The 72089-nt window shown below is 34.1% G+C and overlaps 1 protein-coding gene across 6 annotated transcripts; it reads left to right on the top strand.

Annotated features, from left to right (window-relative positions):
• The first annotated feature begins 27008 nt into the window (after positions 1-27008).
• Positions 27009-67004, top strand: LOC18423273 (protopine O-dealkylase). 6 transcript variants are annotated; one of them, XM_020673086.2, is made up of 4 exons: positions 27010-27379; positions 28146-28293; positions 65075-65403; positions 66597-67004. In XM_020673086.2, the coding sequence occupies exons 1-4, from the start codon at positions 27146-27148 to the stop codon at positions 66636-66638; spliced, it is 753 nt and encodes a 250-aa protein (XP_020528745.1). In that variant the 5' UTR covers positions 27010-27145; the 3' UTR covers positions 66639-67004. The 6 variants fall into 6 exon arrangements, with proteins under 6 accessions (XP_088719884.1, XP_088719882.1, XP_020528745.1 ...); XM_088863755.1 differs by having other exon boundaries at positions 27092-27439; XM_088863758.1 differs by lacking the exons at positions 65075-65403; positions 66597-67004 and adding an exon at positions 32313-32484 and having other exon boundaries at positions 27009-27379.
• The last annotated feature ends 5085 nt before the right edge of the window (positions 67005-72089 follow it).

The following is a 72089-nucleotide window of genomic DNA, read 5'->3' as shown; positions in this document are numbered from 1 at the left end:
ATTTATTTCTTGCTTTATTTTTGTTGTTTGTTTTTTGTCGATTATTTCTCTCGTACTTTATTTGCCAAAAAATTAACCCATTGGATTTAGAGCTTCCGTGCATAACAGTAGGAACTTGTACGCACCCATTGAAGGGGTAGAACATAAGCCCAAATGTATGACATACAATGAGTGGAAGAGATTGGACTGAAATCTCTCGGAACTATCCCACAATGATTGGAAGAAGATGTGTTCGACCATGTGTCAATGGAGACATCCTCCAAGTCATTGTAGTAAGCAATGTGACTTGTACTAGAGGAAGACCGTCAGAAATAAAGCGTTCTTGATTCGAAAATTTGTGAACATGAAGTTCAGAGACGAGAGATATGTTGCAGAGCACTTGAATGAGGTGCAAAACATTATTTATCAATTCACATATATGAAGTTGTTCTTAGAAGATGAGCTACAAGATTTTTTTTGGTTGGTTCACTACCAAAAAGTTGGGAGGACACTGATAGTTTATATGTGTAACTCAATATCTAATGAAATAGTAACTATGAGTTAGGTCATTGACAACCTGCATAATGAGGAGGTAAGAAGGAGATCATTGATACATTAAACTGTCAAGCTCTTATACAATCGAGAAAGGTCTAAAAAGAAGGACCAAAAGAAAACGTTACGCGGGTCTTTGGTTTATCGTGCTTTAATTGATTTTTGGTGAGAGTTTTGTCATTTTATTTTGATCATGACTTGTATTTCCCCTTTCTTTAAGGAAATTTGCCTTGACTAAGGTGAGATATAGAGAGATGTTATGCTGGTCTTTTGTTCCAATGTCTTTCGCATTTTTTAGTTGAAACGTTTTTAAATCCTAAAGAAAAAGGAAGGATGTATCCATTTTATAAGTAGGAAGTTTTTCTATAGTCGGAGTAGTAAATTGAGTTTTGACATCAATTTTTAATTTGGGATTATAAACTACATGGTACCCGAAATTCATTGTCTTGAAAGTCACTTGTCCTACATCTTCTTCTTTAGGGACAAGGTCTTCTTTTATTCTTCTTATGGGTGTCAATCAATTCTTAAGTTAAGGTCTCAGACTCAATCTTTGAGTGGGAAATGATCAGAATTATAGATCTATATTTTATTTGTACTTTTTCAAATTTATCCATGATCCATGATGGCTACTAAGCAGGAACAAATACTAAAAACAGTTATCATATGGACCAGAATATTGGGAGGCCTCTTTTTCTTTTATCTTATTTTTTTTTCGAAGCATCATAGAAGGATTGGAGGCCTTCCAGCAGGATTCTGAAAAGTCAAAGCAAAAAATCAAAATAAAAACAATGTGTGTGGGCCATGCCCAAATTTCATATAACCCTTTTCTAAGACTTTGTATTGCTCAAACCTAGGCTTTATATTGCTCTAACCTAGACTCCCTTCTTTTTTTTCCTGGTCTTTTCTTGAATGTAATAATTCCTCTTATTTTCTTAGGTCTCCTCTCAAAAAAAACAAATGCATATTCACGAGTCTCTTTTTCTTGTGGAAGGAATATAAATTTGTGAAGTCACACATTGGGTTTAGTCAATGATCCCGGCTGGAAAATGAAGGTCGTGCAACGATGGGTCCTGATATTCACAAAATAATGCGATTTGATTCGATGGCATTCCTGGGAATAATCAAAGACTTTCTATAGGACTTCAATTTTTTTTAAAAAATAGTTAATAAGAGATTACAAAGAGTCTCAAGAGAACAAAGAAAGGGCTTATTAACTATTTTTTGCTGTTATTTGAAGTATTTTTTCTTTAGCTCTAATAGACCTGCCGCTCCCAGCCGAGACAGAGCTAGAGCAGGCCGAGACAGGGCTAGAGCTGGGTTAAGGCTACTTCGGCCTGGTTAAGATTGATGAGGGTCGGCCCGGCCCTATAGGGATGAGTGTTGGGCTTGGCCAGTTTCCAGTCCTCCTTAGCAAATCATCAAATGGGGTCAACGTAGTTACACTCATCCACCAGGAAATTTCCATGTAGTTTACAAGTAATGTCCCTCGAGATGACTCTCATCCTTTTGACTCGGCTATGCCTACACTCGAAGCTACAGGACTCTAGCCGAAGTCTTTACGTAAGCCTAGAAATTTTAAATGTTATCAAATGGAAAATTGTTTCATGAATGCTGGACGGCATTTCTACGTATGACGTCTAGAAAGTCTGAAGCATCGAGATGCAAGTGGGTGTTCTATCTAAAAACCACTGAAAACTAACCTACCAAATGTTTTCTTCTTAGTATCATTATTTCTAGTTTATAAATTTTTTTTTTTTTTTTTTTGTTTTTTTAGTTCTTTTTTTTTTTTTTTTTTCATATTCATGATCTCGATGTTAGAGATTATTTGACTTTAAAAATTAAATATTAAAATCTATCTTAAAAATAGATTTATTAAGAGGTTTGTATTTCTACATATGCGGGCTTGACCGCATAGAAACCGGGTCCTTATCGAATTAATAGGAGTGAAAGCTAAATTAATAAGAATCCTTCATCAATATAGGACCCTAGTTTTTAATATTCAAAATATTATATATGTATACAACTCTAGTTTTAGTTTTGGGACTGTTTACAATGAGATCATTTACGTTTACTACAAAGATGTCACAATTATTTACAACTATGCGATTTGAAATCTGATAGCTTAGGTATGTCAAAAAATTGGAAAATATTTATTTTGAAGTTTGAGCATGGTCAATGGAATGAATGCGGACATCTAATTTCATATCTAATGATAAAAAATTAATTGTGACCACTTTATACCTAAGATAAATAATATCATTGTATACTTTTCCTTTAGTTTGAAAGCAACAATGATTGGGATTGAGTCATTTAATTGGAGAATATGGTCAACGTGGGGCCTCCACATGACGCATAAAGATGATATTCAGTAAGTTAAAAAATGATCTCCCTTGCCGGTCACGGAGAACTGAAAATTGCCATTAACGCGCGGTTGACCAAGGAAACTCTATATCGATGTTTAAAAGTCTTGAAAAACTTCAAAGACCTATTTCCACACATATGCTAGGGAAGATTAGCTGACTTGAGCATAAGCGATTGTACGACTTGAGGCGTAAGCAGTGTTTGATTATTTGGTCGAACCAACTCACACTTGCTGAGTAATTTAGACTCGCCGTTGAGATGAGCCTTTGTGTGTGTATATATATATAGGAAAAGGTTTCTGGGAGCCGATGAGCTAGTCTTCTTAATTGTTGGTCCGTGTATACCCTATGAAATCAGAACATGAATTAGATGTATCACTATCAGAATTACTACTATTAGTATAAGAAATGTCTAATGAAATTATTTCATATATTTGGTTTCTCATTTTTTCATCTAAAATTATGTTATTCAATTTTTATTTTACTTTATAATTATTTTTATAATGTCCTACTTTTCCACATTTATAGCTGATGAGTAATTTTATTTTGCCTAATTTACCCTTAGATTTATTTTTTGGTGAACTTTTTTTGATAATATTATCTTTCTTTTTAGACTTCCTTTCCCTAAAGGGTTTTGGTTTTTTATGTTGCTGATATTTCTTCTTTTTATGTGACTTTTCAGTTAGATTAACATGATAACCAAATTGTTTGCAAAAATCTCCTAACTCTTTTTTGCCTCTCATATTTTATTTGTCTAATTGTTTTTTTAATTTCATGTCTGTATACAGGGCTAGGCCTTCTGCACATATTTCAGCAGATAATTCTCTTAAGGTATATGCAGAGTATGGAATAGTTCCTCCATGTTTATTTTTGAGTCTAGTTTTTATTTTCTCAGCAAATAAATATGGTAATCCAGCTATAAATTTTTTTTTCCAAAAGTCTGATGCACTATCTTCCCTGGTTAATAATCTTGAAAAGAATACGTCTTTATACCATTTATAATGTGATAGGGTCAGACATGTAAGATTAGATAATAGATCTTCTGTCCTTGCTTCTAAGACAGCTGTACTACCCACAAATGTAGGGTAATGGTATAAATTAAAGCATTGCCAGTATCACTTTCAGTATATAACATATCTTGATTTTGTTCATTTTTTACTACCCATTGTTTTGTTGTACTCAAGATTTGGTTTTTTGTTACATCATTTAGGTGGAAATCCCACCATCCTTTTAACCATCCAGAGAATCCACTGATAATGGCTTTTGCTATTTCCTGGTCAGGGCTTCCAGCGATTTTGCATGTTGAGGCATACATAGTCATATGTCTCATAGTATCTATTACTTGGTATTCTGACATTCCGTAAATATTCCAATTTACAATTGTCCGTCCTGAATAGAAAGTAGTAGGTGATATAAGATCCTCTTCAAATTGTATATCTACAGGAGTTGGCCTAAAGTGGTACATCCTTGATTGGGCAACTGGTCTCCATTTTGATCCATACGATATTTTATTTATCTTATCTTTATGATTTAATAGTAGGGCTTCTGAAAAAGCTAATTCCCTATTTTCTAAATTATCTATTATTTCTGGTAATTCCTGAAGGGTTATGCTTGCTTCCTGTATTACAATCTTCGCTGAAATGTTAGGAGATGATATTTTTGGAATTTCAGATGTTTGGAGTTCAGCTACCTTCTTTTTACCTTTGTCTGATGATCCTATTTGAACCCTTTGAGATTTGATGTCTAAAGCAGCTAATTTTGAGATCAATTGGTCCATTAGACTTTTATTATCTTCCCCTACATGAAATTTGTCTTTATTCATTTCAGGAGGTGGTTTAAGTAATGTAGATTTTTTTTCTATTATTTTCTCAGTAGTGGGCTTAAGATAATTTTCGATTCTAATGGTTTGTCTACCTATTGATTTGATATACATATTAGTATAATTATTCTGTTCGATTATATGTGGTAACAAATCTAACCTATTGGTTAGTTCTTTGTTAGACATCTTATAGGGTGTAGCTAGAGTTTCTGTTTTAATGATTTCTTCTTTATCGTTCCCTTGTTCTTGTCTTTTAATAATTATACTTTGTTTGGGAGGATGAATACTAGTAATATTATTACCATCAGATAAATCATATTTTTGATATAATTCATTTTTAACCATGTTGATTTCTAGGTGTGATATTGTCAATTTTTTATGATTTAACAATTCTTTTAACCAAAGAAAGAAACTGATATTTTGTTTTTCTTGTTTGATAAACCTAATATATTTTATATGAATTAGTTGTATTAATCTTTTGCTAAATCTTTGTAAATACCAATTTCTTAACTGTTCGTTTTCTTTAGCTAAATAGTCTCTTCTTATTGCATTAATATCTATTTTTGGATGGTCACTTATGGTTAATACCTGGAATTCAATTTCACTGTCTGAAAATTCTTGGTTACTAGATGCTGGTTTATATTGAGGTATTTGGATATTATCTCCAGTTCCTGTTACTCCACTTACTTCAGATTCTGATTTCCTAAAAGGTTCTCTGGAATATTTTTTTAAATGTTTTATACATGCATCGTCTATTATTGCCGTTTTAAATTTTATTTCGACTTCTCCATCTATATATTCAGTAATATGAGTTGCAGTTTGATTAGTAACTGGCGTTTTATCATTATTTTCAGTATTTTGTATAGTCCATGTTGTAGGTAATTTGATATGGGACCATTGTATCATCCTACGTATTATAATATTTGTTTTTTCCATATTTGTTTGAAATAAGGTTGTATATCCTTTTGCATCTGTTTGGATAGCATTTGGATATAGTGTGGTCATAATTTTATAATATAGCTTATATACTATTGCTATATTTTGTGAACCCAGTTCCATGTTGAATCCTTGTGTTTTTAGATTTAAAGTTAACACTTTAAGTATATGGGGGTCTGTTAGAGATATCGAATAATTTGGGAAACAATTGAAATAGATAGGTCTATTGCATAAACTAAATTCTATAATTAATAGTGAATCATTAAATCTGTTATGTCTAGCATCTCTGAGACATACCATGAGTGAATTATTTAATCTAAGCCTTGTTAAAGGTTTAATGACTATCTGGATTAATCCGATATGCAGATATTTATATCATTTCGTTTTATGATTTTGAATAGTTTTATTAGAGAATAATTGGAAATCTTCTTGATTATTTGTTACTGATAAACTTTCTTCGACAGTTTTTATTGCATATCCTATTTTTAAATTAAAAGTTCATTTTTTATAGACATCTGTAATTGGAACTTTAGGTATGTTCCAGTTTTGTATTTGTTTTTCAATATCATCTATTATTATTTCTTCTTTATTTTTAATCCTTAGAATGCTCTTACTTGATGAAGCTAATGTTTTATTAGAAAAATTTCTTACTAAATTTTTCATTATTAGGTTGCGGATGAATGCTTTTAGGTCAACCTCTTACGTCTTGTGGACCTGGATGGCTCCCTTGGCCTAGATGGTCACTATGACTGGGTACCAAGAGCTTCAACATTCGGACCAACTTGTTTTAATGGAGAATTTAAATAGGTTTTAAACTAATAAAAGATTATCTTGATCTTGCTAGAGGTCTATTGATTAAACAATTAAGAAGACTAGTTCTAAACTTATCTTGGCTCTGATACCAATTCTTCCAAGATCTAATTTTTCTAATTATTTTTCCATAAACTAAACTAATCTTACATAACTGAGATAGATAAACATAATTACTAACAGTACTAATGATACAGGAGAAACATCAATTAATAGCCATGTAGAATATGTAGCCTGATACACTTTTGTACTTAACACAATCTGAATTTGCATTTCATAAAGCAAAACCACATATATTTCAAACCAAATACATAAAAGCCAAGAGATACTTACAGGCGTCACTGGCAATAACTACAAAAGAGTTTCCACTCAGCTGGATAATAATCAGGGAGGCTTCCCCAATTACAGTCACACATGTAACTGTTTGATAGTACAAACCACTCACAAACCTTTACACTTTACTTACAAATCACTCATGAAGACACTCACTATTATCTTACAAGGGGATAGAGAGCAGAGAGAGCAGAGAGAGAGAGAGAGCAGAGGATACAAAGGATACAACTCGTTCTTCGCTTGCTTCTTCAGGCATAGGACTTCCTTTCTTATAGGAATTAGGTTGAAGTAGTTTATAATTTTATTTGAATTCCGGGACAGGCGGGTGGTGGTGGATAAGTAACATCTTTTTTCTCTAAAAGGAGGACAGTTGTGTGGTTGAGGTGTCAGCGTACTGTCGGTGGCACAGGAAAAGTAGGATAGTTATCTGCTTTAGGGAATAAAGGAAATACAGGTGTCTGTTACAGTGGAAAAGTAAGATAAGTGGTTGCTATAGTAAAAGACAGGTGTATAAAAGTAATTAAAAGTGGGACAGGTGTCTGATAGGTTTTGTCGGCCAAAGTTTAAGGTTGACAGCTGGAGTCGACCAAGATTCTCAGAGTTTCGAGTCTTTAATATAGGCTTTGTTTCTGAGAAAACCCATGTGCTGACAAGTCTTCGTCTTCTTCTTCTTCTTCTTCTCTGTTTATCATTGCCATTTCTTCATTTTCTTCAGTTTGATTAGCTTCAACAGCTTCTTCTTCAAATAACTTATATAATTCTTTTTCCAATTCCTTTCTGGTAGCTGTTAAATTTTTCTTTTTCATCTGTTTAATGTATTCTATTAATTGGGAAGGATCATCCATTGAGGCTGGTATCTGTTCTTTAGGAATTTTGTATAGCTTTATTTTTTCCGGTTTCAGATTCTCATAAACATATATATCCCACCATTTGACAGCAATCTGTTTTCCTATGACAGGGATATCTTCATAATTTTGAAACACTGGTTCAAATATTGTAAATTTCCATTTGACTATCCAAGGAATTTGATAGCAGGCCATAAAGTATAGATGATAATCAATTTCTGGCTTATTTTCATTATATATGATAAATTTCTCTTGGGATTTACTCAATGGTTCAAGAAGGATTTTGGGGATAGATCCCCATGTATCAAACCAATTAATAAACCAATTGGGGAATGGGTCATGTATTGGTAATTTAAACTGGAGAAATCAGGTGAGTGAATAATACTTATTTTGGACTGATAAGACACGATGTCAGGCATCAATATAATCAGAATAGGTAAAGCTTTTATTTGGGATGCTTGGGGCCTTCAATTTCTTAGTCCTCAAGGGTTCTGATCCCTAATCACTATATTTCAAGATTTTCCTGATCTGTAATTTTGAATAAGCAATTGCAGCTGAATTTTTTATATTATAATGTATTAAAGATATTGATCTTGTTTCCAACAGGATGCTCTCACACCATTCTCTTGTTTTTAATCCACATGATGGATTAAGATTATTGTACAGGTATATTTTTACAATTTTGATTGGGTCTTCCATTGATTCTTTATTTTCTATTATATGGTCCACAACAAAATTGGTATCCTCATACTGGGCCTTGGAAGTAGAGGGCTTTCATGGTATGGATGGTGATGACATAAAAATAGGAGTATTAAAAGTAGAAGTATTATATGGAGGGGTTTGGGTTGGATATTCGATATATGGAAGAGGTTCTGGGGATGATGGAAGGTTTATAATAGGAATAGGGACATCTGGAACTATATCCATAACCTTTTGCCTCTGTTTGCCATGGTATTTTTAAATAATAAAATTGCTAATGATTCTTCTGCTGGATCAAACTGATTGATCCTGCCCTCCCTGCAAAAATTCTCGAGTCAAAAAGTCAGGTAACGAATTGGAGAAACCTTTAATATGTTCAATAGTAAAATCAAAAGAGGAGAGAATAGCTTGCCATTGGGCAAAGATTTGTTTTGCAACAAGGTTTTGTACATCTTTCAATAATATGTCCGTAGCGGCTTTACAATCCATGCGAATAAGAAAAATAGTGTTTAAGATATCACTTTGGAATTTTGTAACACAATGGACTATTGCAAGAATTTCTTTTTTAACAGTAGAATAGTTTTGTTCTGTAGAGTTCCATGCTTTGGAGGTAAACCGGATTAATTGTTCAAATATTATCTTCACCCCTTTGTTTAAGGATTCCTCCAAGTCTGAATTCGGAGGCATCACATTCTATTATTTTAAACAGACTTGGATTTGATAGGTTTAAATATGGTAATTATTTAACATGATTTTTTATTTGTTTGATAGCATTAGTATGCATGTCTGTCCTTTTAGGAGGATTTTTCTTTAATCTAGCATAAAGGGGTTTAGCAATTATGGCTAAATTTTCATAAAAATTTACAACATAGTTTAAGCATCCTAGAAATCGTTGTAATTCTGTTTTATCAAGAATTATATCAGGGAATTTGTCAGCAAATTGAATAGATCGTTCTATTGGATGAATTGTTCATTGGTAAATATTATGACCTAAAAATCTTATGTTTGTTTTAAACAAACATATTTTCTTTGCAGATACTACAAGTCCTGCTATTTTTATTGCTTTGATAAAAAATTTTATATGTTTAAAATGTTGTTCTATATCTGTAGAAAAGATTAAGACATCATCAATATATACAATCATGAATTTTGAATAGGGATTAAAAACATCATTCATAATTTTTTGAAATTTTGAAGGGGTATTTTTTAAACCAAAAGGCATTACGTTCCATTCGTATTGCCCAAAGGGTACATTAAAAGCAATTTTGTATCGTTCTTCTTCTTTTATTTGGATTTGCCTATATCCGGATTTTAAATCAAATTTTGAGAATAAAGTAGTATTTACTAATCTATCTAACAAATCCTTTTTGTTAGGTATTGGGTATCTAATCCATTTTAATGCTTTATTTAAAAGTTTATAATTAATTACCAATCTTGGTACACCTCTTTCTTTTTCAGCATTTTTGTTGACATAAAATGCTGCACAACTCCATGGGGAGGAGCTTGATCTAATTAATTTTTTATTTAATAAGTCTTGTATTTCTCCTTCACATGTTGCTAATAGGTGAGCATTCATTTGTATGGGCCGAGCTTTAGTTGAAATCTTATCTTCACTAAAGTCTGGATCATATGGTAAGCTCACCATATGTTTTTTTCTTTCTCAAAAATCATTTGGTAAATCATTGCAGATTTCTGTTTCTATATGTTTTTTTATTTCTAAAATTCTAGCAGTCATAGTTGTGGAATTTAACTTTTCTTCTATTTGTTTATATTTAATTTTTGTTTTTAAGGAGCAAAGAAATTTCTCTTTATTTGCTAAAGAGGTTTTAACATTATTTATTTCTTTAGTTTTAGGTGTATCCATAAATTCAAAAGTAATTTTGTGATTATTAATTGTAGTTGAAAGACCATTAGTATCTATGCTTAAAGGATATAACATAGTGAGAAATGGTACTCCCAAAATTACCGCATGATTTAAATTTTTTACCATTATGAATGGTGTATTAAAACATTTTCCATTATTACATACTTCTGCTTTAGATAATTTATACTTTATTATTAGTCTACTTCCATCAGCAGTATTAAGTATTTGTTTGGTTTTATCAAAATATTTGATTGGTACCAATCCTTCATTTATACAATTAAGATCCGCCCTTGAGTCTATAAGGGCCATACTTTGAAAATGATATTCCTTATTAACTATAATGGTTACTAGAGTAAACCATTTTTGTGTAATGATTTTATTAATTAAATTTACATATTCAGGTTGAGTTCCTGATGATTCAGGAATTTCTTCAGTCATTAATTGGTCAAATTCTAATTCTTCAAAATTCTTTTCTACTTTGTATATTTCTTGATGTAATTATAGTATTTGAATTCTATTAGTTAAATCTCTTATTTCGGGTTTTACATCATTTAGTTCTTTCTTTAATTCCGAAATAGTAGGTTCTCTATTATTCATATCTCTTGTACTTAATCTTTTTACTATGTCAGAGAAATTATATTCATTAGGGCTTCTAAGAAGACTAGTGGGCTTATTCTTTGATTTAGTTATATTAATGAAGTGAGTAATAATTTCCCTTTTTTCGTCTGGGTTTCTAATTTTCTCTATTAAGTCTAATATTAGATTATCTTCATTGGTTAAAACATTACAAGAGCAACTATTATCTTCTTCTGAACTTGTTGTTATGATTATGTGATCATCACTTATATACCCTATGAAATCAGAACTTGAATTAGATGTATCACTATCAGAATTACTACTACTAGTATCAGAAATGTCTAATGAAATTATTTCATATATTTGGTTTCTCATTTTTTCATCTAAGATTATGTTATTCAATTTTTGTTTTACTTTACAATTACTTTTATAATGTCCTAGTTTTCCACATTTATAGTAGATGGGTAATTTTCTTTTGCCTGATTTACCTTTAGATTTATTTTTTGGTAAATTTTTTTTGATAAATTTATCTTTCTTTTTAGACTTCCTTTCCCTAAAGGACTTTGGTTTTTTATGTTGCCGATATTTCTTCTTGTTATGTGACTTTTCAGTTAGATTAACATGATAACCAAATTGTTCGCAAAAATCACCTAATTCTCTTTTACCTGTCATATTTTGTTTGTCTACTTGTTTCTTTAATTTCATACACAGGGCTAGGCCTTCTGCACATAATTCAGTAGATAATTCTCCTAAGGTATATGCAGAGTATGGAGTAGTTCCTCCATGTTTATTTTTTAATCTAGTTTTTATTTTCTCAGCAAATAAATGTAGTAATCCTGCTATAAATTTTTCTTTCCAAAAGTCTGATGCACTATCTTCTCTGGTTAATAATCTTGAAAAGAATACGTCTTTATACCATTTATAATGTGATAGGGTCAGACATGTAAGATTAGATAATAGATCTTCTGTCCTTGCTTCTAAGACAGCTGTACTACCCACAAATGTAGGGTAATGGTATAAATTAAAGCATTGCCAGTATCACTTTCAGTATATAACATATCTTGATTTTGTTCATTTTTTACTACCCATTGTTTTGTTGTACTCAAGATTTGGTTTTTTGTTACATCATTTAGGTGGAAATCCCACCATCCTTTTAACCATCCAGAGAATCCACTGATAATGGCTTTTGCTATTTCCTGGTCAGGGCTTCCAGCGATTTTGCATGTTGAGGCATACATAGTCATATGTCTCATAGTATCTATTACTTGGTATTCTGACAATCCGTAAATATTCCAATTTACAATTGTCCGTCCTGAATAGGAAGTAGTAGGTGATATAAGATCCTCTTCAAATTGTATATCTACAGGAGTTGGCCTAAAGTGGTACATCCTTGATTGGGCAACTGGTCTCCATTTTGATCCATACGATATTTTATTTATCTTATCTTTATGATTTATAAGTAAGGCTTCTGAGAAAGCTAATTCCCTATTTTCTAAATTATCTATTATTTCTAGTAATTCTTGGAGGGTTTGGATGTTTGCTTCCTGTATTACAATCTTCCCTGGAATGTTAGGAGAGGATACTTTTGGAATTTCAGATGTTTGGAGTTCAGCTACCTTCTTTTTACCTTTGTCTGATGATCCTGTTTGAACCCCTTGAGATTTGATATCTAAAGCAGCTAATTTAGAGATCAATTGGTCCATTAGACTTTTATTATCTTTCCTTATATGAAATTTGTCTTTATTCATTTCAGGAGGTGGTTTAAATAATATAGATTTTTTTTCTATTATTTTCTCAGTAGTGGGCTTAAGATAATTTTCGATTCTAATGGTTTGTCTACCTATTGATTTGATATACATATTAGTATAGTTATTCTGTTCGATTATATGTGATAACAAATCTAACCTATTGGTTAGTTCTTTGTTAGACATCTTATAGGGTGTAGCTAGAGTTTCTGTTTTAATGATTCTTCTTTATCGTTCCCTTGTCCTTGTCTTTTAATAATTATACTTTGTTCGGGAGGATGAATACTAGTAATATGATTACCATAAGATAAATCATATTTTTGATATAAATCATTTTTAACCATGTTGATTTCTAGGTGTGGTATTGTCATTTTTTTTATGATTTAACAATTCTTTTAACCAAAGAAAGAAACTGATATTTTGTTTTTCTTGTTTGATAAACCTAATATATTTTATATGAATTAATTATATTAATCTTTTGCTAAATCTTTGTAAATACCAATTTTTTAACTGTTCGTTTTCTTTAGCTAAATAGTATTGCATTAATATCTATTTTTGGATGGTCACTTATGGTTAGTACCTGGAATTCAATTTCACTGTCTGAAAATTCTTGGTTACTAGATGCTGGTTTATATTGAGGTATTTGGATATTATCTCCAGTTCCTGTTACTCCACTTACTTCAGATCCTGATTTCCTAAAAGGTTCTCTGGAATATTTTTTTAAATGTTTTATACATGTATCATCTATTATTGCCGTTTTAAATTTTATTTGGACTTCTCCATCTATATATTCAGTAATATGAGTTGGAGTTTGATTAGTAACTGGGGTTTTATCACTATTTTCAGTATTTTGTATAGTCCATGTTGTAGGTAATTTGATATGGGTCCATTGTATCATCCTAGGTATTATAATATTTGTTTTTTCCGCTTTTGTTTGGACATAGTATGGTCATAACTTTATAATATAGCCTATATACTATTGCTATATTTTGTGAACCTAAATCCATGTTGAATCCTTCTGTTTTTAGATTTAAAGTTAACACTTTACATATATGGGGGTCTGTTAGAGATATCGAATAATTTGGAAAACAATTGAAATAGATAGGTCCATTGCATAAACTAGATTCTATAATAATAGTGAATCATTAAATCTGTTATGTCTAGCATCTCTGAGACATACCATGAGTGAATTATTTAATCCAAGCCTTGTTAAAGGTTTAATGCCTATCTGGATTAATTCGATATGCAGATATTTATATCATTTCGTTTTATGATTTTGAATAGTTTTATTAGAGAATAATTGGAAATCTTCTTGATTATTTGTTATTGATAAGCTTTCTTCGACAGCTTTTATTGCATATCCTATTTTTAAATTAAAAGTTCCGTTTTTATAGACATCTGTAATTGGAACTTTAGGTATGTTCCAGTTTTGTATTTGTTTCTCAATATCATCTATTACTATTTCTTTTTTATTTTTAATCCTTAGAATGCTCTTACTTGATGAAGCTAATGTTTTATTAGAAAAATTCCTAACTAAATTTTCCATTATTCGGTTGCAGATGAATGCTTTTAGGTCAACCTCTTACGTCTTGTGGACCTGTAAGTATCTCTTGGCCTTATGTATTTGGTTTGAAATATATGTGGTTTTGCTTTATGAAATGCAAATTCGTATTGTGTTAAGTACAAAAGTGTATCAGGTTACATATTCTACATGATTATTAATTGATGTTTCTCCTGTATCATTAGTAATGTTAGTATTTATGTTTATCTATCTTAGTTATGTAAGATTAGTTTAGTTTAACAAAATATAATTAGAAAAATTAGATCTTGGAAGAATTGGTATCAAAGCCAAGATAAGTTTAGAACTAGTCTTCTTATATATATATATATATATATATATATATATATATATAGGAAAAGGTTTCTGTGAGCCGATGACCTCACAAGAAATAATGAGCCCAATGGCCCAGATTGAATCCAAGCTGATCTAACAATCACGGATAAAGGTTTCTGTCAGCTGATGAGCTCACAAGAAATAATGAGCTCAATGGCCCAGATTGAATCCAGGCTGATGTAACGTTCACGGATACCCGATAGTGTTTGAATTTTAATTTTTTTTCTATAAATCCTAATCACTTGAAATTTTAGACGTGTGTTGATAAAATATAGGTGAATATTCAAAAAATATTAAAAAAATAATTTACATGAAAATAAATGACAAAACTACCCCCGTAAATTTTCGAAGGTATTTTGGTCATTTTTAGTTTTACGGATTATTGTTTTTATATTTTTATTAGGTGCAGCTTGATGAGAAGAATATTCACCTAAAATTTCAAGTGATTTAGATTTATAGAAAAATAATTAACATTCAAACGCTCTCAGTCGTCAGATCGGCCCAAATTCAATCTGGACCATTGGGCTTATACTATTCTGTGAGCGAGTGGGCTCACCCTAGCATCTTCCACATATATATATATATATATATATATATATATATATATATATATATATATATATATATATATATATATATATATATATATATATATATATGGTGCGGTTTGTATAGAGCCTAGGCTCAAAACAATCAAATTAGAGCCTACTTTCAAATAGTGTCAAGAAATGTCGTTTTAATGTTGGAAATCTTTGTAATATACTTGAAATATATTTACATATTTATTTATAAAGTTTAAAGCTTCAAAAATAGTATAGATTGATAGATCTATGAAAACGTGAAAACCTTAAAAATTGACGGTCCAAAAACGTGTTACAAAATACACTATTTTCAAAACTTGAAATCCATTTTTTTCTTATGTCTATGCATCTTGATGTCGAGATGATCGATTTGAAGATATTTGGGCATCTAAATAACATCTTCTAGTGAAAGTTTTAAGGTAGGCTCAAATTTGATTGTTTAGAGCCTCAGTTCTATACAAACTTTTTCCATATAGATATTTGGGCATCAAAACAACATCTTCTAGTGAAAGTTTTAAGGTAGGCTCCAATTTGATTGTTTAGAGCCTCAATTTTATATAAACTTTTTCCATATATATATATATATATATATATATATATATAATCTTCGTGTTAGCCCTTGAAATGAGCCCAATGGCCCAGATTGAATTTGGGCCGATCTGATGATCACGGATGCCCAATAGTGTTTGAATTTTGATTTTTTTTTTTTACAAATCTAAATTATTTAAAATTTTAGATGTGTGTTCATAAAAAATAGGCAAATCTTCGAAAAATATCAAAAAAATATTTTCTGTAAAATAAAATGACAAAAATACCCCTATAAAGCTTCAAGGGTATTTTTATCAATATGTTTTTTTACGGATTTTTTTTTTTTTTTAAGTAAGTGCGAATTGATAAGAAAAACACATTCCTACAATTTCAAGTGATTTGGAATTGTAAAAAAAACATTACAATTAAAATACAAAATGAGCTCGTTACCTTTAGATCAGCCGGATTCAATTTGAGCCGTTGGACTTATATCTTTCTATTAGCCCTTGGGCTAACAGTAATATATATATATTGTTTTCTATCAATTTGAGAAAGATTGGGAAGTGTTTTGGCCATAATTACTTAGTTGTACATTTTCCCTTATTTTTGAATTATTTCTAAAATACCCTCATCACACTTTTTTATTTTTTTTTCAAAATCCATTTTCTACTACTTTTAAACCTCATGTAGAAGTGTTTTTGTTTAATTTTACTTTCAACATATTTTTCTTAATTTTTATTTTTATATTTTATACTTCTTGACTTGGCCAAAACTCTGCCCCACTCAAGCCGAGTACTTGGCTCGAACCTGGGTCGAGTACCTGGCATGGGTGAGTACCTGGCGAGACTCAAGCTTTTCATCAGTGGGCCTAACAAAGTCACTTATTGTCCTGGTGTGATCGGTATTGCTTACAATTGCATTAACTTTCCAGAGTTCTATATGTTGAGGGCATAAGAAATTTTGCTCTCACTAATTCATGAGTATGATAGCTGTAGACATGACAGTGTGTCCCTAGTGTGAGGGCACACCCAAGTGGAGTACACTCCATTTGTGATTTGACTTATGTTACTTCATGAAAGAGAGGTGGGAGAGGTTGAACCTCTAAATAAGGAGGTTACTCTCTTGTGACTGGCATGCACCATGCATTCTAATAATACCCATTCATGAGGAGATTACTCCTATATGAATGATGGGGCTTTTTTTTTACTATAAACAAGGGAGGCGTGGTGGTCTCTACATAAAACAACGCACACACAAAAAAGGATGTGAGAGCTCTATTTGAGAGAGAGTACAATCGCTCTCCCATTTGAGTTCTAAATAGAGAATTGGCCTTAAGCAATAGAGTTGTGCATGAGAGTGAAGCTCGGACTACTCCTCACATTACATTTTTTGGAGTATTTGTGAGCTTCCTACCTTGTTTGGGATTTGTGGTGTGGAATTGATTTTGGTAGCTCTAGTAGTTGTCAAACTTGCTTACGAGAGTCGATCATCCATCTCGAAATTCGTTCACTAACATTTGTTTGCTAGCATTTAGGTATGATACTTGGTTTCCGATTGTTTATTTTGCTTCTACTTCAGCCGTTAGACCAATTATTCCAACATTAACTAAGGAGATGGTTATCACCGAAAGATCCCGGCCCCATTTGGGTGGCCGAACAATTCTTACAAAGAGAGGAATTGTTTATTAATGGTGAAAATGTTTTTAATTCCTTTTTTTTTTTTTTTCTTTTTCAAGTCAAGGATTTTATGGCATGAAGAGCAATAGATATGTTACGACTTGGACTAAAGATGGCCATATTTCACTATTAAGTGACCAAAGGGGCTAGGGTCCATCCCACTAACACTTTTAAAAATTTAACTCCTAATCTACTTTATATATAAAAAAAAAAAAGAAAAAAAGAAAGAGGGGAAAGCAGGGGTCTATCTTCCCACTGAATTACCAAAAAAAAAAGAAAAAGTGAGCGGAGGAAAACACAGGCCATATTTCAAAAAAAAGGAAATTCGGTGGGGCCTAACTTGATGACCATCAGTGGTTTATGTGTTAATAAATACAGTTCAATTTTTGTAGAGAAAACAAATAGTTATTTTTCAACCGAACAGATAGAGCTCCCTCACGAATGGGGTTTGAGAAGCTAGGCAGCTACTTTGTTTTTTCCAGTCGAGAAATAATCCATTCAAGAAACTCGCTTGAACGGTTAGAGTTGACATAAAAAGCTCGATTCCTAAAGCTGAACAATCAAAAAAAAAAAGACAAAAAAAAAAATTCCTCAAAATCCTTGGTGAGTAAATAGCCTCCAATTCAGGAAGGTTGCTAATCCTCAAGGTCCTTACCCAAGGAAATAACCGTAATATAACCTTGTTTGGGATAGGAGGTAAATCATGAGTAGTACACATGATGGAATCCCAAAGTGAGATATCCTGGTAAGACGGATTCTATGGACTAGATTCATCCCCAAGACTCCAATAGTGTGGCTTTCAACTAGGGCGCATTCTATTTATTAGAAATAAAAATGAGAGAGGTTTGTCTAGAGTGCCCAATTTATATTATACAAGGTGCACCTTTAAATTCCAGTGTTGGAAGTCTTATGATGCCTTTAAAATCTACATTCAACCCTAATCATGAAATTTAAAATCTAAAAAACTTTACTGATCGAGCACATCTATAAATACTTGAAAATATTGAAAATAGACGGTCCATATAACTTATTACAGCATGAAATACTTTTGGCATTTGAAATTCTCTTTTTCTTTATTCTACATATGTTGAGTTTGAGATAAGTAGGATATCCAGCTTTAGAACACTCTTTCTGACAAGATTTTTGAGAATCTTATGTAAAACTTTTCCGATAAAAATAAAAATGACTGCTTTGTCACAGGGGAGTGGGAATTATTGACAATGAAGACAATATTGAATGCCAGGCCATGCGACATCTATTTGTACGGGTCAATATTACATACGCTTTTGGAAATTCTTATATGTGGAACTTGTATTTCTAATAATTATGCTCCTGTACGTGATTGCGTACATAGTTGGTTACATGTGAAAGAAATGAATATAACTACAAATCAAACATTAGAAATAAAGTAAAAAAAATTATATGAGTCGCTACAAAGGCTACATCCACAGTTTTGGCAAGTCAAAATCTACTACCTATGGAGATTAAAAATTTTGGGTTACAAAAATACATCTCTTTAAGCATTAGTGAAATCCTCATTGATTCTTTTCAAAACCCGTTCTCTCACTAGAATAATACTACAAATTAATAACCCTCTTTCCCTTTGCTACACTACTACTAGAAAGAACACTTGAAAACAGGAGGGGGAGGCTCTCTCTCTCGAGATGCGGAAATTGAACCAATCCAAAACAGGAGGAGGAATACTGTCTTGGTTGACAAGGCCATGCCTCTCTCACGAGAACCTTGTCTCTTAGATATCCCCTTCCCATAAGCCCAAAGGGATCCCCCTTAAGGATGAATATTATGCGTAGTGCCATTGACCCCTTTATAGTATAAGGGCTTCTTTCAAATATATAAGAGTGTTTCAGTTGTTACTGTATTTAACAATCTCTACGATGACGGAAAAATCACCTTATTCACCTTGCCAACTTCCATTGAACAATACATTGGTTTCTTCGCTCTGGCGAAAAAATCCATAGTGACATTTTACAAATATCCTATATATTATTTCCATCTCAAAATATGTAATCATCCAATTTTGCAATGTAATTTATTCTTCTATATAAAAATAGCCCTCGTATAGACCTTGTGCTGATACCAATTGTAGGGTCCTTAGGAATCCCCTAGTTTGTAAAACTTGGATCCCCAAATATTGGGATCTCACCCATGATAAGTACATAGTTACTTGAATACTAAATAAATAAATATTACCACAAATTGAGTGTATATAAAATTTAAAGCATATCATAATAATATATAAAGATTAATATAGTTCACCTCAAAGGGTTATTATCATAGCCTTAGCAAGCAGACATTCCCCATAAATTAAGATTATAATTTTAGATCACAAGGTATGCACCTCTCTCTAAACATCGAAACCCTTGCTAACTTTCCATCTAAACCTATTTTCTGGACAACGTATACCTATTTGGGTGTATTTTATTACGTGGTAAGAAAATATAAAATGACCATATGGTCCTGAGCTGAGAAAGCCTTGAAAGGAACATTCAAATAGACTAGAAGTTTGATCATGCCATTGAAGTAATAAAATATGACTATGCTCCAAATATTAAGAGGTTTAGGGTTGATATCAAGAGGATTTGCAAATTTCACTGTGTGCCTTAGAAGTCATTCGTGGTGCCTCAAGGTGAACTGTCCAAATTGGTCCAAAATTTGAAGGATGTTTACTAAAATGTTTTTCAAGCTGTTCACTAAAAATCGTGTAATTTGTTTGATATTTCAGCGGCGAAGTAATGTATGGATAAAGCTTTCTCGGAGAACATTCATTTTTAAGTTTGAGTTTGATCCATGATAAGTTGAAGTTTGGAGAAAGCTTTCCCATGTTGAAATAAAGGTGTTGGAGAAATTTCCTGAAACCTTAATGAGATTTGGATGGTGTTTGGAGAGAGCCCAAGTGAGGCATATGAGCCCCTAGTGGTTTCATTGTGGTCCACATGAAGGCAAAGATTCATGCATTTTGATGGAGAGTATAGACTAATTTTCGAAAGTGTGATCTCAAAACTTTCTCCAAAGTGACTTTGGTAATTGATAAATGAGGACTGAAGTTGTTGATGAGATCTCTAGGGATTTTGTGGTCATTTAAAGGCTTTATGCTTGTACGACTACATACATTTTAATTTCTTGTTAAAATGTTGATTTTAGTGAGAGCGGCCATGTGATGCTTATCTAGGGCTTGATGCCGGAAATTGAGCAAAGTTGATAAGATTGGACTGGTGTGGATGGTCTATACTTTTTGTGACTAATGATGCACTTTTGGAGTTATATGACTCGTTGTAGACACCCACTCTGAGCTTACTGATTTCTTAGTCCCTGAGCTTGAAACCTTAGGACCTAAGATTAATGTCACCCCATAAGAATCAAACATTAATTTCCCATAGCATAGGAAAACACCAGTTTGGACCATCTAATCAAGGTTAACCATAGCATAACCTAGACCATCATGCCCCACACTGCCTAGACCAACAATACCCATTTCAGCTGAAACCATATAACCTAGGCTAGTTCAACCTAAAACCTACTTTAGCTCTAACACACCTAGTTAAACTCTAATCATACATTAAATATCTACCAAAACTATCTTAATCAAACCCTAGCCCTAGGTTGACCTCTATTAAATCCAATTTCCCATAAAAACTAAGGAAATCATATTTTGGAGAACAAAAATAGACTCAATGAGTCCCATAAATGGAGAATATGGGACTGCTTCCAAAATCAACTCCATGACCCATCCCCTAAACCTAAGCTTCCAAATCTTAACACCAATTCTCTGAACCTATAATCCTAGAGACTGCAAGACTAAGAACGATCATTTCAAATTCATATGACTATCACCCATGAGATTCCCCAGTCGGACGATACTATAACCCTAAGTCATAGATACCTACTTCGTGGAGTCTTGGTTTCATTGCCTAAATTGATCCAGCAAGTAAACTTCAAGTAAAGAGCTTCACAACACGACACTGTTGGGCTGATCCATACTCCAACTGTGGCTGCTGAGCCAGTGGGCTTGACTTCAGTAAGGTCCATGTATCTATCTCTTAAAGTTCTATTAGATTCATGCTTCCCTTTTATCTCTTTTTGCTGTGATTTCTATTCTTGTTCAAAACATGTGTTCTGGTTAATTCTTAGTCGGCATGCTAGCGATCTACAAACAACTCATCCATAAGGTTGATTCCCTGCAGACCTTAATTTAACAGAGGCCACATCGCTACAAATCTATATCATGTTATTTTAATTTAACTGAGCCCACATCCATTGTGTTAGGGACTCAGATTAATATTATATCCTACATTGCTTGCTTTGTTCTTATTATGTCTTGCTATACTTATTTCACTCAAATTCAGAGGGCTCTCTTTTCCATACTCCTTTATACATAAATACCAGAAAAAACCATTTCAAAGTTTTCGAAAACCCCTAAAGCAGACGTTAAAGTTGAGATGGGCACCTCGCGGTTTGAGGCTGTATAGTTAGGAGTGTGTACCTTTAAAAGGGGCACCCTTGTGATATTTCTTCATCTAGCAGACCAATTGTGAATGGGACCACAAGACTGCCATATGATTGGCTCGGTCTAAATTCACACAATTCATCTAGAACCTAGACACATTTCATATTTTTGTATTTAGGTACCCTCGTCTTTCGCTTTATACCTAGGGCCAATTTTTACGGGCATCGTTATGAAATGTATACTTGAATGACATAGGGAAATGTATCTCAGCTAAGCCGCACTCCTAGTTGAGCCTGGTAGTGAGTTGAGTGCTTTGTCACCTCTAGGCCCACGAGTTAAAACTAGGAAACTAGCGTAAAGTACGTTAGCATCCTTCGACATATGTGCGACATTATAATCAGTTCAACCCTAGCATGTACCAGTCCAGAGTTGGGCAGCTTAGTCTCCACATCGATGACTTCCCCACCCTTAATGCACCCTCAGAAGCATATTAATCAGGTAGCACCTAGGGCCTGGATGGATTTTCCAAGGTCTTGGAGTCATGCGCCAACTTGATTGTCGTATTTTCGTGTGAGGGCCAAAGCCCAGGTATTGGATGACACTCAAAATGTGGATGCTTTTGTGTCATCAAGGAGATAGGTGGTCCTTGCTTAAATAAATCAGGACCCCCCTAGATCTAGAGCATCCATTCAGACTTCTAGCCAACATAATACCCATAAGTGGCACCCAACTCCTCAACTTAACACCATAGGAAGGATTGGTCCCAGGTAACCAACGACTCATCAGTGAAACCCGGTGTCACATAGGCTTTCATGTAAACTCTTTCAAGCCAAGGTTTTAAGTATTCAGACTCTAGATCATGTTCCTTGACAAGACTAGCGGTCTCGATCACCTCGTCATCCGATAACCAGTATATCTGGTTCATCAATCCCAGTCGACCTTACAGGAGAAGGGATGCTCCCAAAGCTAAGCAACCACCCATTGGTGAAAACCTTGTCTTACATGCTTTCATGTTGTAGGCACCCTACTCTAGCTAAGGGATTTCTATGATACCTATGACCCCAAGACCATAGAGCCCTGATCCAGACCATTCCTAGACCCGTTCCATACAAAATCCTAGGTTTTACCTCATCTAAACACAATTTTAACCTAAACTGCACTAGGAATCATACAAGTATCGTACACCTTAGTGCACCATAGCCCCATACTGTATACACCCCATTGGGGCCCATAATTAACCAAACTCCTAGTTTAGGCTTAATCACCTTTGAGTAGCCTTAAAACCTTAGTTTCTCATTACAATTAAAGTAAAAATTGGAATTATGTAATGTGTCCTAGTAGCAAATAACCCCCTAAAAAATCCCCTTCATTACACTCCAAAATCCCCCTCTTTTAATGAAGCACAAAATATTAGGTGCATGGGACCTTAGCCTATAAAAAAGGAAAAATTACGAAAGAACCCCCAAAACTATAATCATACCCCCAACCTAATGTTTTCTCTCACTTTTTTTTTCATAAAAGATACTTTCTATGCAAATGCCCCCAACCAAAAAAATAATAAAAAAATACCTAAACTACAGTCTCATTACTTTTACCTTTGGCACTGTGTACAGTGCGGTTTGGCAGTAGGGCTCCGGCACTGTGTAAAGTGCGGTTAGGCAGTAAGGCTCCAACACGGTGTAAAGTGAGGTCCGATAGTTGCAAAGGGCTGTCCAGCAGTAGATGATCTGGCAATGTGATGGTGCGCTCTGACAATGTGTTCTTGGGGTCAAAAGTCAACGTCAAATCTAGCCAAAATGATTTTTGTGTACAGGAACGACATTTCCATCTAAAGAGAATGAACTTTTTCCCTTGCGGGTATTTGCATAAAAAGTTTGTCTAGGGGAAAAAAGTGCGATAAAAAATTAGGTTAGAGGTAAATTGTATAGAAAATGTATTCTTGGGGTTTTTTATAATTTTCCCTATAAAAAAATGCCATCTTAACTTCAATTTCGAGGGGAACTTGGTCTACTTACACCGAGCTTCCCCAAATAGGATCCTTGAACCCTAAAATCCTATTCAACATAAGCCTAGCCTTAGACTCCTCAGAGGTTCATGCAATTCTTGTAAGCCTCCAGCCCTCTAGCCTAACACAAAGCCCCCAAAACTCTAAAATTCTGACCGTGGACTACCACACCTAAATCCTAGACTTTCGTGCTCCCCTCTCACCGTGAAGTCTTAATGAGCATCTTTGGCTCAACAACTCCGAAGGGCAAGTAGAACGGTCGTCTTGTACCGGCTACTCTGGCTTAAGCCCCCAACTTCGGTACCAAGCCGATGGGACCAACTTACAAGTAGGCCCACACTCTATATTCTTTCTTTTCGCACATTTTTATGTATAATTTATTTAGTTTATTCGTTGCTATCCTTTTCAAAGACTTTTTCCAAAATCCTATCTATTTTACCAAAGCTTTTCCAAGATATTTGTCTTTTGGGTGTCGTTTTGATAAGTTTGCAACCATAAACAATCCAATTAAGGTGCATCTTCAAATTTGATCATAACATATAATTTTGATGTAAACTATGCTTAGGATTATCCCAAAATCTATTTTCATATCTAATTATAAAATTTGAAATTCCAAAAATGGTTAAAATCAAGTAGATCTATAACCATATGAAAATTTAAAAAATGAATGGTCTAGAAAATGTGTTGTAAGATGCACTATTTCTACGACTCAAAATCCTTTGTTCTTTGATAATCATACATCTCGATGTCCAGATGGTCTATTAGAGGGTTTGTCAACATTAAAATAACATTTTTTCGATGGATTTTTTATATGCATCCGTAGTTCTACATTTTAAGGTTGCAACATTATATAAACTGTTTCCTTTTCCTTTTGGTTTAAGGTGGATTTTAGCTGGAGCAGTCAATGCCACAAATGAGGAAGGCTGTGAGGACCCCATTTGTGATCCATAATTAGATGGAACCTTATTCTTTTGCCTTTTCCTTTTCCTTTTGGTTTAAGGTGGATTTTAGCTGGAGCAGTTAATGGCCACAAATGACGAAGGCTGTGAAGACCCCGTTTGTGATCCATAATTAGATGGAACCTTATTTTTTTACCTCTGATCGATCGAGTTAAACATGAAATCAGGCAGAGTGTGTTTTTTTGCCACAACTTCACATATAAACAGTTTGATACCCACCGTAGGGCCCATCAAACTAAAATTCACATAAACTGACAAAAAAAATAACGCTAAATTTCTCGGGTTATTGTTTGTAATTCCATAGTAAAATAGGGAGCTTCAAGAAAAAAAGGATAGTGGGTGATTGAAAACACACCGTGATCATGGGTGGCTCATGCAAGACTCTGCTAGGATCGTGCTATGCGAGCCTGGCAGGGTTTCTGCATGCGTGTAATGGGCTCACAATTTACTAAAAGATTTTGATCTACCTAGAATTTCTGGCAGGGTTTCTGCATGCGTGTAATGGGCTCACAATTTACTAAAAGATTTTGATCTACCTAGAATTTCTTTTGAATTTCTCTTCCCACTTTTGCTTGTTCAAAGGAAGTTTTAGAAAAAAAAAAAAATCAGTTTTTAAATAAATCCGTGCATTATTTACCTTTAAACTTATAGTTTCGCATTTCCTTCCTTGATCTTTGCTCATTAAAAAGAAAACCAACATCTCATTTTACTTTCGAATACTTATATTTTGATTTTTCTTTACCACTGTACAACATTGACATATGAGAGCCATGTATTTGGGAAGCAACGTTGGGTATGACGTGTGTATGCACTGAAAAGAAGCTCTTACATCATTATGATAGTGTTCACGTGTCCATATGAGATATGACTTGTCGTTAAGGAGAAACCTGTAAAACATGTTCATATGATAGCCATGTCTTTACCATATACATGTCCAAAATAAGCCCACATTATCTCCATTTATTAGCCAACTTGGATTGGCCAAGCATGAACCCGTACAATAGATTGTGGGTCATAGGTTAGGTTTGGTTGGTGTAAGAAGATAGATCATAAACTGTGAGCACTAGCATTGGTGACTGGGTTTTGATTCCCCCATCCTGCCCCCTTCTTCCTGCGCCGACCCATCCCTGGTTCCCATTTCTGGGTGACCCACTACATAGCCTTCACTGGCGGAATTCGGCAAATAGAGGCTTCCCTCCCCTGTTCATGGCATTCCCAAACCTGAATTCCCACACACCATTATAAGTACACCTTATAGATGAACCCTGATACACAAATGTGTGGCCTCTCTCTACCCCACACGCCCCACTCTCCATGTTTGTCTTTTCTCCCTCATGTACCCTTTCTTTTCTCTCTCATGCCCAGAGGGGGTACAACGCTTCAAGTAAAAGCCCCAAATGTGGCAACCCGAACAAGAAAAACCCTAGTTTTCATCTTATGGTGTAATGGTGCAGTGTGTCTACATGACATACAACTCTTACTTGTGCTCTCTCATTTTCCCCTTCGAGTACCATTGAAGTTTCCCATCTAAAAGAGATATATGAGGGATCTAGAACAGTGAGCTTTGGAGCTAGGTGATCCGGTGTGGGGCATGCAAATTCCTTTAGAAGTAATATAATACAAGAAATTTCAGTAAATGCTTTCACATTTTTCTTGATGCTGCTATGCATTGTATTTTTACGATTTTATAAATAAAAGAAGCATATTTTAAGTAAACAAGTACGGATCCTAAGGTTTTAATAGGTTTGTTTGGATTATTTTCTCATTTTAAGTGGCACTTGTAGGTAGGCCTGCCAATGGAGTAGCTAGAAATCTTTTATTTACATTCCCCTTGTGCTACCTACATACACACCTCTTCTTCGAGTGAATATTTGTGATGCGCCATAATTTGATTATTTAGGGTCTCACTTTTTTATAAATGTTTTTTTTTTTTAAAATATAGAAAAAGTTTATATAGAGCCGAGGCTCTAAACAATCAAATTTGAGACCATCTAAAAAATTTTACTAAAAGAAGTCACTTTGATGCTCAAATATTCCTAAACTGATCATCTCGACATCAAGATGTATGGACATGAGAAAAACATGGATTTTAAGTTTTGAAAATAGTGCATCTTGTAAAGCATCTTTGGACCATCAATTTTCAAGATTTTTAAGTTTTCATAGATATGCTCGATCTACACTATTTTTTAAACTTTAAATTTTATAATTAAAAATAAAAATATAGTTTGAGACTTTTACAAAGATTTCTAGTATTGAAACCACATTTCTCAATGGGCATTAGTTTGATTGTTTAGAGCCTCAGCTCTATACAAACTGCACCGTTGGATATATCATAGGCGTCCATCAAAATTGTCAAGGATTCATTTTAGCAGGGGAAGGACTAGCTTGGCATGAATTTAAAGCCTGTGGTCCAAGGTTTAGACCGTACATGTTAAGAGTACATTTAAGGCCATGTTCACTGCCATGTAGTGCACACATTCACAGGGAAGGGCCGCAGAGAGAAAGTGAGAGAGAGAGATATGGTTTCTGGGAAGGCCATTGAAGGAGCTCCTGTACCTGCCATGCCAACCTCTGGTAGTGGATTTGATGGGGCAAAAGGACTAAAAGAACTAGCAAAGTTCGGCCTGCTTACATCGATACCCCCAACTCATGCATTTCCACTGGACCTAACCGCTTCTAACGTTTCTTCTTCATCAGTGGAAGAGCAACTTCCGACCATCGATTTCTCATTCCTGCATGCCAAAGAAGCCACGGTGAGGTCGAAGGCTATTCACAACCTTGCTTAGGCGTGCGCTATATGGGGTTTCTTTAGGGTGAGTTTGAGAGGAAGGGGGGAGACCGTGCATGTCAGTGAGAGAGAGTCACTGAGTGCTGTAATTTACTTTCTATTTAAAAAAGTGGAAAAATTTCGTATAGAACCCTAATTCTTCATATTATGTCATAGTGGACCCTCGTTCCTTTGTTCATTCAATCGGCATAAAAAAATCTTTAAAGATTTTACCATACCCCCTCATCTCTTATCCCCATCTTTTATTGACTTTTGATCATAAAAATTAACCCCAAAAAATATTTTTATACCACCATTTCAACTCAAAAACTTTTTTAATGGGTGGAAAAGGAAAAAAAAAGTAAAAAAAGTTTTTAAGTAAAAAAAGTTTTTAGGTTGAAATGGTATAATTTTTTTTATTAGAACTAATTCTTATGGTCAAAAGTCAATCAAAGAGGAAGATAAGAGATGAGGGGGTGGGTTAAAATCTTTAGGGGTTTTTTTATAGCGCTTGAAAGAAAAACGGAAAGAGGGTCTATCATGAAATAATATGAAAAATTAGGGTTCTATATGAATTTTCCCTAAAAAAATTGTAAAAAAGTAAATCAAAATACCAATAAAACAGGAACGATATAGTATTTTTTTTTTAACTTTTTATGTAATTTCAAAATACGTATTAAAAGTGCACAAGGTCTGAGTTGGAATAGATTTTTAAATGGTTCATGTTTTATTTGTTGTATTAAAAATTGCAGCTAGTGAACCATGGGGTGCCGGAAAGTTTGATGAAGGGGATGCTAGATTGGCTAAAGACGTTTTTGATCTTCCTGTTTGAAGTACACGGGGAAACAAGTTTTGGATCCAATCCGTTACGGCACGAGTTTCAACACACAGGTCGACGAGGTAAATTTTCAAGGGTCGATCATTAACTTTACTAAAATGAAAAGAAATTATAAATAATTAAAAAAAAAAAAAATTTTTTTTTACAAAAACCCTCCATTTTGTACTTTCTAGTTCTTCCTACTATTGGGTGAGTTCTTTCTTTGAAGTACCAACCCCAAGTACCCCCCAAGTTTTTACCCCAAGTATCCCCAAGTGAAAAACTTATTTTTTTTGGAATAGAATACCACCACTATAAACTTTAAACTCATGATACCAAAGGGTGTGGTTTGTATAGAGCTGAGGCTCAAGACATCGTATCCCAAGGAAAAAAACTGTTTTTTTTTTGGACTAGAATACCACTAGTTTAACTTTGTGTAAAGTGGAGGCTCTAAACAATCAAAATAAAGCGCATCTTTAAATAGCGTCAAGAAATTTGGTTTCAAAACTGGAAATCTTTGTGATGGCCTTAAAATATATTTTAATATTTAATTATAAAATTTAAACTTCAAAAATATTATAGATCAAGCAGATCTTTGAAAAATTGAAAATATTGAAAATTGACGGTTTAAAATACATTATAAGATGCACTATTTTCAAAACTTGAAATCTATTCTTTTTTTCTCATGTCCATCAATCTTGAGGTCAAGATGATCAATTTGAGGATATTTGAGCATCAAAACAACCTCTTCATGCGGAAGTTTTGAGGTGTACTCTAATTTGGCTGTTTAGAGCCTCGCACTTATATAAACTTTTTGTCGGGCACAAAAATATGATCATCCTAACACAAAGTTTGTCAAACCAGATATGCTGGACAAGTACAACATGAATATGGTGCTGGTCTGAAACCAAAAATCCACCGGCCCGGTTCTATATCAAGTTGTGCCAGTCTAGCACATTATATGCTGAACCAGCTTAAAAGAAGTGGAAAATATCGCCTAAACAGATTTATTTTGGTCCAATAATGCCTACTTTTTAACTTCCAGGGGTGATTGGAAATACAAAACGTTTTAGGGTTAGGAGTGTGAATTATGAAATATTGGGAGTGGCATGCCTAAATCAAGGGGGTATCTCTCGTCATCATCATTTTAGCCATATATCAAGGGGTATCTATAATTTTCCTAAAAATTAACTTCTCTTAAGAAAAATAGATACATGGAAAGAGTTTCTAGAGTAATTTTAAGATCTATATATATCAGTAGATTAAAGAAATACAAAAAAAAGGTTTTGAAAACTTGATCGTCTAGTTATTCCCCCAACAAAGTTGAACAATATTTATTTATCTTGGGGACCTCATTCGTTTTTTACACAAGAGTCCGAACTGCAGAGTAGAATTTTTTTGTTTTTTATTTTTGTTTTTATTTTTCATTGAAGTTGGTTGGTTCGAATATTGTGATCACTTCTAATATAGTAAGGCAATAAATATTTATGAATTTTGGGAAGAAGAATATAAAAAACTATTAACTAGTGCTCGATTGCACGAACGAGTCTCATGGCCGCGTCCGAGAACCGAGAACCGATATGGGGAATCGGCCCTAACCAGGCACGTCCCGACCGGGATAAAAAAGGGGTAAAAAAAAAACTAAACAAATCTAAAAAAATTTCAAAGAAATCAAAAGTATATTTAAAGTGTAATTTAAAAAAATACATCCAAATGAGATTAAAAAAGTAGTGAAAAAATAGACTTTAAAAAATCAATTTGTTCCCAAAGATATTTTAGAAATAATCCAAAAATATAGGGAAATGTAAAATCAAGTTTTTATAGTTAAAATACTTCCAATATTTTTCAAAACAATAGAACACATGAAATGAAACCATTACAAACAAAATCCTTTTTTTTTTTTAGATGTTTATAAATTTTTTGAATTTTATTTTCAAATTGGGGTGGTCAAGCCGATTGACAACCCTAAAAGCCCAAAACCAGCCAGGGCTAGTGGCGGGTTCCAAGTAATCCGACCGGTTTTCGATTCGACCGGGGCGGGTTGTCGAACAATTGCTATTAACTTTAGTAACATTTTGTAATACTTGGTTCCCAACCAAGAGAGATAAGGGAAGAGATCATTAAATTGATTAAAACAATTAAAATAATACATGAATGAGGTGGTTAAATCAACGATTTTAGCATTTAAGTTTTTTATTATTTTAAAATGCATTCCAACATGAATTAGAGAATACCGAAATTGTAATGTTGATCAACTGATGGGTTGGGAATTCAAATTTTAATACGAAAAAAACAAAATGATTCCAAAAGGGAACCATGATCATTATGCTCTCTCAGCGACTCCCCACTGTTGTTCTTTCGTCACTCTCTCACCTCCCTCTTTGAAGCCCGCTTTTCTGGCAGTGCTTGCGTCCTCTCTCCCTATATCTCTCCATCTTTCATTTCAGGGCTCGCCGCTACATTCTTACAGTTCTGTCTTCCTATGCTCTCCCCCTGTTGCTCTAGCAAGAACCAATATAAAGAAATGTATGTCTACGATATTATTCAACTGCTATGATACCATGTTGAAAAATATGTATTTTTAGATTTATGGGCCTTACGCCCCATAAATGACATTACAGAAGCCAGGAAAGGATGGGGAACCATAACCTCCCCATATATCACAATGAATTAGTGGAAAAGGTGAACTACATGGAAAAGATAGTCGCTATTGTTTTCCTTTAGGGCATGCCTGACATTGGCAATCAACTAAATAAAAAGATCAAAATGTTTCTTGATAAGAGTTTGTAACGGAGCATTAGACAGGTGGCCAAGACGCTGGTGCCATATGTCAATGGATTGTGAGTGTTGGGCAGAGGAAGCAATTACATTGTTAGAAGATTGGAACAGATAAAGTCCACCTTGTTCTCTACTCGCTCCAATCATCTTCCTCATTAACTAATCCTGCATAATATAATGTGTTGCAAAAATTGCTAATGAATAGTTGAGATCATAAACAAGTTTCTCAAGAGATAATAGACTGCAGCATTTGAATGAAGGAACACATAAAACATTTTGTAAGAAGATATAATTAGAAATGACAATGGTAGCAATGTGTAAAACAGATGCCATCCTACCATCGGGTAGTTTAGTAGGATTGGTGGGTGATTGAAAAAAAAAGACTCGAGGAGAGAGAAGGGAGAGAATGGCTTACTCTAAAAGGGAAGACCTCACTTTTGTAGGGCCATGATAGGGGAGGCACAAGATACTCAGACAATATCCGCTCTGATACCTTGTGAAAATTAGAAAAACTCCCATGTCAAGAATTAAAAACCTCCCAAGAGATATAAAGATTAGAAATACTCTCAAGAGATTTAATGCTTGTTTATATAGAAGTACAAGAATTGTAATCACTTAACTGTAGGATACAATTATTTGATTTTAAGGATTGAAAGTCAATAATGGAATCTCTGGATTGTAAGGATTTGGAGTCAATTGTAAGCCTTTGATTGTAGGGATTGAAAATAAAGAAATTATTGATTGTAGAGATTGGAGATTGATTCGATAGTTACAAAAGATTTGAATTTGAATTCTTAACATGAGGGCATTGCATTGTGGTAGTTTGACTTATTTACGTTACTTGAGCCAAATACTTAAGGGTGTGATTTGTATAAAGCCAAGGCTCTAATCAATCAAAATAGGCCGCACCTTTAAATAGTACTAAAATATGTCGTTTTAATATTAGAAATCTTTTTATGGCTTGTACATTTATTTTTATTTCTAATAATAAAATTTAAAGTTAAAAATAATGTAGATCAATCAAATCTACGAACATTTAAAAGTCTTGAAAATTGACGATCTAGATAATATATTACAATATACACTATGTTCAATACTTGAGAACTGTTTTTTCTCATGTCTATACATCTTGAGGTTGAGATGGTCGAATTGAGGGCTGCTTTTCAGTATTGAAACAACATTTTTTAATGAATTTTTGAGGTATGCATTAATTTACTTATTTAGTGCCTCGCACTTATATAAACATTTTCCGTACTTAAATGCTGATTTTGTTCCTGGTTCCGAAGCTGAAAATTGTTTGTTTTATGTTAGAAATATTGTTCAGAATTCAGGACCTTAAAAATTGTGGGGGAGTCACCTGAGTAGACATTGATGCTTCTTTGTAGTTCCAACCCTAAATGTGGCTTAAATGAAAATAAACTTGGTCCGTAGCAAGTATTTTGTTGGAGACTTTCTCAAGGTCATTGTGCACCCATCCTTCCATTCTCCCGAAATACCAGCTGCTTTCAGGTAACATTATAATTTTTGATACTACCCTATATTACGGTACCATATTTTTTATACAAGGATGTCACCGTCATTATTGATCGTTGGAAGTAAATCGGACAGTTGAAGATGAGTAATTGATTGAGCACTGAGTCCAAAATGAAAATTCTCGAATGTTGCGACGTACTTCAATCTATTAGATTTCATATCTAATGGCTTGACCATCTTGTACTAAAAGTGAATGGTCTCATTGTATACAATCCTGAGTGAATTTCTTTACGCTTTTCCTTCACTTATTCTCATTTCATAATTTGGCATACGCAACAAATTATAGAGTTATGCCCTCCTTAAAGATCCAAAAATTTAGAGCATAGGAAGCAAGAAGTTGTCAATTTATTTTACTAGACAATTGAAAGTTTGATCATGACCAGGCACCAAGCTAACAACCTGCTAGAAGATGCTCAATTTTATTCAAATAGTTATTAATTTCATTTAAATTAGCATTTTAGACCTCAACTCTTCATTTTGATGGACGTTATTTAGTTCTTAATGGTTTTAAAATTGGATTATTTGGTGTTTCAAACTAATCTAAACAAAGTTTTGGGTGTTTAGGCTAGAACCACAAAGAGTATTTTCTTGTGCTTAATAAAAAAGGATGAGTGTTTAAGATTAGTCTTTCTATGTCTCCATGAGTTAGTGCACGCTTGTACTGTTTAAATTCAAAGACTAAGATACAATCCGATATTGCCAAATGCTATGGCTGTCACACGGCTTACTTTTGGTTTCTTGAGATTGTGATATGTATCGATTATTTCGACCACACTACTGGCTCCGAATGACAGATGAATGATTCCGTTTTAGTCGTTAACAAGCTAGTTTTTCAATGGAAAGTTTCTTGAAAAATTAGCTCGAAAGAGGCCAAAGTCACCTCCTGTGAACATCTACTATAGTTAACTAAGAAATTGAGATTTCTTAATGATTTCTACACCGTTTCATTTGTTCCTTTGCGATGCTCAATTGTGAATGTATCATATATAGGATGAAGGTTAATCAAATTTGGCATTTTAGTACCTAAAAGGCTCTCAAGAGAGTACAACTTCCTGTGTTTTTTAAGTAATATTAGACCTAGCCCTGTTTATTTGAGTATACTCGCCCAACACTCAGTTGCATCACAAAGAGATTCAATGTGAAGGGTGTTTGATACTTCGAAGACAACGATAGCATCCCATTGACCCTAAATCCAATCAACCACAACTGAAAGGATTTGCCACTGACTTTTCCCTTTTTGGAATTTTGTATTTTGTAGAGAAAAGCCCTTGGTGTGACTCTGACTGCCAGGTCTACAAGTAGTGTGTGCCACCAAGTGGAAACTCCATGTGGTTTCCACTTGGTTGAGACTCAATCTTTGTGGTTCTAGGTTGAGTACTTGCCGAAGTTCAAAAACATTGTTTTGACTTCGGTTAAGACTCGAACCAAAAACACCAGACTATAAAGTAGTTTCTCAGTTGGTGAGATGGTCCAAGAGCATCTTTCTAGATGATTCATAGCTGTATTTATGGGTTTTAGAAATATGTAGGCTGAGGGTGATAACAGCCCACAAGTAATTGAGAACGTGAAGCCCGGCCGTAGTCTCACAAAATTACCATTTTCTTGGCCCACAACTTGACTGGAATAACATTTTGGGTGAGTCTCTACTCCCAAATGCTCAATCATTCACATCGTCATAACATCCACACTCACCGTTTCTTACTCAAGGATTGCTCTCATTTCTCCACCTCCATAGAATTGTAGCAGACTCACTCAAACTCAGTAAGAGAGGTTTCCACACCAAGGGTTATGAATGCGATTCTCCCATCTATGCGTACGAAAGACATGGTAGCGTTCATGATGCAAAACATGTTTTTTGATGGAATTCTAAAGAGAGGCAAGGTATGTTGAAATTCTATGAGACATGGGTATGTCAAAATTGGCAGCCAAGATGTAGCAAGGAAACTCTTTCCTCAAGGAAATGTGATTACATGGACTGCCAAATCACTCCCAAATGAGAAAATGATAAAAAAATAAAAAGGTCCATAGTAAGAGCGAGTTTGCCTAAAAACCCACCAAATCACTCCCAAATATAAATACTTGAAAGACAAATGTTGGGTGTCCTTCCCATGACGGCCGGCACCAGTGGTATTCCCCATTTGTGGGGGGTTTTTCATGGAAGTCAAGTTAATAACTTGTATTACAAGCCAAAAGGTTGTCATAAAAGATAGGGCCACATGAGGGTAGTATTGGTTGAGATTCTCTTATCACTTTGGAGAGAGAAAAGCATGACTTGCTAGCGAAGTTAATATCATTTTAGCATTTTTACAATTAATTGGGGTTGGGTAGATGAATCCCGGTATTCTATTCTGTTCTATTAAAGGCCATAAGTCTCTATATCTTTTCAGACTACTACCAACCATATCTTTTTGGGATACCCCTTGCCATTTTCAGTCATTCCATTTGAACAAACTCACACCTCCTAAAAGTTGTTGTACTTGGTCGGCAACAAATATGATCAGTCCACCTAAGTTTATGTTCTCTCATTTTATTGCTTATTGGTGCCATGTCTAAATTCTTTTAAATAGATTCATTTCGAATTCTATCCCTTCTTGTCTTGTCATTCATTCATATCAACATCTTCATCTCCGCTACACTTATTCTATGGGTCAACTGCTTTTTATCCTCCTAACTTTTCGCCCTATAGAGCAAAGCTTGCTTCATCGTTGTCCTATAGAACTTGCCCGTCAACCTCAATGGTACGCAGCGATCACATAAAATTCCAGTTGTAGATCTCCACTTCGCCCACCCAGCTCTAATTTTGTGTGCAACATCTTCCTTGATCTCTTCATTTTCTTGAATTATCGACTCAAGATATCGAAAGTGCGGTCTTTTTTGTAGTTCATGGCTGTCAATCTTGATGACTTTCTCGTCTCCAATATTCGAAAAGACGGATTCGACTGCTTAGGCGATTTGGGTGCCTGACCACCTAGGCGGGCGCCTAGAGACAGGGTGCCCTACTTAAAATCAATATCCCACCCCAACCCCCCCCCCTCAAACCCCAAACACAAAAAACTAGGGAGTTCTTAGGCCATGGTTTAAAGACTCGGGGAGTTTTTAAGGCAATGTTAGAACGCCAAACTCCTCGTGATCATGAAATAGATGAAAACATAATAGCACAACAATACAATACTACAATGAATACAATCCATAACATATTTACGGATGATGCAAGTCTTAAAGAGAATGTAAGTTGTAACTTGTAAGACATTAAAATACCTGAAATCCCAAAGGTCATTATAGGAAACTAGAAGTCCATACTAGAAACGAATCAACTCTACAGTCATACACAAAGTCAACAAGGCAAAATAAAAAAGCAATACATCAAGTCATCAATCAAACAACTTTAGGACATCAGTGGCGTCACCACGAAATTTGTTCAATTGAATCATGAATGCATCTGATGATGATATTGCCATGCCATCATCATTAGTCATTGCCCTCCTCAACATATTAAACATCATCCCTCATCTCCCACAAGTTGTCGATCTTTCGATAAATATGAAAAGGTTGGTTTTTGGGGAGTTTTTCTCACCCTAAAAGCCATGGCATTGATTTTAGAATACCCCCCAAAACCCTTTTCCCCACGTTCTAAGGGAGAAAAATGACTTTTTTTTAACTCTACTTGAGAGTTTTCTTTTGCCGCCCACAAGTTGTTACGGGGTTCCACCCAGGCAGGCAAGGCGTCGCCTAGGCGGATGCCTAGTGATAAGCCACATAATGACCTCGCCCAGACAACGCCCAGGTGTTTTTTGAATTTTTTTGCCTAGGCGATCGAGTGGCCGAATTTTCAAACACTGCTTGCCTCTATTCCTATTATTATTAATCTTACATTCCATATACTCTATCTTAGTCCGAGTAATTTTAAAACCTTTTGATTCTAGAGCATACCTCAAAAGTTCTAACTTTGTGTTGATGTCGTTTCGTGTTTCATCAATCAAAATTATGCAATTTGCGCACAACATGTACCATGGTACCTCATCTTGTCGATCTCTAGTTAAGTCGTCCATAACTAATACAAAGAGGTATGAGCTCAATGCTGACCCTTGATGTAGACTTATTGTTACAGAAACCTCATTTGTCTCTCCTCTAGTTGTTCGAACAATAGTTAACGCTCCATTTTACATCACTTTCACCAAGTCAATTTAGTGTCTAGAGACACTTTTCTTTTCCAACGCCCGCCAAATAAAATCTTGAGGTACTCTATCCTAAGCTTTCTTTAGATCAATAAAGACCATATAGAGGTCTTTCCCTTCACCCTAAACTTCTCAATCATATGCCTAATTAGGAAAATAGTCACAGTTGTTGACCTTCCTGGCATAAACCCAATTGGTCTTCAGATACACTCGTTTCATGTCTTACTCGTTGCTTAATGATTCTCTCCCAGGGCTTCATAGTATGGCTCATAAGCTTGATCTCTCGATAGTTTGTACAATTATGTGTGTCTCATTTGTTCTTGTAAATACCAATAATTTTCCTCTATTCGTCTGCTATTTTATTTGTTCTCAACACCTTTTTGAACAACCTTGTCAGCCAGTCAATGCCAATTTCTCCCATGCACTTTCAAACCTCTATAGGGATATCATTTGGTCCTAAATCCTTTCATATCTTTATTCTTTTCAAAGCCTCTTCCACTTCCGATATCCTAATCCTACGAATGCATCTATGACATCCGCGGTTCCTTGTACCAACAGTCCTTTCTACCACTATGTTCCTATTGCGTTCGTCATTTAATAATTTTTTAAAATAGATTCTTTACCTTTCGTTGACCTCTCCAAGACCCTTTGCTCCTCATTCTTAACGCATTTAATATGGTTTAGATCCCTACATTTTCTCTCTCTTATTTTTGCTAATTTGAAGATATCTTTTTCACCTTCTCTTGTTTCCAATTTATTGTACGGATTATCATTTGCCTTAACTTAAACTTTACTTACTATTTATTTAGTATTTTTTTATTTTTTTAAGTTTTGATATATTTATATAGCATTTCATATATCTATATACCACATTATTAAGCCAGAGTTAAGGGGGGACACACAATAATAAAAAGGGAACTTATACATAAATATAAGGTAGGGTACATGTCTTAAAAATAATGAAAGTTTATAAAAAGATATCTTTCTAATTAGATAAATCTATATAAATAGAGATAGCGAGAAGAAAAATAAATAAAAGGTATATATGGATATAAAGATTTCTCAAGATTTAGACGTTTTAGGAGAGAAGTTGATTAGAACGGTATTCTTTACTAATATGATGTAGAGAGTAAAGATAAAGATGGAGAGAGAGTGATCTAGAAAAAGATTTTAACAAGATAAACATTCCTAATATGAATAGAGAAAATATTTAAAAATATGAAGCATTTTCTTACGAGAGATAGTGACGTCTTACTTGTTGACGACAAGTAAAAATTGGAAATATCATGCATCACCATCACATAACTATACTTCATGTTCCATTAGGGATGATACTAATAAATCTTACCACCCGAAAGCAAATGGCTTGCATGGTACTTTACTTCTTTTATTCTTTATTTATTTTTATTTTTCATCTTCTTATATTTTTTGGTTGGTCGGGCTTGATTTCTTGTTGTCTTGGGTCGGCCCGATATGGGTGATCCAATTGGAGGAGTCCTCTATCGAATAACGGCGGGGCTCACGTGCGTGTGTGTGCGTATGCATGACGTGTGGATAGGAACCAACAACGAGATATTTTAATCGGCAAAGAAGGGTTTAAGCACCTACCTTGCCATTTTGGGTTCGGGGGACGCGTCCAGGCAATTTGCCCTCTTAGATTATTTTGAAATTCCTTCGGTTGTCGTTGCAGCACTTTGAATTCGGCTTCACTACACAACACTCAGATCCACACACTAAAATGACCCTCAGGGTATACCTTTTGGGATCTCCTCCTATTGGTAGTTATATGGTAGATTGGGGGTCTAGTCTAAGGGTTAGAGGGGTTGAGAGTGCATAGGGAAGAAAAAGTAGAGAAGACAAAGGAGGAAACTGACCCAAACTTTGGGCAGTCTTTCGGCGTCACCTCTCTTGAAAGGTATTACCGGAGACAATAAAGATACTGGGCTTGGAAGCCACATGTATCCTAAGGGATTTAAGAGAGTGTGGTCTGTAGTTCTAGTCTATCGAGAGTTGACATACAAAGAAGAGTAGAGAGAAAGGCGAAACCCGCCTTTGGCACAGGTTTGTCACTAGGAGATGAAAGAGGGTGAGAGAGAGGGGCAGACCTGTCTATGGTGCGGGTCCGTGACTTGAACGAGGGGGTGAGAGTGAGAAATAGAGAGAGAGGGGTGGACCACCTATGGTGTGGGTCCGTGACCTAGACGAGGGTGAGAGAGGGTAAGAGAGAGAAATAGAGAGAGAGGAGCGGACCTGCATATGGTGCGAATCTGTGACCTAGGCGAGAGAAAGAGAGAGTGAGAGAGCAAAGGCAAAGTGAGAGAGAAGGGGGAAGCTCGGACCCACCCTGGGTCAGAGAGAGAGAGAGAGAGAGAGAGAGAGAGAGAGAAGGAGAGGGGGATGGGCCTACCCTTGGTACAGGTCCGTGATAGGAGAGAGAGAGCAAAGAGAGAGAGAGGGAGAGGGCTCGAGCCCGCTGTGGGTCTGAATGTGTGTGTGTGTGTATGAGAGAGAGTGAGAGAGAGAGAGAGAGAGAGAAAGAGTGAGAAGGAGAGAAAAAGAAAGAGTTAAGAAATGGAAAAAGAAGAGAAAAGAAAGGAGAGAGAGAAAAAGAAGAGGCCCGGGAATTGGGCAGTCTTCCGGCGTAACCTCTCTTAAGAGGTATTACCAGAGACAAAGAAATGTACTAGGTTCGATGCCTTGGTAATCGAAGTTCGGGAAGCGAAATCGTGGGCTTAGCCCATCGGAAAGTAACTAACCCAAAGAGCCTCCTTAAAATAACCTAAAGAGAGAGAGAAGAGAGAGAGAGAAGAGAGAGAGAGAAGAAAGGGAGTGGACCTAAACCAGTTTGGGTTTATACACATCTTTGAGGGTCCCTTTTGAGCGCTCCTTAGAGAAATGTCTTGACCTTTGGGGTTAAGGTTGGGGTCTAGGTCTAAGATGAATGAACCTAAGTAGGTTAGGGTAGTGTATGAGATAGGGTGTATGATGATCTTAAGGTGAGGTGTATTGTGTAAGGAGTAGGAAGATGGGAAGGCTAGGGGGTAAGAAGTTTGAGGTTCTAGGTAGTAGGGAGTTTGAGGTTTTAGGTAGTAGGGAGTTTGAGGTTCTAGGGAGTTGGGAGTTGGAAGTGGGGGGTTTGGAAGTTGGGAGTTGGAAGTAAGAGGTTTGGAAGTTGGGAATTGGAAGGGGGAGGTTTGGAAGTTGGGAGTTGGGAGTTGGAAGTGGGAGGTTTGGAAGTTGGGAGTTGGAAGTTGGGAGATAGAAGTGGGACGTCCAAGGGCAATTACCCAAAGTGGTAAAGTTTTCTCTCTCCTCTCTCTTGAAGTTAGAAGCATTGTTAGAAAAACCGGTTGGTTAGCTCAAAACCGTTATGGTTCCGAGTCCGGTTAGGGGCAGTTTTAGGATCTACTAGCCTAAGGTACAACCCCATAAAGTTTCAGGACCAAAACCAGCCGGTTAGGGGTCGAACCGACCATGGTCAAATCCATGGGTTTTTATGCTAACCGGGCCGGTTAAAGAATAAAACAGGTTTTATGAACAAATAACGATCAGTTAAATAATGCCTGTTATTTCCAATTGAAGCCGTTATTTGATGCAGGAATTCACAAGTTGATTCTTCCAACCTTTTTTTATTCCTTTTCATGGCACTTTTTGGCATTTTTCATACTTTATAGCTGTAGAAAAAACTATTTATTCTCTATAAAATAAGCAAATTCGAATCCAAGATTGAAAATCAAGAGCTTTTGTGGATTGAAATGGTGGATTTTTATGCCTTTTGAAATTTCCGCCATTTCATCAATATCATCTTCAATAGTTGATGGTTTTGGCTGAAATTTGAGGTTTTTTAATCTTGATCGAATCATACACCACATACCTCTTTCAATTTGTTCAAAAAACAAAATATTGGGGGTTGAATTTTGGCCGAAAGGATGTTGCTCGAAGAACCTGTGTTCGATGAAAAAAAAACAGATTTTGGATCGAATTTTTGGTCTTTTTTATCAAATGGATTTCTGTATTTGAGTGTCAAGGCTTCATTTGTCACATAAAATAGGTATTCTTATTTATTATTGAGTGAATATTTTTATATAATTTTTTTTCTTGTTCTATTTCACATATATGAATTTTTAACGATTTTTTCAATGAAATAAAAAATACCGAATATTTTTTTTTTTTTATGATTTTTGGTGCATTTTAAGGGCAGTTGAAGCCTTGCAGTGCTTGTGTGTTGATTTGCTCGATTATCTTAATATTGAGGGTTGTTTATTGCTTGAAATGTTGGTCAATTTTAAAGTTTGTGAGAAAACTATTTTTCAAAAAAAAATTATGTTGTGTAATAAAATTATTATTTTTGATGAATATAAGATGTGTTTTTCTATTTTTCTTAATAAAATAATATTTTTTGATAAAATTATTTATTTTGATAAAAATATGCTGTTTTGATTAATATGACAAGACCTATATGTATCGGCCTCTCTACCTTGTGACATCTTGTCTTTTACCAATGAAATTCTAGATGGACATGTAAAAGTTGGTGGATCAATTTCGTTTCTATTGTTTCTAAGTGTGATCAGTAGTATCTTGAAGTGTTATAAAACTTAAAAATGGAGTATATAAACATATATGTATGCTTATATTTTTTTAGTAATAAGCATAAACTAAATGTTTCTGCAACACCTGAATATCTAGAGTGCATATTTACATTTGGGTAATACATTTGTGGTATGGTTTTGTAAATTTATTATTAGACTTCATTATAGGAAACAAAAAGATTTATGTGACCTGCTTGGAATCATGTACATGACCATAGAATTCAAATATTAATTTATATAAAAAGTTGTTTTAATTTTTTTTTGTAAGATAAATATGTGTAATAAGATATTATACACTTAATCTAAATTTTTCTATTATTTTTATTTTTACTTTATTTTTTGGGAGGTTTTGACCCGTTTAAAAAAAAATCTACTTGACCGGTTAGTCCGGTTTCGGCTCTAATAGCTCCCAGCCCAATGTTTAGTTTACCGTTCCGGTTTGATTTTGCGAACACTGGTTAGAAGCTATGGACAAGCAAAGGCTTGAAAGGGGCAAAAACCCAATTTTTTAGTATGCTTCAAAACTTTTCTTTACATATGACTTAGGGCCAGTTTGGATGTCAAGTAAAAAAACCGTCACATTGAAAAAAATTGTAACTTTTTCCATCCTTATTAATAAATATTATCATCTTTGTTTATTGGTTTGTTGTACTGTTTGGATGGTGTGAACATATTAAAAGCAAATTTGCATCCAACCCTTTCAAAATTTGGGGCTCGACCGATCTTCAATTGCTCAAGGGTTTTGCGGAGGCATAGGGCTCTGAGAAGTTGAAGCAAGGGTGGGCGGAGGGGAGACAAATGGTGAATCTTTTTGCTGAGTAACCATTCTAATAATTTCTTGAATCTACTGATTAGAGAGAATAATTATGGGGCTTTGGATTACCAGAAAGTAGTGGCAATTCAAAGAAGATGTACGATTCAAGGGCGGAGAGATTATTTGTGAGCTTTGGATCGATGAGCTTTTTCTCAACCTCAAATCCTCTTCCTATGAAACTTTAATTACACCCCAAATCCTAATTCTCCACCAAACACCAGTCATAGTTTCTCTGGCCCTCTTGTCTGCAACTTTTATCACTTCCCAAACCCTAGTTGTTTACCAAACCCTAGTAACTGTTTTGCCGGCACTATCTTGTGCCACTTTAGTTGCGGTTCAAAGTTTGATTCACAACCAAACGCCATTAAGTTCTTCTTAGGCGCTAGCTTGAGCTTATTTAATGGAGGATACAATTGATACAAGGTGCAAAAACTCGAGCAGTCAGCTCTTAGAAGAGAACAAAGCTCTGAGCAGTTCGCTTTACCAGTCTCATCGCAACAAAAGGGCAGCCTCCATGGCTTTGCCTTGGACAGATATTCTTGGTTTTCAAGCTGAAGAGAAAATGGCATATTCTAGAGAGAGGATGGGGATTTTTCACAAGAGCTTGGATTCCCATGGTGAGCCTTTTCACATAGAAGAGAAAACTAATTGTTTGGATCAATGAGCTTTTTTGGGTTTTTTAGATAGAGAAAATGAAAATTCTCTCCTCATTCAGGAAGATAATGGGTCTCCATGGGTGTGATATGAGATAAAAGGCTCTCGTTTTGAACGGGTGAGAGAAGGTCGCACTTTCATCCAAAAAAATTCATGTCTGAGTTGAATTTTTTTTTTTATCATAACTTTTGCCTTGATATTGCAGAATTTTTTATTTTAATCTAAAAATCTAGTAAAATCTTGTGGTTGTCCAAACGGCTTAAATCTATTTCACAAGATTTTTGGATTGCAATCCAAAAATATTACAATTTTGGAACATCCAAACTGGCCCTTAAGTTCTTTATATAGAGTAATCCCAAAACAAAGGTGGATTATTGAAAAACAACCAAAATTGTCAAAAAAAATACACATTTTATGAATTAAAATATTGATCCCATTTTTGGACCAAACGACCAAAATACCCCTAAGCACTTTTCAACAAATGCCAAAACCATCTCTCCATAAAGGAAATTTTGCCATTGCTAGACCTCGAGAGCTTTTTCAGATACTTACGGTGGTAATTCAGGCGATCAATCATCGTGTAATCGATACTTGAACTATTTTGCACGTTTCCTTTGATTGTCTTGAAATAGATTTTAAGCAAGAACCCAGAATCCAGCCAAGTTCCATAAACTTGTGAATCTTTGACCACCAATCCAGTATGATTCATGACGTTTCAAGCTTCATTTTGATCACAAATTGAAGGGGATACTATCACCATCATCTTGTGAAAAATTTGGTTCAGTTTGGGATCCGTTTGAGTACGCTCCAATTTTAGGAAGTCATCGAAAAATGGGATTCCAGTGACCGAAAAAGTATACCATCTTCGACCTTAAAATTTGGTGTCGTCCGGCTTCTGATCGTACAAAAAAATTATATTAAATTGTAGCTCTTCAAAATACGGTCGCAAAGGACCATACTTGTGATGATCCGACATTGGGATCTTGAGCTATGACCGCTCAAAGAATTGGATGTTTTTCTATTTAGAATCTGAATTCCCCATCTTCTCTGTAGAAATTCTCTTGCTTCCGGCCCCGCCATATCGCGTGTCATATGTCAAACGAGAGGGCCGTTGAGATCTAGATTGTGTCTAAATTTGAGTTTAATTGGACTCAAAACAAGCAAGTTATGAGCATTTGAAAATCATCCCAAAATGAGAAAACACAGTTGCCATAAATGGAAACTGGTTCATTGAGGTTGCATCGCAATAGTGTAAAACCCACTCTTTTATAGTAAGTTATGCCCAGAATAGTCTTAGAGGGTCTGATTGAGCCAAAATTTGCTACTTGAGGATGTTGTGGATCCAATGGCGATGGTATTATACTATTTTTTGGACCTAAAAAATAGGGCTATAGTTATAGGGTCCATTTTTAGTATGATAGGAACTGAATTTGAAAACTCGTCAGCACCCGACGAAACTTTGTGGGTGTCCTTAAGGTATCAAAAAATACCACATCATGCAATTTGAGGCCATTCTGACACTTCTTCAAAGGTTGCCCTATATTAGGCTCATTCCTATAGTGTTCCCGTGGCTTAGTAGTGTCTTGGGTACCGGCCAGACCAAATTACTACCGACTCTCTCCTTATTTGCCACGGGGATACAAGTACGTCAAAAATGACCTATAACATTTGTTAAAATGTATTATTGATTTATTTCTCTCACTGATGTGTTTTTGTCATTTTATCACGTTACATTTATACGTACAACATATTTAAATCTATTGGTATACATTATGAAGTCAAGAGTTAAGAGTGGACACTTGTCACAAGAATAAGAAAATAAGAAAGATCCCTAACTCTAGATAAATTGTATGGTAGGTGCCTTTCAAAAAAATATAAAAAAATATTTGGGAGATAGAGAGAGATCCTAAAATATGGCCTAGAGAGAGATGAATCTCTAGGAAGAGAGGGAGAGTTCTTTTTTCTAAAATGTTTAACTGTTTAAACTTTAGGATTTCATTAAGCTGGCTACGAATAAAATATATCTTTTAAAATAGAGATACATATGTAATTTTTTTGGTAAGGAGATTTCTGAAAGAATCAACCTTTCTATTATATTTGATTAAAATGACTAAGGCAAAAAATTGCCTTCTTTAATTCGAAATAGACATGTAAGTTAAAAATTTAATTAATTAAAAAACATGTTTAAATTGCTTTTCAGATCTAAAGTAATATCTAAAGATTCCAAGGATAACGATGACTACATTTATGAAAAAATTTCAAATTCTAGGGATAAAGAAGTTGATTATTTTATTAATTTGATATAAAAAAAAATGTAGTATGTGCTTAGGAAAAAACATCAGTCTAAATGTACGAAATGAGATTTGCTCCTTTATGACTATCCAGGTTTTACTCGTCAAAAAAATTACTAATTTATCTTTACTACAATATTGGTTCCTAATATTTATTGTATCTTTATCTGACTCCAATATCCATTCATTCTAAGTCAAATATGTTAATCTCTTCAACTAGAGGTTGGTTATATTGCGATTGCTTTGCTTCTTAGTTCAATGTTCTATTATATCATTGATATTGGAAGAATTTCAATAGTTCAGTTATTAGCGCTTTCTCTATATCATTTATTTGTTTTAGTGTGATCTCTATTGTAGTTTTAATTGCATTGGATGCTTTATTACAGGACAGAGTTTATGTGGTCTTAGGACTCATATATACGTATGCTTCCCCTCTTCAAAATCTTTTTTGAGATATATTTTGGGCCTAATTTTTTAGGTATATATGATTCCTATCATGGGATCATGAGTATTGTGAAAATAAATAAATAAATTTTAAAGAACTTAAAATATTTTTTGAATAAAATTTAAAGACCGTTTATTCCTATATTTTTAAGAGGTGCCAGCACCTAATATCCATCTTTAAAATGGATGTTCTATACCTGTGGCGGACGTAATTGTAGATATGCATCCCCAGACGCGTAAGGAACTTTATAGCATGTAGGTCACAAAGGCTTTCGAGTAATCCAGGGAATTCGTAGTTCCTCTACTTATTATCTTATGTTAACTATAATTGTGCGGTTTGTGTATAGCTAATGCTCTAAACAATCAAAATTGAGCCCACACAAATAGTGTTAGAAATATAATTTCAATATTAGAAAGTTTCATGATAGCGTTAAATTATATTTTTATCTTTAGTTATATAATTTAAAGCTTTAAAAATAGTATAGATCGAGCAGATCTATCAAAATATGAAAATCTTGAAAATTGACGATCTAAATGCGTTTTAAGATGCACTATTTCTAAAACTTGAAATCTATTTTTTTCTCATGTCAATACATCTTGATGTCGCGATGATCACTTTGATGATATTTGGGCAACAAAACAACCTCTCCTAGTGAAACTTTTGAGGTAGGCTCTACTTTGATTGTTTAGAGCCTAGGCCCTATATAAACTTTACCTTAACTATAATGGTCCTAAATTTTTGGACTACTCAACCACATTAATGTCAATGCCATCTTCTATTTTATTAATTTTCTTCCAAAGAAAATTAGGACACCTTCTTTTTAATTTCAATTGAAAAAATTATATAGTTCAAAAAATAAAATTTGCCAAATTAATTTAAAATAAGGGATTTGAATCATATTTTCTTTACCAATAAAACATATTCACATTTTTTGATATATCATTGCACAAAATAATAATATTTTCATATCAAAATAACGACTTAACATAATACTTTCACTAACTGATTTTCTTAATTTTAAGGACTTTTATTGGTATTTAATAGGTTTTCATGATTTTGAAAATTCTGAATAATTTATTATTCAGTGTGTTTTAGTAATGCATTTCTTTTTCCTTTTTGACATCATGTTGTTAACTTTTTCTTTTAATTATTAAATAAATTATTTCAACAAAGACTTTTCAATTTTAAAATTTGATATCCTTTCAAGAAAAAGGAAAACAACGTTGTTTTATTTTTAAATTTTAAGGCCCTATCTATATTTTAAGCAATTAGCTTTTTTCCTTTAATTTAGCTATGAAAATTTTTCAGGTTTTTAACAATAATATTGTAAATAAAAAATATTATCTTTGCCACTATGGAAATATATTTACTAAATTTATTATGAGTAATTGGTAAATTTTGAATTAAAAATTATTACAAATTTTAAATATTAAATGCCTTCTCTACAAAAATAGGAAATGGGACACAAGTTTTGGAACTATAATTGTTTGTCTTTGTTAGTTTTTAATGTTTTATTTTTTGATTTCATTACACAAAATTATGAAAATAAATTTATTATTTGAAGCTATGTAGTAAAAGAAATGATAATTTCATCTTATACAACATGCAATAAAGTAATAATTGGGGTAATGACAATGATATGGAATAACAAAAATATTACTTAGTAAAGGGGCTGGGGTCGTGGTGGTAGCATCCCCACACCTAGCTACCACATCGTGGTATCCATTCCTATCTCTGATATCCCCAATTTAAAACCTTCAAAATGTAAGTCCCCAATCTATTGAAAAAACCCCTAATTTTTAACACTTTCAAAATGTAACTCCCCAATCTATTGAAAAAATATGTATGGGTCTGTTTTTCCCACTAAATTATCCAAAAAAATCCCCATTAAATTATCCAAAAAAAACAAACAAAAGTATTACTTTATATCTGTATATTTATTGAAGTTTTTCTTTTATAAGTTTTTTTTTTTTTTTTTTTTCATGCAGGCATATTACATTGATTTTATTTTGATTGTCATCTACGCTATGCTTAAGTATACTTAAGTTTCCACGAAAGTTAATAGAAATTAATTTTTATTGTAATATTATATGAAGTATTAATTGTAAATTTATTTGTTGGAAGCATCATGTTGTGGATATTGTATTTTCGCATAAAAATGCCATTGTCGCTCTCGTTGATGGAGTTTATGTAATAATTTGTGTGAACACTTAATGACATCTATGTTACTTCTATTCTAAGTTCACACGATTATTTATGTGATCATTTATTTCATTTCTACGTAAAGCGCATGTAAACCCACTAGTATCCATAAATACAAAAATGTGTGTGGGGGAGGGGGGGGGGGGTTAGGGGTCTTAAGATAAGAGTGGGATTCCGTGCGTTGCACTTATAAATGAAATAAGTGTAGATAAACATGTGAATATACAATGGAAGATACATAGACAATTAGAATTTATATAATAATTGTATACTCTCTATCCATGAGAGTTTGAAGGACATATTCCGGTGCAAATACACGCTCCATAATCAATGATGCTTCTAACAAATAAATCTACAAACAATCATTTCTCTAATATAACAATAAAAATAAATTTTATAGTATTTCATGGAAATTCAAGTATAGTTTAGTATAGATGACAATAAATTTTTTTTTAATTAATATGTGCATAGGCCTTGTGGTTAGTAACAATGTTAAAAAATCTACTAAATAAAAAACTCCAATAGACACATGTATAAAGTTATATTTTTTTACTCAATTGTATTATCTAGTGGATTTATTGTTTAATTCCATAAACTATCCTAAAATTTATTATTATTTTTATTATTATTATTATTATTATTATTATTATTATTTATTATTTATTATTTTTATTGTTGTCATTGTTATTATGATTGTATCGAGGTTAACTAATAGTTTCAAATAATATTTTTTTAATAATTATGTGAAGTTGCCTGAAGTGTTTGATGTAGAGAGAGAATGGATAAACATAGGGAATAGTTTAAACCCGCCCAATGTAATGTATAGAGAGAGAATGGATAAACATACGGAAGAGTTTAAAGGGAAAAGACGGATAAAGCGTGGGTAAAAGAAGGGTATAGAGAGAGAATTCAGTTGTTCAAAAGTCAAATTTAAAAAAATGTAATTAGTGGATAGAGAGAGAACAAGCAGATGACCTACGAGAGAGAAAAAATTTCGATTATTGAAGCACCGAAAATTTAAAATTTTCGGTTCTTCAACAACCGAAAATTTTCAATTTTCGGTTTTTCAAAAATCAAAATTGGCCTGATTTCGGCTGTTGAACAACCGAAAATCTATTGAATTCGGTTGTTCAACAACCGACAAAGGATAAAATTGTCTTATTTTAAAATATTCGTTATGACATGAAAAACACGGACAGATAAGTAATAACGGAAACTATTCGGTAGTTTCGTAGTAATGTAAACTATAACGGATATGTACATAATTTCCCTTATTATTGTTGTTGTTGTTGTTGTTATGATTGTATCGAAGTTTACTAAATAATTTCAAATAATATTTTTTTAATAATTATGTGAAGTTGCCGAAAGTGTTCAATAATCCACCAAAATCCACGAAAGAATATTAATATCCAACAAAGAGAATATAACATATATTTATAGAAAATTATAAAATAAATTGCAATAAAAAACCAAAGATTTAATCCAAAAAAATATTCATGCATAAAAATTAATAACTAAAAATATAAGTATTAGCACTGCCAAGGATGTCTATTAGTACACTTGAATCTAGATTAAAACAAAAAAGGCGTCAATCAGTATTCAAAATGAAGAGTGAACCACGACGCGTGTTGTTTAATGAACCTCACATTTTTTAACGTTATGAAATTAATAAAATATAAAACATTAAGAATCCAAGAATAAAAATAAAAATGAAGCTAGTACCTTATTTCCCATTTTTGGGCATGCGCTTGTGTGATTAATTTAATTAAAAAAGAAACAAATTTTTAGAAAAATTTGAAACTGTTAGCATATTTTTATGGAAAAATGAAACATGAAAAAATTTTCATTTCTTATACGTCGTCGTCACTAGGGATCCCGCTGTACTTTTATATGGTACTCTCTCTATAATTTTCATTTCCTCTACGTCGTTATTATTAGGGCACATTTTATTACTAAGCTTTGTTTTTTTGTCAATCGGGGTTGTCATAAGCTTACATTTATCCAGGTCAAACTTTTCCAACAACTTCTTGCAATAGGTCGTTTGGGAAAGTTGAATGGTTCTCTTCTCTCTTTTTCTTATAATCTTTATGCCCAACATATACGAAGTTTCCCCAAGATCCTTCATATCAAAGTGATGTGTAAGGAATTTATTAGTTTCCAGTACGAGGTTTATTGAGCTATTAATGATCAATATATCATCCACATATAGATAGATGAATACATTATTACCACCACTGACCTTTTTATAGATACAAACGTCTTCTTGGTTAGGCATAAATGCTGTAAAAAGAGACTCACTTGGACTTTAAAGTACCACTGGTGCGATGTTTGTTTTACGCCATAAAAAGATTTTTTAAGTTTGCACACTAGGTTCTATTTCCCATTTCTTCAAATCCCTCGGGTTGTTTCATATAAACTTCTTCTTCTAAAACCCCATTTAGGAAGGTTGTCCTTACATCCATTTGATGGACTTCAAAGTCAAAATAAGCTGCTAATGCTATAAGGATTCTAATGGATTGAAACTTAGCAACCGGTGAAAAGGTTTCCTCATTGTCTATTCCTTCTTTTTGGTTAAATCCCTTGTCTACTAGCCTAACCTTGTATTTTTCTAGCTTCCCTTATGAGTTAAGTTTCTTCTTGAAAATCCACTTGCATCGGATGACCCTTTGGTCTCGAGGTAGAGTTAATAATTTCCAAACATGATTTTGGTTAATGGATAAGTATTCATCTTTCATGGTTTCTGCCCAATAATTCTTTTCAAGGTTATGGCTTCTCGATATGTCTTAAGCTTATTATCTGGTTCATCCCCAATCCTATCATAGTGTGGTAAAGTATTCAAGGTATTGAGGTAGTCTTATAACTTGGTTACTCTTTCTTGGTTTGGGAAGTTCAAATTCTATTTGAGGTTGGAGTTGAAGTTGAGGCTTGGGTTCTCGATTCTCAACCTTGTCACTAGCTATCTCATAGAGATCAGCTTGTTTGTGGCTAATTTTTTCTTCAAGGAATTCATCCTCAAAGAAATGGACATCTCGGCTTTCAATGACCTCCCCATTTTCTAGGTTGTAGAATTGATATCCCTTACCATGGACAAGATAGCCAATGAAGATGGACTTGACAGCTTTGGAATCAAGTTTTGTCTGATTTTGGTAGGGCTGAGCAACCCCATACTCTAGGTGATCGAGGGACGGAGTACGATCGGTGAATATTTTGTCAGGAGTTTGAGGGGTAGCTTTGGTGGGAGTCTAGTTCAGAATATAACCGGCTGTTAGTACTGCTCCCCCCCAAAAATCTAGGGAAAGTTTGCATACCCCATCATACTTCTCACCTTCTCTACCAATGTCATATTACGTCTCTCGGCAACTTTATTTTGTTTCGGTGTGTAGGGCATAATAAGTTGATGAATAATCTCATGCTCTACACACAAGTCTTTAAAAAGTTTGAAAGAGTACTCTCCATCTCTATCGGTTTTTAGGACTTTGATTTTCAAATTTTATTGGTTTTCTACTTCGCCTTTGTAAATCTTGAATTTTTCTAAACCCCCGGATTTAGTATGCATAAGATATACGTGGCTATATCGTGAGTGGTCATTAATAAAAGTGATGAAGTACCTTTTGCTGCTTTTGGTAGCCGCATTCATAGGACCGCATATGTCTCTATGAATGATTTTCAATACATTAGTAACTCTTTGTGCCCCGGTAGAGCTTTTCCTTATTAATTTTCCTTGTATACACAATTCACATACTTTTGATAAATCTCATTTATAATTTTGAAGGATCCCATATTTTTTAGTCTTTCCATTCTATTAAATCCTATGTGCCCTAAACGCATATGCCATAAATACGCATCCAAACCATTCAAAGAGGAGACATAAGCAACCACTTCTTTTATTTTAATGAGTAATGTCACAACCCCACCCCTTACCGTCCCTGCCTGACCCATAAAGGGTTAACCTGTGATCTAATAAACCACTCTTGAAATAAATAAAATAAAATAAAATCGATTCTCAATTGCTACCTCTTCAAATACAATACTTTATTTAACAAACAAAACTAGACTTTATTGCTTTATGGGAAGAAAAGATCAAAACATAAATAAAAATTTAAAAAGGCAAAATTTTCGAAGAAATTACCTCAACCGGGCTTACTACACCTCACGTCGAGTCACCTCCTTCCGATGGTGATCGGGATCTATCATTGGTATTTTGATTTCCTACTATGGCAAAAATCTACTCAATGACTTAATCTTGATCAAACTTCTTAGCTTGATTTTAGAGAGATGAGAGATGGATATCAAGAGAGATTTTAGAGTGATGAGAGATAGATATCAAGAGAGAATGAGAGATTTACTAGCTAGGAGTTCCACCCCTTTGACACCCATTAAGTATGACACCACCTCAGATTTGGTGTGCCACCCAAAACAACTTAGAGAGGGAGATCAAAATTGGGGAAGGGTGCCACCCAAAACAACTTGGAGAGAGAGAAAAAAATTGGGTCATGCCTCCCCTTTGGGAATCCAGAGAGAGCTAAATTTGGGGTAGGAAGAGAGAATTCTTAAAGAGAGAGAAGAGAATACGTACGTATATAACTTTATGAGGGGGAGATTTATATGCGATAGATTTTGCCTAATTTTGTAGAGTCAAATCTCAACCGTCAATCTAGGGTCAAATCTCAACCGTCGATCTAAGGAGATTTGTGCTCTCAAAGATTTGACCCATTATCATCACGATTCAAAGAGGTGAGCTAGAGCCTTATCATCCATTTCTTAAATTTATTCCCATCAAATAAAGAAAATTTATATTTTAATATATCAAATCTTTAATTATTGGATTAACCAATCTTGATACAAAGATTTAGTAAATATCTAAAATGATCAACCTTATCACATAAGTTATAATAAATATCTTAAATATTGAAGCTTATCGCATAAGTTATAATAGATATATCAAATATTCAATCTTATCACATAAGTTGGCTATACATAAAAAGTTAAGCGAACAAAGAGGTTAAACATTCTTCCCAAGAAGGCTATGTAAATGGGTGGGGCGTGCCACCCTTTTGTGGCTACGTGTGGCTCCACCTAATCCACATGTTTTTAAATTTTGTGCCCCATATTCTATGGATGTTTTATATATTTTAAAAAATATTTTATTTCATATTTAAAATATTTAACTCTTATATTTTATTTGAAACATTGAAAGATTAATTTATCTTAATTTATAAATCCAAATGACAAAAATAAACTATCAAAAGATTCACAAAAATTCAAATAAACATTCTAAAAATCACATAACATAAAATTAATTAATTTTGATGGGAATCGAATCTGTTAGATCTAGAAAATTATCAATAACTGGGAGCACTCTACCTTCAACTGCGAATCACGATCGCTTAGCTTTCTCAAATTGACCCAGCAGTTCTCATGATCCACAATCCACTATACGGGCTCTTGATTGGACCACCAAAGTCAGCCAATAGACTAAGGGATGCAATCTTAGTTTATGGATTTCAGGTTATCCCCAAGAGACAAAAATCATGATCCTCTAGAACATGATGCAACCATGACTCTATGGTGTACAGGGGTATTCTCTTGCACATGTACATGCTTCACCCTCATTGATGAATCTCAAAACAGTTACCTATGTACATGACGTGTGATGATATAACGATGAGGTTTTAGCTTTGTCGCTAAAGGCTACATGTAAGGGCCACATGGTCCTTCGGCTCTCATCCATGCATACACCGACCTCATCGAGGGTTAACCCACTAAACCTTTCTCGGTTAGATCCCTATATCCAAGTATCTTTGGTTTTTCTAAGCCTCAACTGGCCTAGCTCCTCGAGCCTAGTCCGAGTATCAGCAAATAACATTTGCCTAGTATGGTCTACAAAAGAACCACACTCCGACTGAGTTTATGTTTCATAATTTTGTGATGTTGCCGAAAGTGTTCGATAATCTACCAAACTCCACGAAAAATATTAATATCTAACAAAGAGAATATAACATATATTCATAGATAATTATAAAAAAATTGCAATAAAAAACCAAAGGTTTAGTCTTAAAAAATGTTAATGCACAAAAATTAATAACAAAAAATATAAGTATTAGCTTTCCAACGGATGTTTATTAGTACACTTGAATCTAGATTAAAACAAAAAGGCTTCAATCAATATTCAAAATGAAGAGTGAAGCACGACGCATGTTGTTCAATGAACGTCACATTTTTAAAAGCTATGAAATTAATAAAATATGAAAACATTAAGAATCCAAAAATAAAAATAAAGCCAGTATCTTATTTTCCATTTTTAGGTTTGCACTTGTGTGATTAATTTAATTAAAAAAGAAAAACAATAGAATATTTATTTGAAACTAATAGCATATTTTTATGAAGAAAGGAAACATCAAAAAATTATGTACAAATTTGTTATTAGAATTTCTTAAAAATAAGTCATGCCTAAGTTTTATAATCATGAAAATTTATTTAAAGAAGTCTTTGTTATGATAATATTAAAAGAGTACTTAAATTTTTTTTAAAAATACTAAATTATAAATAGCAACTTCTCTCTTTTCTTTCTACATCCAAATTAAGCGGGCAGCAATTCGAAATGTAATCAGCAGAGTCAATGAGAATCGGATTGTGAAGGGACCCTTTTCAAAAATAGGGGCGCCGATTCGTCTCGGAGTTTGCAATTTAAACAATAAGGAACTATCTCGAGAATCGAGCGTGGGGCTTGAAGACCCTACCGCATTCCGGCGTTCACAATATTTTAAAGGAAAAATATCTTTATACCTCTAAGTTTCATTTCTTACTAGACCCAAAGTTTTAGGATATATCTTGATCCATGGAGATGCCTATCTAGGCCCACTTTACACATTTTGATTCTCTTTTTCTAGCCTAAACAAAATTTAAAAGACATGTCTTTGATTACCCAACTCGCTCTCCTCGTGTTTCCCTAATCCCTCTCTCTCTCTAAAAACGCACGAATGTGTGCCGCGAATTCTTTGTAACCCACCGTTAAATATATTGCGGTACCTCAATCACTGGCTGCTCACGGTGGAATTCGATTTTTTTCTATATGAGGCTGTTGATACTCTGAGGAGCCCAGTTTCTGCAATTTCTTATGCTAGAGGTCCCTTTCATTTCATCTCACTTTATTGCTCTCTCTCTAGATTCTCTCTCTAGACTCTGTCTCTCCTCTTGTTTTTGAGCTTTTGCATGAGGGTGGTCTAACCCATGATTGTGTGTATGGAGTTGTAGGAAGTAGGATTATACAATCCTGGTTAGTTTATGGATTCGGAGTAGAGAGAGAAAGACTTGGATCTCATTTTGTTGGAGTAGTTCAATCTGAGGTAGAGAGAGAGAACCCTGAGTTGGGTCACTTTTCCAGTTGCGGTTGAACCTTGGGTAGTTTTTGGATTTATAGTGGAAAGCAAAGTTTGTGGTTTTCTTCTGGTCTTGCATGAATTGGTATTTCTTTTTTAATCAAGATTAGAGAAGAAGCTAGTGTTCTTTCATCTAGGTTTACAAGGTTCATTTTTTCAGAGAGAGAAAGATTGAAGTTTGAAACTTTATTTTGATGGGTTCCTCTATAAATTTGATGAAATGTGAATAATTGCTCAGAATTTGAAACCCGAATGCACAATTCTTTGATGGGTTTTCTTTGAGGCCCTTCGTGCTGGTTCGCTGTAGAACATGGCGGCCATGGCTTGCCATTTCTGATAAGGTATGGTTCTCTCAATGCGAGAGATTGGGTGCTCTTAAAGTTGAGGATTTTATCCGATGGAGAAAATCCCTGGCTTCTTATAAAGCCCTTTGTCGCTTTCTCGTTAGTGGTAGGCCTCTGATTGGAATGTGGGTTCATCAGAACCAAGAGCTTGGGAATATGGTGTATGTCATGTGGGGCATTCTCTCTCTAGTCGCTTGTCGCATAATTTCTCAAGAACTCGGTCCTCAAGGCTTCAATAGCCCTCTACTTTGGGCCCGTGTGGTTGAAATAATTAGTGAATCAGATGGTTCATTGGTTTTCCATCTTCATAGTACAGAGATAGATCAGGACTACTTTTATCCTGGTTCTTTGAAGCCCATAAACAAAGATTGTGATGTTCTTTCATTTGAAGTGTAGCCTAGGAGAGGTGAAATTCAGGATTTTGATCGAATAACGAAAGGGAGGCTACTGCAGACTAAGAGCTCAGTTAACTTAAATAATGACCTTTCGAGGCTGCCTCAGCTGCGTGAGGAGAGAGAAAGTAGAGGTAAAAAGAGAGTCGATGGATGTTTATATACACATGGAGAGAGAGAGGTTATGCAAAAAAAATGGAGAGAGAAAGGTTTGAAAAATACATGGAAAGAGAGAAAAACAGAGAGAGGAGAGAGAGGTGGGTACGAAAAGACGTTTTTTAAAATTTGTTTAGGATAGAAAAAGAGAGTCAAAATGTGTAAAGTTGGCTTAACGGGTTATAAGAAATAATACATGACATCTCCATGCATCAAGATATGTTTTAAAACTTTGGGTCTAATAAGAAATGAAACTTAAAAACTGAGATATGGAGATATTTTCCTTATTTAAAATCATGAAAACTCATTAAAAACTTTTATTAGTTCTTAAAATTAAGAAATTCAGCTAGTGAAAGTATCTTTTTAGCTTATTATTGTGGGGCAGGGATATTATTATTTTGTATGTCTAGTAAAAAATGATTAAAAGTGAATATGTGACTCAAAGTCTTTGTGACCTATTTGTTATAATAAAAACATCCTATACAATGAAAAGTACAGTAGAGAATCACACTAAAACTAATGAATCATACAACATGGAGACGACACTAATAATTAAATTGTCACAATTCTTGATATAATATATCATCCAACTAAAAAAAAAAAAAATTGTTGTAGAACCAACCTCTAGTTGAAGAGATTCAATATACTTGACATAAAATAAATTCACATAGAGTTCGATAAGAATGAAGAACAATAAATATTACACATTACTGTTTTTCGAGCAAAACAAGAGGAGGCAATATGACTTCATTGTTGTTCTTTACTCTCTTCCACTAAAAAGCCTTGACATATTGGAGCCACATGAGCAATAGAGAAAGGAGAAGCTAGTTTGAGTGAGATGAGGCTTGAGAGTCACACGAACATTAGAGGAGGGAGACGCAAGGATACAGAGAGAGGATTAAGAGTCCCATGAGCAGTAGGTACTACGAAGCATGTGCTATTAAGAGCATTGAATATTGAATGAAACCATAATTTTTTAGGTACAAAAATGGAAAAAAGAAAACAACACATATAATTTATGAACATTTACTCCCTATAGAACAAAACAACTAGCAGCGCTTTCAATTCTAAAGTCTTAAAAGAAAACCAAATCTCCGCAAAATTTGAAGTCAAAGGTATCACTTTTGGCCTTGATCTAATGCCATTATTTTCCTTTTCTAGAGCTTACACTCTATAAATTTTCTCCTTTAAAACATTTCTTAGGTATGCCCATCAATTTAAAAAAGGAAAGGTAGATAATTCATTTTAAAATTAATTCAGTAAACCTCACACATAAAACCTATACTATGCTCAACTCAACCAAAACAGGCAAAGATCAACCACATACCACTTTTTGGAGAAGATTCGAGAAAACCTCTAATGAGATACTTACCTCTTTCTAGAAAAGATTACAAAAAAACTTCAACCGCAAAAATTTTGAAAAATATTAGAAAAAAGAATATTGTAAAGAGACTATTCAACAAAGAGAAAACCCAGGCAAAGACAGAGACTATTCACCAAAGAAAAAACCTTTATTGTAATATGTACCTAGTTCTAAAAAAGTTATTTTCCTCTCTCTGCTCACGTATATGCCCCCCATTTTTCTCTCCCCACTAAAATCTATCCATCTATTTCTACCTCCATCTTTTTTATACCTCTCTAAAATCTTTCATGTTGGTAACATATGCTAATTTAAAAAATAAATTCAGCCCTATCGAAATATATGGTTAAGAATACTTATGTATACATATATATATATATATATCTCTCTCTCTCTATATATATATATATATAAATTTTGCCTCTATGTATATTCCTTTCTCATTGTATCTCTTTTAGGAAGGATATCTCAAAAGAGTAATGATACTATGAGACCCTCTCACACCCATGTGAGTAAGATCCCAAATGATCACTATTAAATTTTGATATAGTTATCTAAAAAACTCATTCACCTAAGTCCCACACCCATGTCATAACTTTTCTAGAGATCTGTGTCAAAAGTTAATGGTAATCTTTTGGGATCCTACTCACATGGGCGTGGGAGGGTCTCAGAGTATCATTTCTCATCTCAAAAATATATTCTTTCTAAATCATCTCTCTTACATGTTTCTCTATTTCTTTCTCATCTTTTTCTTTCATAGCTAACTTAAAATCAGTCCTATATATTTTTTGCTCCATATTTTTCTCATCTATCTTAAAATCTCTCATACAACCTCTATCTCTCTCTTATTCACATACTTCCCCCTCTTTCTCTCCCCTAAAATCTCGCACATATATATATACTTATGTGTATATATATATATATCTCTCTCTCTCTCTATATATATATATATAAATTTTTCCTCTATGTATATTCCTTTCTCATTGTATCTCTTTTAGGAAGGATATCTCAAAAGAGTAATGATACTATGAGACCCTCTCACACCCATGTAAGTAAGATCCCAAATGATCACTATTAAATTTTGATATAGTTATCTAGAAAACTCATTCACCTAAGTCCCACACCCATCTCATAACTTTTCTAGAGATCTGTGTCAAAAGTTAATGGTAATCTTTTGGGATCCTACTCACATGGGCGTGGGAGGGTCTTAGAGTATCATTTCTCATCTCAAAAATATATTCTTTCTAAATCATCTCTCTCACATGTTTCTCTATTTCTTTCTCATCTTTTTCTTTCATAGCTAACTTAAAATCAGTCCTATATATTTTTTGCTCCATATTTTTCTCATCTATCTTAAAATCTCTCATACAACCTCTATCTCTCTCTTATTCACATACTTCCCCCTCTTTCTCTCCCCTAAAATCTCGCACATATCTATATCTCCTATTTTTCACCTTCTTAAATTTGAGACCTCTATGAGGCTTAAGAAAAACTATAGCCTTTCTCTATTCTCTACATAACAATAATCTTAGAAGAGATGTGTACTCTATCTCGCTCTTCAAAAAGATGCTCTCTCTCTCTCTCTCTTTCTCTCTCTCTCTCTCTCTTTCTTTCTTCCCTTAAAGGTAGGAATGTCTCTTACAACCACTATATAATTAGGGTTCCTTTCTATGTTTGCGACATATGCCCTCCCCTTAACTCTAGGTTAGTAATATAGTATAGATAAATTTGACTTGAGTGGCATGCCTCATCTGTTAGAGTTCCTCTCTTAAAAGTAAGTCTCTTCTTGATGTATTATAGAGAGCCTAATATTAAAGAGAAAAAGAAGAGAGATAAATTTATAGTTCTTCTTAGAGAGAAGGAGAAAGAGAGAGAAAAAGAAGCTTGCTAGAGAGAGGGAACAAACCCTCTAAGAGAGGAAAGAGCCTTAGATTGAGAAATCCTAGAAAATTAAAGTTTCTAGAAGAAGTCAGAGAGCTCAAGAAAGTTTGCATCTTGGAAGAAACTTGTAACCATATATTTTTTATTAGCGAATATGTCTTTTTCTCTTATAAATGTAGACTGAAAAGGTGAACCACGTAAAATGTCAGTACTAGTAAGTTTTTTTTGCTTTATTGCTTAATTTCTACTCATACACACACGCATATCATTTTTTTGTGTATTTTGTGTCCCATAAATTTGGATTCCACTGCGTACATCTTTATATGTGTAAGAGAGCTCAACTAAGTGAGCCAAGCAAATGGTATCAGAGCATGTTTTCCTTGACTTTAACACACCGCTCAATCATCCCTACCACCATTTGCCAGTGTAACGAGCTCAGGGGTCGTAGGATGCGTAAGGAAGAAAACCTCCTTGTAGGTTGGATCCCCTTAGACTGCAAAACAGAGTGTTTTGGGGCACGTTGTTAGTTAGAGACTGTCAGTGAATGGTCCCTATAAAAAGGTGGTCTTGTCCAACGGGCTGTTGGTCACCACCTCGACGAACAGTGAATCACTTTAACTTACCAAGGAGTCAGAGCTTGACCATCGACAGATACTTGATTACCGATTGATACTTGACCGCCGATGGATACTTGACCACTGACAGATACAATATTATCAATAGGTTGACAACATGTGAGAACCTTACTACTCATGAGTTGGTAGTCGCCAACGGATCCTTGATAGCCGACAAATCCTTGACATATGACGATCCTTGATAGGCGATGGATCATTGACTTTCAACGAATCTTAGACTGACAATGGAAGCATGACATATGGTAAATCTCCTTGACCACCGGTGAGAAGAAGAGAGGGGTGTGGAAGACAATGTGTGAAAATTAAAGATGGATTCCAGTATTAGGAGCATGACGATACTGCTCAATAGGAATAATTGGATCATCTAGAGGCCGAAGATGAAAAATCTTCTACAGTGTAGGGACTTGTACACACCCATTGAAGGGGTAGAACACAAGCCTAAAGGTATGACACACAACGAGTGGAAGGGACTTGACATAAATGCTCTGGAACTATTCAACAATGGTTGGAAGAAAATTTGTTCCACCATGTGTCGACGGAGACATTCGGCAAGTCACTGTGGGATAAGCTACATGACCTATACGAGATAAAAACTGCCAGAAATAAGGGGTTCCTGATCTGAAAATTGGTGAATACGAAATTCAAGGATGGGGGATCCATTGCCAAGCACTTGAATGAGGCGCAAAGCATTATTAACCAACAACCAACTCATAACAATGAAGTTGATCCTAGAAGATGAGCCACATGCTCTATTTTTTCTCGGTTCACTGCTGAATAGTTGAGAGACCATGGCAATTTCTCTGAGTAACTCATTACTTGATGAGATAGCAACCATGAATCAGGTCACTAATAGCCTGCTGAATGGGGAGACGAGAAGAAGATTGTCTGACACATCGAACTCGCAAGCACTTACCACAAATCGAGGAAAGTCTAGGAATGGGGACCAAAACTGATCAAACTGATCTAATGATAAAGCTAGATCGGAGACTAAAATTGGGATCACATGTTTTGATTGTGGCAATGAATGACACATCAAAAAAGAATGTCGAAAGCTCAAGAAAGAGTGGAATGATGACAATACCAAGAATGATGGCAGGGAAACCATTGCAGTTACTGTAGATGTTGGTGAGGTCGGAGCTGCGAAATATTGAATCAAGATACCTGAGTATCATTTCATGTTGCCACATATAGATTCTATGTTGCTTCTTACAATGCGAGTTGGCTCTATAAAGATGAGTAACAATGGTTCTTCAAATATTGTCGGTAAGGGATATATACACATCAAGACTGATATTGGGATGAAGTTGGTGCTAAATAACGTCAAACATGTACCAGATATCTATTGAATATCATCTTAAGAGGGCATGAAGATGATGAAAGGTATCGCTTAATGTTTGGTAAGCTACATTGGAAGCTGACAAAAGGATCTCTTGTCGTAGCAAGATCAAGAATTGTTGTTCGCTCTACATAACTCAAGTGCAGGTTTCTAACGACAAAGTTATTGGTGCCATGGATTAGCCTTCATTAGACCTGTAGCACAAGCGACTAAGCTACAATGAAAAAGGAATGCAAATCTTAGCAAATAAGTATGCTCTTCTTAGTGTTAAGAATGCATTTCTAAACACATATTAACACTATTTACTAGGCAAACAACATAGAGTCTCTTTCTTTAGTAAGGGTTCTAAAGATACAAAAATTCATGATTTGGTGTATTCAGTTGTGTGTAGTCCCATGGAGGTCAAGTGGCTTGGTGGCACATCATACTTCATGTCATTCATTAATAATGCTTCAAGAAAGGTGTGGGTGCAAGATCAAGTGTATGAGATCTTTGAGAATTTCCATGTTAAGATGGAAAGAAAGACATGCAAACTGCTGAAGTGTCTCAGATTAGACAATTGCGGAGAATACATCTTAAATTCTTTCAAAAGCTATTGTGCCAAGTGTGTGATAAGGCACGAAAAGACAGTGTCATATACCCCCAACATAATGGTGTAATAGAGAGAATGAATCGCATCATTATAGAGCGAGTTGGGAGTATACAATCCTGTTGACATCCTCTCGAAATTCTGGCTAAGAGAACTCTTAAAACCCTTAATTTTGAGCTCGAATGACTTCAAAAACCTCGTAGGACATAGGCAATTTAGACCCAATATAATTGACTCAAACCTGCCCAAAACTATCTCAAGTTGATTTAGACTCCGAGAGATTTCCAACGGTCCAAGACTCGCCTAAATCGGACATACAGTTAAAACGATTCATTAAATAACAATTTGGTCCATGTGAAATCCAAGTGTCAAGCCTCGAGGTGGGTCACGATGCCCAAATGCGACCTGATGATGCAAGAACTACCTTTCTCTAATTAGATAGAGCCAAAAAACTCAAGATAAATCTGAAAAAACCAAAAAATTAAAGAAAAAATACCAATTGAAACCTATAAATACCCCCTGAAGAACCCAAAATGTGACATCAGAAATCCCCAAGCAATCCTTAAAAAATAGGATATAGTTCTTAAAATTAGAAAAAATATCCCAAAAAATTATGGAAAACCTGAGAACTTAGATTCTACCTTAGGACATCCCAAAATCTTAGAAAACTAACGAAGTTCTTTCCAAATCTTCAAAAAAGTCTAGGTAGACCCTACCTAAAATTTCCAAGCTTTTCCCCATGCCTTAGGAACCCTACATCTTTGCCAAAGAACCTTATATCTACTAATTCCAGTAAGCATAAAGCATAAAAAAAGAGAGGAGATGGTGACACAAATCATAAGAGCGGTCTAATTCAAGCCTGAAACTCCGGGTTTCGAGTCCCTGGAGCTAAGTATTTATTTTTTTGCTTATTTTAATTTATTTTCTTTATTTAATTCTCTGTTTTATTTTATTTATTTTTTAAAACTTGATTTACAGACATGTGAAAAGATTATCATATTCATTTTGTTAGCTGATCTTTTTCATATTATATAGACATGTGGAAAGATTATTATATTCATTTTGTTAGCTGATCTTTTTCATATTATATCCATACTTGTATATAAAATCAATTTCAATTAGTAGCACTAATAAGAATTGTTAGATAATGGTGAGAATATGAAAATAAGGAAGATATAGAATGTAGTCTACTACAAGGGTGCGGTTTGCATAACGTGTCAACCTTAAGGGGCCGATTGGATACCTGGAAATATATTGTATGTAAAATATATTACTGACGTAATACATTATGTGCAAATGGATTGTTACTATTTGGGTAGTATTTGGATGCAACCTGGGAAATTCATGGCTATTGTTTGGCTATGTCTGGAAGAAATATGGGAAATGTATTACTAACATTTTCAAGGCCTTACCTATAAACTATCATTTCTGTCTCTTTTTTGTTACTATATTATACTGAAATGCGGAATTAAAGTTATCATCACATCATTCCAAAAATATTTTTCGATAATAACATCATCACCATTCCTAAAAGATTTTCTAATAATAACTTAAACAATTCTAAAGTCATCATCACACAATTTCTTACTTAGTTTGCACGCTTTTGGCACTTACATAGAATCACATGTCTTCTAACATGATTAGACTTTGGTTTCAACATGATAAGTCATTGGAATAACATGTTTTTAATTTGATAAGCTGTATTTTTATTTATTTATTACAGAAGTCTTTCAAATGTCTATCTATATAATTTCAAATAAGCAATAAATCCATGATACCAAATTAAAAATTGGTCCAAGTTAAAAAATGGAAAGAAGTTTGATTAGTAAACTAGAAATTTTGATAATTGTAGTAGAAGATTTTGAGGTATTTTAGGAAACTGTCGAGCTGCAAGTCTCGCGTGCAAGTCGAGCGAGAGCGAGAGGCACTGGTAGTAGCACCTTCCTCTGCCTATGGCAGTGCAGTTGTCAAGATGAAAAGAGATATCTTATTTCAATTGAGCTTTTACTAATCTCTTCTATGAGGATTATGTTGGGTGAACTTTTTTTATTATAAATGTGTTGTGTAATTTCTTATGTTGGGTGAAATTTTTTATTATTATTGTGCTGTATGATTTTTCATTGATTAGATATAAAAAAAAAAAAAAATCCAGATGAGAGGAAGGGACTTAAAGATAAAGAGGGCTTTAAAGAAAAAGGAAAAAGTCCAGATGAGAGCAAGGGGCTTAAAGATAAAAGGGGTTTAAAAAAAAGGAAAAAGTACAGAAAAGAAGAAGGGGGATAATGAGAGAGGGATGCAAATCGGGTCCAAGAGAGAGCGGACGGGCTTAGAGAGGAAGGGAGCACCTATGCAAACCGAAACCAGGTTCAAGAGAGAGGGGACGGCCTTAGAGAGGGAGAGAGCACCTATACAAACCGAGTAGGCGGGTTGGTATTTTATTAAACTGGGATATGGCAGAGAGACCCACGCAAAAGATTTCTAAAGATTACTCGTCAAGCGAGTAATAGATTTTTGACATTTCACCGCCCCTAATGTATTTCATGAGTTTTTGGAAAATCTCGAGTAATCTTTTTCCATTTCCTTAATATAAAGTGTACTCTCGTAATCGATTGTCACGTAATAGATTTTTAGGTACCCAAACGGCTCTTAAACTATTCAAAATGTACCCAAACCGTGGAAATGTCATATTTCCTCGTATGGAAATATCATATTTCCTCGTATTTGATTGTCACGTGATAGATTTTCAGGTACCCAAATGGCCCCTAAACTATTCAAGTAAGTTTCACCTCCAAATCATTTCAAAAGACACTAATTTTAGTTTAAAAAATTTCAACAATGACCTAAAAATCTATTTCACACTTAATTATGAAATTTCAAACTAAAAAAATGATGCAAATCTAGTATATCTACATACACTTAAAAATCATGAAGATCAATGGTCTAGATAATATGTTACAAGACACACCATGTTAAGGACATGAAATCGAGCTCATCTATTGAAGGATGTTTCAGCGTCAAAAAATACATATTTTGATAGATTTTTTGAGGCGTGCACTACTTCTATAGTATAAGGACGACACCTTAGAGAAACCATTTTCTTTAGATGATTGCATTTCAAACTGAAGACCGTGTCTTAAACCTCAGACAAATGTGTCTTAAAGATGCGACTTGGGTGTCCCAAATCATAGACGTGCATGTTAGACCTTTGTGGCGCGATCCTCCTAGTATAGTATGATGCCGGAGCCTACACTCCGGAACGTGTCAGACACATGTTTCATTGCATTGATTATTTAATTGACTACCATTTGCAGAGAAATTGCAGCGGAATACTCTTAAGAGGGTTCAACAAATATCTAGGGAACTATTTAAGGGAATCTCTGAAAGTTTGGGACTTCAATCGTGCTACATAGAGAGAGCTTTCAAGCTAGAGGAGGGGCTCCAAATTTTAATCTGCAACTACTATCCTCGTTGCTCTCAACCAGAACTAGCAATGGGCCTCACTCCGCACTCTGATCATGGGGGGCTTGCAGTATTAATGCAGGATGAAGTTGGTGGCCTACAACTGAAACATAAAGGGAACTGGGTACCTGTCAGTCCTCTCCCCAATACCTTCCTTGTTAACGTTGGCGACCATCTAGAGGTATGTCTATTTCTAATTTCTTACAGTCTTCTTATTATGAATTTTGTCTCTCTCTATTGGATAAATCATCATCATCATTATAGCTTTTTTCAATTAATTGGTGTTGGCTACAAGTCCGTTCATTATTCATAATAAGTTTTGACAAATTTTATGTTGATTGTCTACCTAACACAACCTTGCCCCTGTGTACGGGCATCTAATATTTGAGACTGATCGTAATAGACTGTAGCTTACCTTCCACAAAGACTCCTGCCATGTTTTTGGGGAGGACAAAACGACTAAAAAGGAATCAAGCAACACAAAAGCTACAAGAGAAATCTATTTTTTTTTTAATTTAGTAAAAGATTTAATGGTTAAGGATCCAATAATGACCACAGCTTGCAAAATTTTAGCAGTAAAAAGAATAGGATTACAAGGAAAAGTGGAACCATTTACAAAATCAAACAAACCTGATCAAATTAACCATTTCTTTCCTATTTTCACAATCATAGGGTGAAAACTAAAGCTCCGAGGAATCATTCACACAATATCACATTTTTCATAGTTGGGCACATTATATAGCGATAAAGCTCGAGAATAGTTTTCTCTTTCATAAGCCAGAAGATACATCCCAAATTTTAGTTAATAGAATCACAGTTGATCTTCTTGATGACCTCAAGTATTGGCATTTTATTATACTTGCTTCTATTTTTTTTTGGGTGAATAGAAGGGTAAGTCAGTGGGTATTTGGATCCCTACCTTTTAGTGAAAATAGAATCTGAATAAGGCTCGGTGGTACTACCGCAAAAGCCCCAGCTCATTCTCAACTATACTTGCTTATTTGTTCAATATTAAATACGCGCTTTTCTACATCAAAAGAAGGTGTCAAAGCAGATGATATTAGATTCATGAACAACTGATTGATATGGCCAACAGTAAACTTCTACCTTGAGTCCCTCTATGTCCTAAAAGTAGAATTTTATCTTCAATTCCTCTAAGTTTTGAAAGGCAACAATGTCATACTTTGTAGATCTGTTGCTAGGATCATGTTCTAATCCATACTAAAGCCAACCATTCAAGGATTATACAACATGACAACATAAAAAATCTTACAAGTTTTCCTGTTAACAACCTTTATTGAAGACCAACTTTTGTTTTGTGATGTCAAAAACAAAATTGATCATATCATAGATATTGAGCAATGGGATGTACAGGAGTGTGGAGCATCGAGCCGTGGTGAACGACGCAACAGCTAGGATTTCGATAGGTTTGGCTCATGGACCGTCGCTGGATGCTAGTGTTTCACCTGCACCCCAGTTGGTAGAGTACGGAGGCCAAGCGGTTGCATATCGTGAGATGTCTTATAGAGAGTACCTCGAGTTTCAACCGAGCCATCGCCTTGGGGAAAATCCTGTTTGAATCTTGTGAGGCTTTAAAATAGTCACTGTCATTTTAAACTGTTTCACTACTCATCATGTGTTGTTGTATAAATAAGCGAAAATTATATGTTGTTGTACAAATAAGGAAAAACCATGTCTATATCGTATTATTTGACCATTATCATGTGATGGTCCAAAAATATGCGATCTTTGATTGATCCTTTTTTATTTATTCTTTCAAGTTACCATCGGTCTGGACTGCATATGACATTTAGCTCTTTTATTTTATGACCATCTTAAATATTAAAAAATTGAGGCCTAAAAGCAGTCCGATGTTAGACGCCTGAAACCTTCAGCTCGGGGAGTGTTGCCGTGATATACTTATACAGCGCCGACTCATCGTTCATGTAAGTCTTCCCTGTACCATTCATGTTGGAGAAGGATTTCGGAAATAAATTTTCAGGGATCCATTAGGTAGACTGTGTTGATTTTGAATATAAAAATTAAAATAATTTTAAAACTTAAAATTGGTCTCTTGAGATTTTTTTTTACACGTCCTATTTCATATTTGGGAAAAGCTTATATAAAGTTGAGGTTCTAAACAATCAAATTAGAGCCTGCATCAAAAATTTCATTAGAAGAGATTGTTTTGATGCACAAATATCCTTAAATTGATCATCTCGACATCGAGATGCATGAACATAAGAAGAAAATTGATTTCAAGTTTTGGAAATAGTGTATTTTGAAATGCATTTTTTACCGTCAATTTTAAGATTTTCAAGTTTTCATAGATCTGTTGATCTACTCTATTTTTTAAGCTTTAAACTTTATAAATAAAGATAAAAATATATGTTAAGGCTATCACAAAGATTTCCAGTATTGAAATTACATTTTTTGACACTATTTGAAGGTAGGCTCTAATTGTGTAGAGCCTAGGCTTTATACAAAACCGCACCGTTCATATTTTAGTTGGTGATGTGGTGAATTTGAGGCGTCCCTGACTCGTACAACATTTTTCCATTTTTATATTTTTTTGGCCTTTCTGTTTACAGGGAGGAATTTAGACTTTTAATTCTACTTGTATTTTGTATTCACTAGGACTACATGCTACTAAGAGGGAAACAAATACATAAAATGTACCATTTATGGACGGGTGCCGTTTGCATTGAGCCTAGGCTCTAAACAATCAATTTCGGATCTACCTTCAAATAGTGTTAAAAATTTTTTCATTTTTTTTCTATAAATACCTTCAAAGTTCATTATACGGTCATGATTGTTTGGTAGTATTTTATTTTTTATTTTTTTTTCTACAAATCGGAATGATATAAAATTTGAAATGTGTATACATCTTAGTGAGGCACACCTAATAAAAATATAAAAAGTAATTCACGAAAAATAAATTGATCAAAATATCCTTGAAAAGATTTAGGGGTATTTTGGTCAATTTATTTCATGTAAAATATTTTTTTGATATTTTTTGTAGATTCGTCTATTTTTTGATGAATATACGCTCCATATTTCAGATCATTCTAATTTGTAAATAAAAAATAAAAAATGAAACACTACCGGATAGTCATGACCGTACGATGAATTTCAGATGGTGATGAGAGTAGGCGAGAAAACTATTTATTTTCACCTATAAGCGTTTTGTAGTATCTTTCATATATATATATATATATATATATATATATATATATATATATATATATAATTATTGTTAATTTTTTTTTAAAACAAAATAGCAAGAAAAATTTTGTTTTTGTAGCAAAGGAACTTTTTTTTTCAAAAAATGAAAAAGGCCTTAATTATTATTATTTTTTGAAAGCAAGATGGCATTAAAATAATTTTTTTTTTTTTGAAAAACAGGTGGTTTTTTTTTAAATAAAAATAAATTTTGTTTTTGTTTTTCTCTCTCGTACGCCCTAAAACACACACACTCTCTCTCTCCATCTTTTCTCCTTAATTTATCTCAATCTCCTTTCCGTAGATTAATATTCCCTATTTTCTCTCAATCTCCCTTCCCTATCCATCTCTATCTAAACCTTTCATAAATTTCCTCTCAAAAGATTGGTTGCTATCTAAGTAAATCTCTTCTCAAAGGATTAGTTGTTCTCTATTTCCCAAAATTCTCTTAACAACTCACACATCTCCTCCCACCTAACTTAAAGTCATGCACTATTGTTAAGAAAAATTGTCCCGTGAATATCAAAGAAGATTAAAATTGGTAACAAAATCTCATGAATATCAAAGAAGATTAAAATTGGTCACAAATGAGGTAGATCAACTCCAAAAGAATGCAAAGATGGATTTATTTTTTTTTCTTTAAAAAAATAATTCTTAGCAAGATATAGGAAATTTGAATGTGAACAAAGATAACCTAACCAAATTGTAAGCAACAAAAAGTAACTACAAAACTAATCTAACCAAATCGTAAGCACCAGAAAGCAATATATATATATATATATATATATAAAAGCACAAGCTTTATCTATCCAAATCATAAGGGACAAAGAACATAGATTTTTTTTGGAAAGAGAAAATGAGGATGTCACAATCAAAAAATCCATACAAAAATAAATAAACAAATAAATAAATCTAAAAAAATAGATTGAAAAAAAATGACAATGATGATAGTGGCCTTTATTTCCAATATAATAGACGAAGACCCAACCCAAATCTAAACTTGAGTGGGAAACAGTGCGCTAAAATTGCCAATATTGATGATTAGTTCATGAATTAAACGAAGTTATTGAACCTAAAATCCATTCCATTCTTAAATGTTACGCTTTACAATCTGGAACGCCCATTAAATCTTGTCGAGAGGGTCAAAGATAATCAGACCTCTCTCACATACCCTTGGTATTCTCATATTGACCCCTCCAACAACTGAGGATGAGAGAGAGAGAGAGAGAGAGAGAGAGAGAACAATAAATGGAGACAATAACCTCCCTTATCCAGAACCTCCCTTAGCCAGAACTTTTGTTCTGTTGCGCCTTCTAAAAATCCCAATTTGTTTTTTGGCTGACAAGCAGATAAACGAAAAAAAAAACTATGTTACAAAAAAGAAGTAAAAACAAGATTTTCTTATGAAAAAAGAACTTTTTTTCTCAAACCAAAGAGGATCTAGAAATTTTTTTTTGCACTGACCTAGCTAAAAATGACCCATAGTGGGCGCCAAATTATTTACGATACAAATCGGAGGGATCTTCCTCTTAAAATCCCTTCGATTTACATCCTAAAGAGCGCGCAATATATGTAGAGTATTCACAACTTTATTTATGCATCCTCTATAATAGAATTCCTCCATCATAAACATCAAATCTCTTTGTATGGTTTATCTAAAGTGTTGGAACAAAATGAGGAGAAAGCCATCAGGTTAAAGAGCCTTGTCCCCAAACAAACTAGACACAAAATTTTTTAATTTCCTCCTCAGAGGAGGGTCTTTCCGACCATTTCTTCTTCCAATCTTCTCCAATAACGAATCAATTTTTTTCTCTAGGGCTTTTCGTATTTACCCTCCACTACTCCATCAGTTATCTTTTCATTCGCGGTCTTCTTACCAACTTGATACCTCTCCAATAATAAATAACCTTCTTCCAACTAGGAAACAATATTTACAAAAATTGACAAATATTCAATCAAGGCTGGCAAACCTCACGATACTTGTTGAGAATTAATTTATTTGCATATAACGCATATGTTGTTTTATTAAAGGAAAGGGTTTATATAAGTGCGAGGTCTTAAACAATCAAATTAAAGCACACCTCAAGAATTTCATTAGAAGACGTTGTTTCAATGTCTAAAAATCTTTAAATTGATCATCTCAACTCAATATGCATGGGCATGAGAAAAAATTAGATTTCAAGTCTTGAAAGTAGTCCATTTTATAATGCATTTTCGAACGGTCAATTTTCAAGATTTTTCAATTGTTCATAGATCTGCTCAATGATTGAGCCTCAATCTACACTTTCGTAAGCTTTAAATTTTATAATTAGATATGAAAATAAATTCTCAGACCATCACAAAGAGTTTCAATATTAAAACATCTTTCGATACTATTTGAAGTCATGCCTTACTTTGATTGTTTAGGACCTTGGCCTTATACAGACCACACCCTTTATTTAAAGCCCTTTTATTTATAATTTCAACCATCTCGTTTTGCAACAAAGCACAATATGAAAAAAATCACGGAGCACAATATTTATAGGACACGGTTTATATGTGTCCATGTAAAAATGAGGCACATCTTAGAAATCTATTTTTGAGATGGATTTTTTGACCTAATTTTTTTTAGGACATGTAGTTTTCAATATGGAGATAATGAATATAAAAAAATAAATAAATTTTAAAAATTAAAAATAATAAATCTATTAGAAAAACATTTAAACTATTAGTGTCAATTATTTTTGATGGACCACTTATTTGCATCCATTTTCAAAATGGATGTTTTATACCTCGGAAACAGTCAATGTAGAAATACAGTCCTGGCCGCATAAAACAATTTTTAATATTTTTTTTAAAACAACTTTCCATATTTATAATATTTGTAACGTGTCATCCAGCTTTATATAAATGACAACCAAGCATGAAACAAAGAAGGCTAATGGACAACCTTGGTCACGTGGCACCCGCCTTGAAGGAAGGAAGACAGAGATGGGCCTTCAAAATGAGTGTGACTGGTTTGCACTATAATGGATCACTCACAATTCTTTTACTTTAATAAGTTGTAAAAAGCTTGAAGTTGAAAGGCACTCACACTATGACTAAATATGTATTTTTTAAATTGAAAACGTAAAAGGAATTGTAAAGAAATATGTTTAAATATGTATTTCTAAAGATTTAAGACGGAGGAGTTTATACAAGTTGTCTATTCTTTAATGAAAATCGACTATTTTAGAAAATGAAAAAGTTTATACAGGTCGTCGAAGTGACCCATACAGAAGTTCTATTGAAAAATGTCATTTGAATGTTAACACTGTTGTTTAAAAAAATGGATCGATGATCCAGATGGCCCATATGGAAAATTGTTCTGATTCGGACGTCCAGATCGATGAGTCAGCTGGATTGGTTGGATCCAGCCTTAAAAATGTTCAAATAAAAATTCACCAAAATTTCTTAAAACTCAATCTTTTTAAGATTCCCAAAAACAAAATGGCATACTGCATTACGATTTTTCATTATTTTAGCAAAAAATTTAAATACTGAGAATGTGTTTCATGTCCTAATATGTTGTCCACTAGAATCGTTTCACAGTCAAAATGGAGTTTAAAATCCATTTAATTGCTCTAAAAGGATCTTTCAAACTGAAATTTTTATTTGTTTAATCTC

This window comes from Amborella trichopoda, chromosome 4 (genome assembly GCF_054954075.1).
Source record: "Amborella trichopoda isolate Santa Cruz 75 chromosome 4, AtrichopodaSantaCruz75HAP2 v2.0, whole genome shotgun sequence".
Classification (NCBI taxonomy): domain Eukaryota; kingdom Viridiplantae; phylum Streptophyta; class Magnoliopsida; order Amborellales; family Amborellaceae; genus Amborella; species Amborella trichopoda.
This window is presented reverse-complemented; position numbering and strand designations above follow the sequence as displayed.

Bases quoted from the DNA above. Each gene is read 5' to 3' on its own strand.
- LOC18423273 (XM_020673086.2), top strand. From the start codon at position 27,146: ATGGTTTCTGGGAAGGCCATTGAAGGAGCTCCTGTACCTGCCATGCCA. The intron at 27,380-28,145 runs GTGAGGTCGAAG...TAAAAATTGCAG, and splicing joins TGCATGCCAAAGAAGCCACG to CTAGTGAACCATGGGGTGCC. The intron at 28,294-65,074 runs GTAAATTTTCAA...TACCATTTGCAG, and splicing joins TCAACACACAGGTCGACGAG to AGAAATTGCAGCGGAATACT.